Source organism: Asterias rubens, chromosome 5 (genome assembly GCF_902459465.1).
Source record: "Asterias rubens chromosome 5, eAstRub1.3, whole genome shotgun sequence".
Taxonomy (NCBI): Eukaryota; Metazoa; Echinodermata; class Asteroidea; order Forcipulatida; family Asteriidae; genus Asterias; species Asterias rubens.
In genome coordinates this window covers 10,635,639-10,696,586 of record NC_047066.1, presented here as the reverse complement: position 1 = coordinate 10,696,586, position 60,948 = coordinate 10,635,639, and the positions used below count along the sequence as shown (strand labels likewise).

Here is a 60,948-nt window from a genome sequence, read left to right as displayed (position 1 = left end):
GTAATTATCTCGCTAAATTGTTTCCTTTAATATCCCTAAGTTGAAAACTACATTTCAAAAAATAAATTTTCCACAAAATACTGGACATGGAATCGAACATACGGTCTCAATGTCACTGTTGAGTTCCTAAATCTTTGAGTTACAAGAGAATAAAAGACCTTGGCTCTACACTATGCAAAATCAAATAATTTGAGGGGTTGGTATAAATACAAATTATATGAGAGTTAAAAATGTCAAGACCACGAAAAAAAGAAGTTCTGTAACTCAATTCCTTTGGGTTTTTTTTAATTCTTTTCTTTTTCACTTGCACTTTTTCACTCAATTTTTTCTTTCTTGATTATGGACTGAACGAGCGCCCTCTTTTGATCATACAAAATTTGATACCCAAACAAAGATGGCGACCCCCACTAGTGGCACTTCGTGTCGGACTCCTTCAAAAATGTCCGAATTAGTGTCAAAACTGCGTAATAACTCTTCTAATAACATTCAAGTTTATCTTCGTGAAATTCAAAGTCTGTTACGGAAGAGTAAAGGGTTGGATGTTGCGTGTGACTTTCGTAAATCAGGTGGTTTAGACGAGGTTGTGAAGGTCGTTCAAAGCTGCAGTGAAGTTGAGGATAATGACGAAAGCAAGGTGGTGCAAGTTTTAGACCTAGCACTAAGTGTTCTTGCCACATGTTGCCGAGAACAAGAGACGAAGACTCGGGTGAGTACCTACGTACATGTATAAACATCATACATGGAAGAGTTTCCGTATCCTGCCACCACTTGTTCAATCGTTATGAAATAAATAGTATCTAATTTACTCATCAATCAAGTCAAGAATCAAATGATATATTTCTAAAAAAAAATTACTTTTGTAATAAAAATTAGTAAATGAAAAAGTGGTGGCGTGATCCAGGGAAAAGTTTCTGTATTGCGCCACCACTTTTTCATTTGATTAGTATCTAATTTAACTCAATGAGATATCCCTTTTTGTAAAAATGAGTGAAAAAGTGGTGGCAGGATAGGCAAAGTTATCCGATCTGGAAAGTTTTCCCCTTTTTTGAACATGTGCATTTATTTAAAAACGTAGTCTCCTATCTCAAGACAAGAATTGTCTTTGTTGACAGTACAAAAACTCCTCACTGAGGTAAAAAAAATGTCTGGACAGGACAGGGGTCGATATCCTACCTCCATGATTTCACAAAGAGTTATATATGCCTTATCTTTAATATCTTGAGTTGAACGAGTTACGGATGAGTAGCTCGTCCTACACTGGAACACTGGCATACATTTCCGTCGGAACATAATTTTTCAAATAAAATAGACGTAGAAAAATAAATTCTTTCAGGTCTTCATAATTTATTAAATTTACCAATTTTTTAATGTGTTTTTTTTTCAAACCAAAGTTAGGGATTCGGTTTTTTTATAGGAAAACACTCCCTTTTTACTAGAGTTTTTTTAAAACAGCAAACATAGTAATTTACGGAGGAAATGCTTACTGTGTAAATGTGTAAAATGTGCCCTCAATGCATGCCATTCTACGTCAGATCAGTACAAAACGGAACCCTTGAGAAAATCGCGTCAACGTTTCAGATCGAAATTGAGGTACGAAATGACTTGGGTACGACAATATTTGGGTACGAAGTGACTTCGGTACGAAGTGATTGACATCGGTTATAAGTGAGGGAATATAAGTGTAGCGATGAGTTCGTTCATGGCCGTTTAGAACTGGCAGGGTCGTTGCCGTGTGATAAAGGCCCAATCTGAGGGCGAGGGCCTTTATCACAGGGCAACGACAAAAGCTGAGATGTTTAACCGTTTTTTCCTTAAGGCAGCTTTTGATCAAATTTTCCTCTTTCATTTAACTACAGGTTCATGAGTTGGGTGGTATTTCTTCCATAGGTAAGCAAATATCTGTGGACTATAATGTAATACCAAAAAAACACAATTATTTCTGGTTGTTTGTGGAACTTATATTAATTTATTGTGTAGAATACACTTTAAAAATTCTGTAAGTTTATAGACAGACACCATGGGTGTCTCTACTGGACCAGTCCTGCTTTTTGGAAACCCCAACCAAATAATTACCCTCTATTCTGTATTTATCCCTGTGTGTATTATTGATTGATTGAGTGGAAATAAAGTATTGAATCGAAATAGAATTGGACATTTCTGGTAATGAAACAAAAGGATACCTCATGTGAACCTAATCCCCGTAACTAGCAAGCCTGAGGAAACCTGGGCCCAATTCCATAGAGCTGCTTAGCGGCCGCTTTTGTGTGTACTGCGTGATTTCCATTTCATAGCGCTGCTAACCATAAACAGACAAAAAAGGCGTGCTAACCTTCCAGTACTAACTGCTTGAAAAAAAATGATGCAGACCCATGGGGAAGGCGCAATATGGCTGCCTATTTTTTCTGCAAACCTTTGGAACACGATTGCACCTTGGCAAATTTGTCTGCTATGCTAAGCCCGAAAATTTGCTTACTGTTAAGCAGCGCCCTATATTAAAACAAGAGTGCTTGCCACGTGGTTGCTATGTGAACCAGAACCTCAAATTTATCTACCTCCTTCCCCACCCATCCTGACAGTCAAGACTCAAAATTCTTCTTCGTTCTCCAAAACTGATTCTATAAGTTTTTATGTTCCTTATGTCTGGTTTGTATATCTACTGTTATGAGTATTGAACATGTTTTTTTGTGTCATTTAGTCTTTCAAGTGGCCAAGTAAAACGCATAACACAGTCTTGTCTTGTTTTGGGGAAACGTTTTGGACAAGTTTTTATACCAATGGTGTCAAATGGAATGTAATGCTTACAATACTTGATCTTGCCTGGTTTATTTACTCAGTTGGAGTCTTGAAATTGGGGAGTCATATCAGCATTATCAACCGGGCATCTAGGGCTCTCGCTAACTTGGCATCAACTCCCAAACTATCAGCTGCAATTCACGACACAGACTCAGTTCGTCTCCTCGTTAAATCTCTCAAAGAGATCACGGACTCCAACTGTCGCCAAAGTATCCTGCGCACTTTGAGGATGCTTGCTGATACCAGCCAACACGCCCATGAGATACTGCAAGCGAAGGCCCTGCTGTTGACTCTAAGTTGCCTTGACTCAGATGATGTCAAGCTTGTTGGTAGTGCTGCACACACCGCTGCAGAGCTAACCAGTCATCTTGGATCTGGTCAGAGTAGTACAGAAACTCTTAAGGCCTACATAGAGGCAGGTAAACAGGCTGTCGAGGAAGATGGAGTGAGTTTGTTGGTCACTCTTCTCTCCCACACTAAACCCTCTATCCAAGAGCATTCTTTGATGGCATTGCTGAACTTAATGGTTTCGGAAGGAGTGAGGGTTGCTGCCGGAAAGGCTGGTGGGGTGAACATTTTCATAGATCGTGGGAAGGATACCACCGTTGCTGCCTGGCCTACATACATTCATTGCCTCTGCTACTGTTGCCGGGAAGCCATCAACAGAGTCAGAGTGAGGAATCTTGAAGGGCTGAATGTCCTTCTCTGCACCTTAAAGAACTCAAATGAAGATTGCAAGACACTTCATGAGACAGTTCTGGTTGCATTGATGGAATTTTACTATGATGAGCAAAGCCTGAACTACCTCGCTGTTTGTGGTTTCATCAACGTGTTGGTATCTCAACTGCAAGAAGACCAAAAGCAGTCAGTCCAAGAATCAGTTGCAGATAAAAATGCAACAGGTGAGTATCTGGTATGGTGATACCTTAACATGTACAGTAATAACAGACATTCTCTGTGACAAGCTGTTTATATAAGAAATATAATAATAAGCTAAAGCAAAACAAAGCCCTTTTTCATTGTATCAAAAGTATTTTTGTTCATACCTTTCTTTCAGCCTCCTTAATGGAAAGTATCTCTGATAAGAAACAAGCAACCCCTTCACCTATGTGTCGTAGTGAAGACTCATCCGGCAAGCTGCCTGAAGGTCTCCCAAGAAAGAGATTAGCGTCACAAAGTGTAGGCTCAGTCAAGAAATTCTGTGGAGCTAAAAAGTTAAGTAACCAGCAGGCAAGTGACAGAGTGAGCCCAGTGTCAGTAAAGACAAAAGTGAAATCCAATTCATCAAAGACTAAGATGGTGGCATCAAGTTCCAGGCCAGCAGGCGATGAACCCATACCAAGAACCTCTACCACCCTTCAAGCAGCAGGAGGCAATTCCTCAAAAGAGCAGCAGAGCTCCCCATCTCATTCCTTAAATGAATCAGGAATGTCTCCCCCTTCAAGCTCAACCAACTATCAGCTGTATGTTAACCCAGAGGTGACCGCATACTCTCCTCCAAGGATTAATTGGGAGAATTTCTTGAAACACCGTGAGCAGAGGGGGCAAGACTTATCACCAAGGAGCTTCTCAAGTTTCTCATCCCCGTTATCTCTCAGTCCAAGGTTTGTCATTCGTTAAACTATAAGAGGCTTGAAGGATTTTGTAATATAGAAGTGCATTTTTTTTAAAGTAGAGTTTAAGTCTGTCCACGTCATTTTTCCCAATATAATGATAATCAAATGCTTAATGGCTGAACATGCTGAAATCCCCAATAATTTCATAACAGTGCAAAAATGTGGTATCTCTTAAAAAAGCATTTACATGTACAACCCACGTGTGCTGCAAGCGAGTTTGAAAGTGTTAAATGTTGTATCTCATTCAAATTAACATGGCTTTATATACAAAACTAATGGCCTCGAGATGCAACATTTCTCTACAGAGTATTTTCATGCAAGATACAATGTTGTTGTTTCATTGAAATACAACTTTTGTGTGCAAATTTTTGCCTCCGAATATTATTTTCAAACGCTTTTGAATTTTCGTTGCCAAAGCAATCAGAGCAGTTTGTTTGTATAAACTAAACACACCTGTTGTCATTTAAAATGTATTTTTGTTTACTCTTCAGGGGTGATTTATCAGCACCACCTTCTCCAGGTTGGTCCCCTCAGTGGTCACCTCAGCATTCACCACAACACTTGCCTCAGCAGTGGTCATCCCCTCAGCAGTGGTCATCCCCTGTCTACAGCGGGGACTGGTCACCCAAGCAAGACCTCCAGTGGTCACCCCAACATTCACCACAGTGGGAACAGGAAGAACCATCCTCGCCTGAAAGGAACAAGTCACTAGTGAATGAGTACCCTAGAGAGAGACTTGACATATCAGCAGAACACCTGTCAAAAGAACCAGCACAGGAAGACTACCTTGATCCAGTCATGGTTGAGCTTCCAAGTGAACAGTTAACACCAAGTTTGTCAACAGAAACCAGACGTGCTGATAAAGCTTTGGAAGTCAGTCCATTTGGTACACACACAATATCTATCAAGTCTCAGAACATGCCCTTGGTTAGAGCGACAGATTTGCAAGCTGTGAGCAATCTCACAGGTCCCCATGGAGGCACCCAAGACCCACAAACTGTCGGCAAGTCACTGTGCAGCCTTTCTAAGAAGCTTGATAACCTAGAGTTTGCTAAAAATAGAGAACTCAATCCGAAGTTGGAGGCATTCAGAGAACCAAAGGTCAAGAATCCAAAGAGAAAGTCTGGAAAGAGCAAAACTAGCTCTATTAACAGTGAGTCTCCCAAATCACCTTTTCTCGACAACTTGGGTTCAGAGTTGTTACACTGTAAAGCATCGAGAGATTCCAAATTTGATGCAGATATGGAGATAGCTCGAGCCAAGGAGAAAGGGAAGCTTAGAAGGAGAGGGTATGCTGTGGTGACCTTACTCTCGCGTTACTCCCACATGGATGACCCAAGTTCAACAATGGCCAAAAGATCAGTCATATCTGCTTTAATGGACTATCAACCAAGTTCAGACTATTTACGATCCAAATGCCAGAGAACCCTCCAAAGAATCCTGAAGAACAGACTTTGCTTTGAGCAATTGATACTGGAGCATGGCCCAATGTTTATTGTATCAAAAATGCTCAACAGGAAGCAGACTGAAAAACATTCTCAAGAAGAAGGTATTGGTCAAGAAGTGATCAATATAAATCAAAGCGTTAGTACACGTAAGAATCGTAAAACCAGTTCGTCGTCAATTGGATCTGGGAACTCTTCTGTTGAGAAGCTTGCCCCTCAATTGATAGATCTGAAAAGACCTGGAGGGATACAAAGGCCATGTTCCACAATCAAACCCCCAGAGCTGATAACACCAAGGCAAATTTTCTCAAAGTCGGATGCCAAATCTATCACTGACTCGGTGGATGATTCAGCCTCGGACAATACCTCAATCTGTAGCATGGACACCCTGGAATCAGAGAGACTCCAATCCTTGGGAGATCCGGCCTCACCACTGTACCCACTGATGGTCTCAACATGCCAGTACAGACAAGGACTTATGGTCAAGGTTCTGTTATCTGATTCCCTGGAGGAGAAAATGGCCTGTATTTTAGCGGTTCCTTACATCTGCCAGTAAGTAGTCTTAGAAATTGGGAGTCTATTCTTTGTGTCAATTTAATAAGCTTTCATTGTATTGGTTGCCAATTCATTATTCTTGTTGTCCATCTTTTGTCATTTCTTCGGGCAGTGTGTCCAGCCAATCTTGTCACTAATTGAGATATGTACCATTTGTCTCTTCATTGCTCTTTGTGCTGTGCGAAATTCATGTTCAATCAGTTTTGTTGTTGTCCATGTTTCTGCTCCATAAGTTTCTGTCTTTGTGGTAATGTTGCCTTACTTTGATTACAAATTATGTCCACTATAGAGTTTAACAGAATCCTAGCATTGTTTTTCTGATTTCTATTTGTAGGTCCAACAGCCTAAAGAAGAAACTACTTATCAAGTATAAAGGTCTACAGATACTCGTCGATTATCTACAGAAAGGTAACATCAATCCAGACATGTTTAACAAAGCTGTTCAGTGTCTCCGTGACCTCGCTTCGACCCTCTACTTATCACCATACCTCTCTGTATCTATGAACAATGAAAGTCCTATTTTGAGAACAGAAAGATCGGTTTCTGTAGCAAATGCTGGGAAGAAAGAACCAGAAAGACTCTCCAAAGGAAGTGTTCTTCGGACTAAAACATTAATTGGAGAATCTTCAGTGTTCAGAGATGCTGAACTTGGTCTTACTAATGATGCCATAATGAAAAAAGGCAGGATTCAAAAGTCTGCAGATAAAACCCCAGTGACAAACGTGGAAGTTGTTGTAGGTGATTCACCAGCTGAGGTCTCTTCACCATCAGAAGGTTCAAGTAAGCCCAACCAACACAGCGTCTTTGAAAAAAGAAAGGCAATACGATGTCTGCCAGATCATCGCAGTATTCAAGAACCGGGAACTCGGCAAAGCAACCAGATGCAATTCTGTAGCTTTGATTTAATGCAATTAGACATTAAGTTCCTTCTGGATCAAAAGGATATTGTTGAAGCTCACAGGGACACCCTAATCAGAAGTTCAGAGTACTTCTCCTGTCTCTTTGAGGGTCCCTATTTGGAATCCAGACAGAAAATCGTACCCATTGGAAGTATCTCCAAAGAAGCTCTAACATTCATCCTTCACACCTTACATGGATGTCTTCACACTCAGTGTCCCTACTTGAGGAATGTTTTACCAAATGGCTGTAATGTGCTTCTTGAATCTATCGCTTGTTCTGGGCGCTTTCTGCTATTGCCTGTTCAGAATCTGCTCTGTGACATCCTGGTGGAAGAGTATCTGGATTCTACCAATGTGTCGAGTCATTATAGTTTTGGGTTGGCTCACAATTGCTCCAAGCTGACCGAGGCCTGCTTGTTGTACATGCTGACAAATGGCCAAGTCTCTTCGAAACATTTTCAAGACCTTGCGGAAAGCAGTTCCGCTGATATTGCGTTCCAAAGTATTAGGAAGATAGTAGCTGATGGACTTAACCAAAGAACATGATGTGAAGGCTGTAACCCATTCACTTAAAGACACTGGACACGTTTTGTAATTGTCAAAGACCAGTATTCTCACTTGGTGTATCTCAACATTATGCACAAAATAAAAAAACTGTGAAAAATTTGGACTCATTTGTCGTCAGAGTTACAAGAGAATTTCAAGTTTTTGTGCTTTCACATGCATAATCAAAGGCTTCAGGCCTGAAGTATTTTATTATTTGATTGAGAAATGACCTCTTTTTCAAAAACTATAAAAAAAAAAAGAAGACTGGTCTTTGACAATTACCAATGGCAATAGTGTCCAGTGTCTTTAATACAGTCACAACTCCTCGTTGGAATTATCAATTTCTTTCATTCTTTCTTTCTATAGGCAGGAGAGAGTGCTTGTTACTTATATACTTTACTGAACATTTGAGTGTCATTTGTTTGTTTTGAAAAACATCGGGTAATCAACACAGGTATTTCAGGTATGGTGCATTTATTTACTTATTTAAAGAAAACTTTACAAAACCAAAACAGTCTTTTTAATATAAAAAGCAACTGTTTGCAAAACAATAATAATTTGTTTACTCCGTACATTATTGCATCATTGTTGGCACAGTTTTGTGGTTAAAAAAGTGTAATGCTTGTTATTATTTACAAAAATGCAAAACTTTTCATAACAATACAAATTCAGAAAAAGATAACATTTTACCAGGCCAACATAATTATTTGTTTATTTGTTGACAACTAAAGTGTATATCATGTACATGCATGTACAATGTAGTATTTAAAAGCATGCAGGGTTTTAAAGCACGCAGTCAAAAAGGTTAATTTCACAAAAGCACTACGACTCAAATTAACATAATTGCCAAACTGAATTGACTTTGGAGCCCCTGTTTAGAAATATAAATTTGTCTGGACTGGCCCCATAAAAATGGCGAATCAACTTTGTATCTGTAGCCCTAGTACCAATGCAGTCCCATATATTTGCCCTGTAATATTTTTCGATCATTATGTAAAATGTAGATAGCCCCCGTTGTATTTGTTGTAAAACATCTTAACTTTGATGGATAAAACCAAATGCTTTTCAAGTGTGAATGTGTGTTCTTGAGAAGAAAGGATACATTATCATAATTAGAGTAACAAAACTGCTTCTTAACGGACCAAGAACCACTCCTTAAATTGGGGTTGAAAAACAATACCTTGTTGGGTTCCCTTATAACAACAAGGATACAAAGTGGATTGGGGGCCGGCGTTCTATGAGGCTATCCATTGGCTAATTCTTAACTAACTGTGCTATATTTCTAAGAGCAATGAGTACAGTGTACATGTATTTGGATTTGGTAGATCTTTTTGGCACATTAATGTTTTATCTTTATTTTATATTAAAAGTATAATAAATTTGGTTTATTTTGAAAACTTTTTGAATCCAGAAGCGGAAATAATCATGGATTGGTTGATTCAATTAAAAGTCAGTGTAAACAATGATTATTACTTTTGCTTTATATTAAAAGACAATTGCCAATGTCATACGTGTAACATTGAACTTTTGTTTACAAAATAGTGACCTTGAAATTGAACGTTCCAGGGCATTGCTTGATATTTAGGCCTATCATAGGCAATACATAACACTGGTCCTAGTTTTATATGTTGGATATTTTACATGTAAACAAGTTTTGAGATTTACCCCTTTCTTCATGACCGACGTGTTTGTGAGGCAGTAATGTTGTTATATGGTTTATTTGTGAACGTGATTTTGGCACATCCATTATTATTTAATGACAATGAAGACGAAACAACTTTAAGAGGTAGCTTGTTGTATACATCTGTTGCTTTGACAATTATATAAAGTTTCACGATTGGGAAATACCAAGTTTAATCCGCCTTGTTTCCTTTACGGCCTGGCTAGTTGACCTCTTCAAACGTTCTTTTTCAGAGGTCACGACTAGGTCATTCCCTTGACCTCTGTGTGTAACAAGCCGACTTCTCGCTAGTGCTTCCTTCCTTATTCGCCTCTCCCGAACCTCTTCCAAGTTCTGCTTTGCATTTTTAATGAACTGGACCATTGAAGCGTCAAAACCGGCAGTTGTCTTGACGAAGATTTGGGACTTGGGTTCCGGCCGTTTCTTTCCGCCAGTTTCCGTTTTTGGTTTTGGTTCCAGACGTCTTATATCGGTCTCCGATGCCACACCTACACCAGTCTGGTCTGGACTGCTGGATAGACTGTCTCCTTGGCAAGTTTTATGGTCTTGTGCAGCGGAATTTGGCAGTGGAAACCTAACACCCTCTGCCGCTTTGTAGATATCAGGAAGGGAACCAGACCTTTTCTCGTCGGCCACGTGGTTGCGCATGAATTTGTTCGTTCTCTGTATTTCGGCGCTGCAGCTCAAGAACGGACGAAATGTGATATCTTTCGGTCGTCGAAATGGTGGGCTGAACAGACCGGAGAAGTTGGTCGGGATCTGGTCGTATATTTCAAATCTTTTCTTTTGATTTTCTCTTTCTAGCGAGATCTCTCTTGTTGCTGGGTTTTCGTTTGATCTGTCGTATCTGGGGACGGGAAGAGACGGACGGGTTGTTAGAACATTCTAAATGTATCAATTGTGGAATTTCGTTTTTGTTTTGTTTTTGGTGGGGGGGGTCTTGGTTTTGTTTTTGATGCTTAACTGTATCCTGTTTGAAAGTATGGTGTTTTGGAGTTGGAAGTTCAGTAAAACAAATTTATGTCTAATTTTATGTTTAATTTCACTTGGCGCTTTGACTCCCAGACGGGCCGCGTAACGTTGTGCAAGGGGTCAATACAATGGGTGTCTGGTCACTAATTAGTACATTGACCACTTCGTACATTGGAAGCCACCCCACCCCATACGATTTCCAAAAACCAAACGGCTATTCTCAAAACCCAAACAAGATAATTGAAGGCATCTTGAAAACTAATCAATTTCACCCGTTTGGTTTTGATAATAAATTGAGGTTACAAACAAACCTAAACAGTACGCCCGTGGTACGAAGTGACTCGGCTGACGGTACGAAATGACCAACTGGGCCAAAGTACGAAGTGACGTAAGATAGGCACCCCTTCCTATCATTAGTCTATTTTGAAGTTTCTTATGAAACATTTTGGTTAATTTCATTACGTGGAACTAATAGATGTGTTTGTGACGGCAGCTTCTATATGGATTTCACTGACCCCCATACTTTGTACGCATCACTTTGTGGCAAACGAATTAATGGTGTACATGTATACATGTATTTGGTTTGCGGTAACACAATGTGTGTATCTACTTGCCAGGTAGAGTTGTTCTTAGGGAACTGTCTTGCTGTATTCTACTGCCGTGGTCATTATCGTGAGGCAGTGGCGCCACGGATGAAGCAACTGAAGATTCACTTCCCCCGTTTAATCACAGGGTGGACTATTAGAAGACAGAAATGATTGTACCTTTATTATACGTGATAACAACAACATTGACAGACTACAATGAATAGTCAATCGCACGAACGGTTGGAAATTGCAAAGACAATAGCTATAGAAACCAGAATGGACCATTTTTCGAGTTTAACATCCTATTATGGGAAGTTGGAAGATAACCCTTTAGTACCTACCCTTGCGGGGTAATTATGACTGAAGTACTTGTAGTGACTCTGGCCCTGGGCCGCTTCATCAAGAAGTCGTGAAGTCTGTTGTACATTCTCCTGAAATTGGGGGAGAAATTATTGAAATAAATTATTTTTAAGAGTGCCGGTTTAATGATTTCGTCTAATTGTGCCTTTCTTTAGTTTTGGTTTGTCAATATCTTTTTATAGGAGAACATTAAATAATTCTATTGGAGTTAGTTTTGAGCCGGGTTTTTTTTAATGGTCAGACTCAATGTGACCCGGAACCGGTTGAATTGTTACCCTAGATATTTCCCAGGGATACGGCAGGTTTATAAAGCATGACCAGCAACATTTTGTCCTGAATGAGAATTCCAAATGTGGCGCACAATAATCAACCATTAGTCGTCCGTGTGGTCTTCTATTCAAACAAGAGAGTATTTCACATACGTCTGTAGGCATGTATCATTTCCAACCCGTTATTGTATTCACTTATTTCAAGCACCTTGCAAAGTATTTATGTTCCATTTAGACTCTTCAGAAAATGCCCTGTGCATACTTTTAAATGACAAGATTAAAAACCATAGCCCTCATTACCCATTACTTCATACCCTGCATATTATGACAAACCAGGACTGTGCCGACAACAGATCCGTCTTCTAATAGAGGCTTTTACGATCGATGTTTGCTCCTCAAATGTAGGCTTCCGTGAGTCAATTTGTTTTAGCGGAGACCGCTCCTCTGTAAATCCAAATCACATTGCCTCGACGCCTTATAAAATAAGTATTGCTTTTTTGTGGGGGGGGGGTGAATAGCAGGTCAAGTGAAGCCAACTTGTCAAAATTTGTAAGATAATTGTTCCATTTTCTGATATAATATCGAAATTAATATTTCCGATATACACACAAACGGAATAGCAATAATATACTAGTAATATTTAACCATAATAGAAAGGACCTAACCCAGATGGATTTGTATATTTTGTTTATAATTCGCTTTTTATAAAACAGCCCTTTTTTCGAAGTTATACAGTTGACCTCTGGCTAATATTTTAGTATCAGTGATAATTTTATGGTTTTCTTTTTGTAATTTTATTAATTTATATATTTATATCATTGTTGTTGGGGTTTTCTTTTTTGGGGGGGGGGGGGGGTAGTGCTGATTTGTAATGCTCTCGTAAAGAATGATCTATCATGGAGAGGGAATACTTATATTACATAGTATTATACAATGCTCTTTAAAGAAATACTTCATCATTTTCATTACTAATGTTTTGAAATCCGTCCACCGGTGCTGTTATTTTATATTTCCAGTAGATATTCAAAAGTACAACACAAACAAATACAGCTTCGTGATTGCTCCATAGTCAGACTCCTTTCGTTTGTACGCTACAGAGAAATGAGTCTGTGATTGGGGCGGATTGTTGAGTGAATGTATAGGTAGATCATTATCATGTTACAAACCTGTAGTCGTCTGACTTATTGGCATATGGATCTGGCAGGTTTTTCCCGAACTCCGAGCTGTCGACAACCGGTCCTCCATCAACACCGACGAGCCTCAAAGCGAACTTCTCTCGATAGTCCTCCATGTGACTCTTTGCTTCTGTACGGTGTCGAAATTTCCACTTGCCACCAACTCTCAGATCGCCATTGAAGCAAGAGGAACCTGATTTGGCGGAGGGCCTCTGTGGAGATTTTCTTTGGTCCGTGGTTGACTGCTTCCTTGGACTGTTAACCACCCGTCCATTGACGCGAGTCGACGGGCTCCTACTTGCCGGCAGTGAGCCGAACCAACCGGCCAGGGGAATTCGTGGGCCCCGGTGGGATGGGGCACGGAATTCCGGAACAGCTACTTGTCCGGGTCGATGGACAAGTCCAGGACGCCAGTCACATGTACAGATGTCATCGTGAACCCCAAAGTCCCCTGTGTCCTTGCACGACCGGAACTTGTGACAGTCTTCAGACCGATGCAACATGCTGAAACATTGACACTGTCTGCGTTCAAAAAGGCATTCTGCGATTTTGATGGTAGGCCTACTGTAAAATAATGAGCTAATAAATACAAGGCATTTAGGGCGAGTTGTACATGAATTTGAAGTTGTTCCTCCAAAACGTCACTGCTGTACTCTGATCATCTTCAGTCATCTTACAATCTATCTGTCTTCTTTTTTGTCGAGTCTAAAAGCGAAGTGCGTGCACAGCTCCTTTAAATGTGAAGATAAAAAGGACGTACTTTGTTGTTGCCACTGAATAAAAGTTCGTATTATGATGAACTGCATCATGTCGGCGCCATTGATACCCTCGAAACAGAAAACGAAAACACCCTTTTGTTTTTCCTTGAGGTAATGCACGTCAGCATGCTCCCTGTTTCCATGCTGGTGCCATAAATCACACTGTACTCATTCACAAAATCCCCTAAACAGTCGTGTGGTTTCACGGAGACAGCGAATTTCAATAACAAAGCGATGCGCGGTCCGTTTCAGTCCATCACAACACTGATTCAAGAATCGTTAAGCCTTTTGTATTCTACCAGAAGAGTTTGTATACACCACTGAGAGCTTTTGCATGGTCGAAAGAAGAGTTTGTACTGGTGTTGTTTAGCTACACGACTCTTCAATCTCGAGATTTTTCTAAGAAAGTTTTCGTATGGCCTTGCGTACACTATACAAGTGGGGACTATAAAAAGACATTCATGACGTCACGACCGTACATTCTGTAAACATCGGCTAGATGAGTGTTCAAAATAATGGCATTCCGTCGTTACTCCTTTAGGCCCATTCGGGCTAGAATTTGCACAATGTTTCAGTTTTCTCCATAAAGAAATCCACATTCGCGATTTCACGAATGGCATGCAATAAAGTTGAGATCCCATATAGGGCAAAATATGTTTTGGATTATTAGAGTGGCTCCAAGGTAGAATTGAGTTTTGTGATGTACATGTATACCCTTTTTCCAAAAGGTAAACGTCGTGAAAATTTGGAAAGGATAGTAGTCCACTACCTCACCTGGAAATAGTGTAATGTCACTTTATTTGTTACCCTTTTAGAGCGAAATTTTAACCATGATGTCATCAGAATAATAGGCCTTTACATTTCAGCTAGCTGCGCCCTTCAAGACTATTAAATTACTCAAAATAAATATCATCATAAAACCTTTCAGCCTTTCTTGATTACAAGTATTGGGGAGAGGTTGATAGTATAAAACATTGTGAGAAACAGCTCCCTCTGAAGTGACGTAGTTTTCGAGAAAGAAGTAATTTTCCACGAATTTGATTTCGAGACCTCAAGTTTAGAATTTGAGGTCTCGAAATCAAGCATCAGAAAGCACACAACTTCGAGTGACAAGGGTGTTTTTTCTTTAATATTATCTCGCAACTTCGACGACCGCCTGAGCTCAAATTTTCACAGGTTTGTTATTACTGTACATGTATATGCATATGTTGAGAGACACCAACTGTGAAGACTGGTCTTGGACAATTACCAATAATGTCCACTGTCTTTATCTGAATGTAGTAAAGTTCGGGTTAACTGAAGCCGGTGTCGCATGCAATTATGTCCTCTGCAATACTATCCGGAGGACATTATTGCATATGCAATAATGTTCGCCTGACGGTTTTGCATAACTATGCAATCGTGTCCGCCCGGACGCTGCTGCATAATGCAACTGTGTCCGCCCGGACACATTTGCATATGCAGTTGTGTCCGCCCCCGTGCAACACCGTCCTTGCAGTAAATTAACGCCCTTGGTCGACGGAACACGTTCGCCATTTTTTACAAGCAAAGTGCATGTCATGAATGACATAGGAAATGTTCGGCCGTTACGTATTTGCTGCAATCATCATACGTGAATATTCATGCTGCGTAGGTTCAGTGCATGCACGTTCGCTTTACGCGCGCACAGTCATGTACATGTCCGCCGGACGGTTTTTGCATAACCCCGGACATGATTGCATATGCAAAAGTGTCCGGAGCGGACAATATTGCATGGCGGACACAATTGCATCTGACACCGGCCATGAAGGACCACAAGTAAAACGTGATGGTCGTCCATCCCATCGAGAGAATTTGACAAAAATGTGCAGAATCAAACAACACAGATGCATGTTGTTTTACAAGCTTGTAGAAGGGGCTTGTGTAGCCTACTGTTTCCCCCTTTCATGGTAAGAATTGTATCTTTATGAAAATGTGTGACACAAACTTAATTTCCCTTTTTGAGCCCCTCCTTGAGTAAAAAAAAAAAGAAAACGTTCGCTTGTGATCCCGGCGTTATAAGATTATTACAATGAAACCATCTGAAGATTAAGTTCAAAAGGTGGCCGCGTTTTTAGATAATATTGCCAACAATTTGGAGCGGTAGTCCATGCACAAGAAGAATAAAATTCGTAATTGGAATACACAATAAAGTCGTATTTGACTTGGAGGTTTCTTAATTTATTGGGTGAAATTATGTCACAATTTAATTTTTTTTATTCCCATTGGTGAAAAGTACATTAATCTCAAAAGTGCAATAAGCAAATATTGTGGAGGCCGGTGTCAGATGCAATTGTGTCCGCCATGCAATACTCTCCGCTCTCCGGACTCCTCTGCATATGCAATCGTGTCCGGGCTATGCAAAAACCGTCCGGCGGACATGTATATGACTGTTCATGTATGTGCGCGCGTAAGCGAGCGTGCATGCACTGAACCTACGGGGGCGGACACAACTGCATATGCAAATGTGTCCGGGCGTACACAACTGCATTATGCGGCAGCGTCCGGGCGGACACGATTGCAAATACAAAACCGCCTGGCGAATATTATCGCATATGCAATAATGTCCTCCGGATTGTATTGCATAGAGGACATAATTGCATGCGACACCGGTATCCGGGGACCCAGACATAGATGGGGTGCACCCCCCCCCCCCCCCTGTAAGTGCTCGGCCTAGACTGGGCCCTGTCTTTATTTGAAGACCTCGATGTGTGACGTCAGATGTTCAGGCTATGCTCGGCCCCACTTTCGCCGAGCGAAAAGGCCCCACCCATTTTCGAACCATTGGGGATTCCATGTTCTCAACTTACTAAATCGGACCCATAGAGGGCATCGCGGGAGTTTTTTACCGCGACTTTAGTTGCTCAGTTTTGATTCTCTGCATGCTCTGACGCTGAGGGCGTCGACAACAAAACTTTGTCCTCTTTCAGATTGTCCACGACTAGACTGCCCACCATTCGAACAAACAGTGCAGCCGTAGGTTACTTATTTGAATATTAAACTAGGAAACACCCTACGACGACCACCCTACCTCCATAATCTCCACTTGGCAATCCATGGACGGTATCATGTGACACCAAAACAGTGAGTTACTGGTTGAACCATGGACATGATCTGATGGAGGTAGAAATATTTCTACACTTCCATGGTTGAACATTTATATAGTGCATGGCCATGGATGATGGTTATAAAATATTATGTTATAATATAAATATAACACCCCTTAGCCAATAGTCTGCCTTTTCATTGGTTGAAAGGCAGTGGACATTTTATTGGTAATTATACTCAAAATAATTATTATCATAAAACCTTTCTTGATTTATACGACTACATGGAGGGAGGTTGATAAAAAATAATATAAAACATTGTGAGAAACAGCTCCCTCTGAAGTGATTTAGTTTTCGAGAAAGAAATAATTTTCCACGAATTTGATTTCGAGACCTCAGATTTAGAATTTGAGGTCTCGAAATCGGGCATCTGAAACAACACAACTTCGTGTGACAAGGGTGTTTTTTTCCCCATAGTTATCTCGCAACTCCGCCAACGACCAATCGAGTTCAAATTTTCACAGGTTTATTATTTTATGCATTTGGTGAGATACACCAAGTGAGAATCCTGTTCTTTGACACTTACCAATAGTGTCCAGTGTCTTTGAAATTAAAGCACGTCACAGGATATCAGACCTACCAAGTCTCACGCATTAGGCGTGAGACTCACGCATTTTGGGCTCTGTCTCACGCTCACACGCACAGCAACCATTTTCTCACGCATTTGGGCCAGACCGGAACAAAATAAAAATTAACGACAATGCATTGCCAAATTGCGCTCGTGTGTACAAAAAACGCAAATTTGCAGATTGCGCACGCTTTTGCTCTCCCAGCAGGTTCAGCTAAAATTTATTGCGCACAAGTTTTGCCCGATTCGTTTAGCAAATTCGTTAAATGCGCTCCACTAGCAAAGACACAACAGGCAGAAGAAGTGAGCGGAGGATTTTGAACATCATTTTTAGTGGATTTTTTTTTTTTTTTTTTTGGGGGGGAGGAAATAATCTGACACAATCGTACCTTCACATTAACCATCAACATCTCCTGTGTACCTCATGTGAGTTTAAGTTATTCTGAAGAGGTATTTGATGCGTTTTGAAACACTTTTTTGTCCAGAATAAAACTTCTGCATTTTTTTTTATAAAAAAAAGAAAAGAAAAAAAAAAAAGAAGTTGGGCGACGATTTCGAAAGGCCTTACAAAATTTTCCGGGGGGGGGGGGGGGTTGGTGAGCTTTTAAAAATCTCACGCATAGCTGGCCTCTGGACTTGGCATCTCTGTGATATGTCTTTAGTAAGTAGTTTTACTAGACGGCGACCGTGTGATAGTGCATCGGTTGCGGTGTGATAGTGCACCGTTTGCCGTGTGATAGTCCCACGACTATCACACGGCGTGCAGTACCCAGACGTCTTTTTACCCACCCTGAACCCAATCAGTTGTGCATCTGTGTATCCGAAACGCACGTACGAACGTTACGTGTACGAAGATGATAAATAGTCTGTTAGGGTGTTATAAAACAAGTATTGACTGCTTTAACTCGTACTAATGGTTAAAACTACGACTCCCTCGGTGATCCCCGCGCCTCCGGAAAATAGAACGTTCCGGGGATCACCTCGGGAGTCGTAGTTTTAACCATAGCACTCGAATCAGTCAATATTTGAATACTACTACTACTACTAGCCCTAGTTAGTAATATTAGTACAGTAGTGTAGTCAGGTCATATCCCAGGTTGGACTCCCTGACGTCCTACCAGGGCTAGACAGGTCAGTACATGGCGCTGTGAGTATCTATATTATGAGCACTATGATGTGAATTGGGTATGATTATAACTTACTATAAACTAGTCAAGATCCTTTCAATTGAATAGTCCCGCCTCACGTCCCACTATAATTAGTGCCAGTGCTGAGTGTAGACTAAGGCTGGACTCCCTCTGCGCCACTTCTTTTTTTTTTAAAGATTTTTTTTCTTTTTCTGAGATTTCCCCCAATGGTTACTTTACCATTGCTCAATCAATCATGCAGAGCACATTAAAACGAAATATGCAAGTTTGTTTTTGTGTACTTTTAATATGAAACTCTCCAAGCTTGCAAGCACTCGATAATTAAGTATATTGTTGGCGCCAAGATTTTTATGTTGAGGGGCATTTACTGCGTTCTTCTCCTCAATATGGTTGTACGTATGCAGGCACTGGTGGCATGCGTGTGATTCATATGTGATGACAAAAATGTGGTATTGTCTTTGTGGTGACTACTTCATGATTATAGTGAGTAGTCACGACTAAAATATGCAACTAGTAATAAATAATAATAATAGTATTCGGATTTTATATAGCACTTTATACACAATGTCTCAAAGCGCTTCCAACATTATTACCCTGATCACTGGGCCATTTCAAATATGTAGCGCACTGAGCTTAACCCACCACAAGAACCATCTCTTCCCTCACGGGTACACACTTTACCCCTGGGTGGAGAGAAGCAATTACACTCAGGACACAAGTGTCACAACCGAGATTTGAACCTACACTCTACTGAACAGAAACACCAGAGCTTGAGTTCGGTGCTATACAGAAAACTTCGCTCACGGAAGCCCTGCACGCGTGGTTTAACACGTGAAACACATAGCCAAAAACGGCCCTCCAGTCGAACTTCCCCTTGCTAGCAAAAAGTGTTGTTATGTATCAAACCAGATCGCTCAGTATTTGAAAGTATATAACATCTGTTTTCGGTACGATATATTTTCTTAATTCATGCAACTCGAGAACATAGGGCCTTTTTTGATTAAAAACTTGCTAAATATGCTCAAAAGCGTAAATCCCTATGGAGGTCAACTCAGTTTTCACGGAGTTCGCTCACTAAATTGAACGGCAAAGCTGTTCCATTCATCTTACACAACTGGATCGCATGTCTAAATAAACTAGAGAAAATTCTCTTTCCAGTGATATAAGAATAAGTTTGATTGGTCTAGAGGAATATAGGGCCTTTTTCGATCTAATTGTTGAGCTCCTTTCATATCTGAAGACGTGACACCGCAATGAATATGCAGTAGTTAGTATAGTCAGGCTCCATTGGTTTCCCGTATACACAGACAACGAACGCACTTATTGTACTGGGAACTAGCCCATTACACTCGTGCTTCCGTTCACGTGAAAGACAAAGCGAGTGGCTCTGTTTTTTCGTCGGTGAAATCGCGAAATGTACTGCTTGAATCTCAGATTTGTTTACAAGTAAAGAGATTTTATTAAAGTATTTATGTTCCGGTTCCTCTTTTGATCACTGCCATAAGTTAAATCTGTCTAAATATCCAGTAATAAGTGTAAGAATTGACGTCTTTGCGTTGGATCACCTCATTATTGTTTAGAGGGGTAACAGTTTGTGATGGTGTATGTGTGCATTATCGACTATTTATGAGCCCGATCCAGAGATGGATGGTTTACATAAGATGATCGAAGGAAGAACGGTGGTTTTCTTTGTTCCTTTATTGTGCCGTTTTAATAAATTTGAGTGACAAAGTAAATTAAGATTAATCAGAAGCAACACTTACACCAGATTGACATGCACTTTTCATGAAGAACTGTCATGTGATGTTACATGCACGTATTAAACTATATTATTCGGTATCACAACAAGCATGACAATTTCTAAAGTTACATTTAGTTATTTTTCAGTTTGGAAATAATTATCAGGCTACTTGCTCTACATGCATGGCTGTATGCGAGAACATTCTCCGCTCCAGTTGTATTTACCCCCTTTGTCTGGAATGGTTTGATCGTGTGCACTGCTGCTGCTGCGACCGCACTGCATATTCATGAATGTGTGTGGGTGCACACACGCGGTGTGTGAGAGAGCAGGGGCTTATTTTCTGTCCGAAATGGGGTCAAAGTTTTCCAGGCTCATCCGCTCAGCCACAACTACCTGTTGAACCAATTCTGTCGTTCATTACTACTCACGACAACATTAATTACGTTCAAAACACAATCAGACATCAGTGACACAATCCGTAAATCCTTTCAGCGTGAATTTTACCATTGCGTCTGTGGCAAACATTATGCCGCAAAGCATCTTGGGATTTAAAAATCTGTCGTAACTTATGTTGAATTCACGACTATTTGAGGTGCGACTAGTCTAGTGGGTAAATTTCACTAGTCACCCAGGCCTAATGATCAAACACAGCGCCGCTACTGTGAAACCTGAACCAGCAGCACGCAGTGCTGAGTTAAACAGCACGCTCATGTCAATAGCTGTGTACATGTTTTAATCCGATTCTAAAATTACATAATAACAACAATACAATGTTATTTTGATAATTACAGGTATGAATTTTCAAGAGAAAACACTTATCTGTGACCCTCGTGGAGCAACCTACTAAGAAAAAAGGTGAACTTGAAAATTATCAACAATTTCCAGATTTTGGATTTTACCAGGTGAATTTGTGACATTTTTGTATCAACCTCATGGACACAGGCTGAGGGAGCAACCAATGGGTGTCCACTGTCCACAACTGATAACTTTTGTGGACATTTCTTCTGCAGGAGAAGTGCCTTGGACCATCAATGTGTCCACACTGCAGAAAAACCATTGTGTATGACACCTGTTGGAGAACATTTTCTGGATATTGTTCCTAAAACCCGCAAGAGATTCTTCACTGGAGGTCTGCAAAAGAAACTATAATTTTGTGTGGAGTTTCATTTATAGCTGTACATTAAAAGACCATAGCGAACCAACACTGGACGGAAACTTTGTGTGAAACAGCCTTTTTACATCAGCACAACCTAACAGACTTTCACTGTGTTCACACGTGAGAAACCCCGGTGTCTTTGACATGTGGAAAGGCCTGTGACGTTAAAAAATATCTTCGTATCCATACTTATGAGAGGCCATTATTTTGTTTGTAACATTTGTGGAAAAGCATTTAGTCCAAAGGAAGTCTAAAATCTCATGAGAGAATGCCTGCTACAGTTAAACCATTTGTTTGTAACATTTGTGAAAAAACATTTAAACGAAACTACAATCTTAAATCTCATGCGAGAGTCCACAATACAGAGAGACCATTTGTTTGTGACATTTGTGGAAAAGACTTTCCGAGAAGATCTAGTCTGGTCAGGCATCGGGATGTCCACACTGGAGAGAAACCATTCTCTTGTGAAAATTGTGGAAAAGCATTTTTGCAAAAAAGTAATCTGATCAGCCACCAGGATGTCCACACTGGAAATAAACCATTCCCTTGTGAAATTTGTGGAAAAGCCTTTTCGCTCAAATCTAGCCTGAGTAGCCATCAGCATATCCACACTGGAGAGAAACCCTTCGTTTGTGACATCTGTAAAGTTAGTTTCAGTCAAAAGAGTTCTTTAAGAGCTCATCTGCGTATCCACACTAATGATAAACCATTTGTCTGTGACTTTTGTGGAAAGGCATTTAATCGAAAAAGCAGTCTAAATACTCACCATAGACTCCATACTGGACAGAAAAAATTTGTTTGTGACATTTGTGGAAAATTCTTTGATTGGAAATCGGGGCTGACCAGGCATCAGTTCATCCACTCAGTAGACAAGCCGTTTGTTTGTGACGTTTGTGGAGCTGGTTTCAGTCAACCGGGTACTTTTAGAGATCATCTGCGTATCCACACTAATGAGAGGCCATTTGTTTGTGACATTTGTGGAAAATTCTTTAATTGGAAATCGGGGCTGACCAGGCATCAGTTCATCCACTCAGTAGACAAACTGTTTGTTTGTGACGTTTGTGGAGCTGGTTTCAGTCGACAGGGTACTTTTAGAGATCATCTGCGTATCCACACTAATGAGAGACCATTTGTTTGTGACATCTGTGGAAAAGCATTTAAACAAAAGAAACATCTGACTAGACATCATTATCTCCACACAGATGATAGACAATTTAGTTGTGACATTTGTGGAAAGGCATTTATACAACAGAAACACCTGACCAACCATCAGAATGTCCACAAAGGAGAGAAACCATTTGGTTGTGACATTTGTGGAAAAGCATTTATACAAAAGAAACATTTGACTAGACATCATAATATCCACACAGATGATAAGCCATTTGTTTGTGACATTTGTGGAAAGGCATTTAATCAAAAGGGCAGTCTTAGTAATCACAAGCGACTCCACATTACAGAGAAAACATTTGTTTGTGACATTTGTGGAAAAGCCTTTCCGTGGAAATCGAAGCTGACCAGGCATCAGTCCGTCCACTCAGGAGTCGAACCATTGTGGAAAAAGTTTTTGCGAAGACCTAGTCTGATGAGCCATCAGTCTGCCACTCAGTTTGTGATATTCGTGGAAAGTCATTTCTTCAAAAAGTCAGCCTGAAAGGCAGTGGACACTATTGGTAGTTACTCAAAATAATTATTAGCATAAAATCTTACATGGTAATTAGTAATGGGGAGAGGCTGATGGTATAAAACATTGTGAGAAACGGCTCCCTCTGAAGTGACGTAGTTTTCAAGAAAGAAGTAATTTTCCACGAATTTGATTTAAAGACCTCAAGTTTAGAATTTGAGGTCTGGAAATCAAGCATCTGCTGAAAGCACACAATTCTTTCTGTGATAAGGGTGTTTTTTTCTTTCATTATTATCTCGCAACTTCGATGACCAATTGAGCTCAAACTTTGACAGGTTTGTTATTTAATGCATATGTTGAGATACACCAAGTGAGAAGACTTGTCTTTGACAATTACCAATAGTGTCCAGTGTCTTTAATTTTCACAAGAGAGCACACAGGATAAAATAAAAAACATTTTAGTAACATTAATTGTGGGGTACGCTTCAGTGTGAAGTGTGCTTTTAAAAAGCATGTGCGCACCCACACTATTCTCTCATGAGAGATTCAATGCTGCAGAATTTGTGGCTTTTGTGGAAAAACATAATTATTCACTAAAACCTACATCAGGGTCTGTGTTCTGGAGATAAACCATTTTGTGACATTTTTGTTGAAAAGCCTTTTTGCGAAGATCTAAACTGAGGCAAGTAGATGGTCAAGTGCATACAAGTTTGTTATTGTCCCCTAACAACAGTTAATCAGTTGATTGTTTTTTGTTAAGTGACTGTTGTTCTGTACGAGGTCGGCTGCTCACAGTAGCAGCTTTGCTGTTCTGTGTGTTGGTGACATGAGTCTATATTTAAGCTGTTATTGTAAAAGACTTGGGGACTACTGTTGTTCTATCTTAAGAGTTTCGAGATCTGTTTCACTTGAATGTTGCGAAGATGTTTTCCTCCAGTAACAAGAGAGTATTTGAAGACACAACCTTTTGTAATGTTGTGTTGCAAGCCAAACAGCGCTGACTAGAGCACCTGGAAACCCAGGCAGTACAATGCCCCAATTCCATGGAATTGCAAGCTTTGATTCTTATGTGTACAAGTATCTTCCCACTTCTGACACCATGCCAAACAACGCTGACAGTGTTCCTGAGAATTTAGGCACTACCATGCTTCAATAACATGAAAACACGAGCTTTGGTGAACTCCAAAACGGCACTGACCAGTGCAGTGAGAATCTAGGCACTACATGTACTATCAGTCATGTGTCAGGAACAGCATCATCATACATACATGGTGCAGTGGTAGCGGCAGTATTTTAAAAATAAAAGAGTGGAGATACCAACCTTTTTTTGTAGCAGACCAATGACAGCGTCAATGTCCCCGTCAATGCAAGCATTTACCAGACATTTTTCCAGGTTCAGAGGATCATGGCCGCGAATTTTATCAAATAATTCCAGGGGATCTCCTTTTAGCGACATATTACAATTATGCATGACATCGCCTTTAGAAATACCTCTCCCTGATCTGAATACTCAATACGGTACTATGTTGTGTACATGAACGATGGACACCGCCAGCGTGCGTTTGTTTATGTTTGTCGAAAACAAGAGAGGGCGCTCTGAAAGTTTTATTAACCTGCTGCTGAGTCGGCCCCGGTGTGTGGCGTGTTTTTTTTCTGTCATTTTGTTTGATTGAAACACAATCTTCTCAGAAGTTGTGTGGAGAGCGCTGTCAAAACCCAACATTTCGTGGCTCGCCGCAATCTCAAAACACGCTAACTCCAATAATCCGCAGTGCAAAGTCTTCGTTCAATAAGGCAAACAGACGGGGTAAAACACCAGCTAAAATGGCTATGTAAAGCTTTATGCTATTGGTCCATGTACCCCCTGTCTATTTGCCGATAGAACTTGAAACAGTGCTTATGATCCGTCAGTAGAAAAAAAAGTTGAGGGCAACCCATAGAGCTATAATAAGACCTAGAGGGCGCACTCGGCTGTATGCTGTGCCGACAAGGACGTGGCGTCGATATTTGGAAACCGGGCATAAAATTCAATCACGTGTGTTTTGCCCGTATCTGTTGTGCATGTAAACCATTGATTGAACGTAGGAAAGCCACTAATTTTTCCCGCACAGTCTAACAAATCGTTAGTAAAATGCCTGAATGTTGTGCAGCTTATGACTGCACCAACCGTCGAGTCATGGGAGGTGTTGTCTCATTTAATAAGTGAGTATTTCAAGGTACTTTTCACACTAATTAATAAGAATAAAATATGAACGTTTTTTTCCCCGTGTCCGAAAACTGGACAGAATTTGCCGTAATGAAAATGTACTAGGCCTATCATGACTATATAAAAGTATATGTAACTTTCTTGTTGAGAAAGTTCGCGGATGATGGGTCCTTCCTCCATTGTTAAACATGACATATTTTCACTAGAGTTATAAACTATGTGGTACATTTTTAACGTTTTGGGCTAAGTTTAATTGTTGATGGCAAGCAGTGGCAAGTTCTATTCAAATCAATTCTAAAGTGCTGAACAATGTTGTACAGAAACAGATAAACATGTAGATCCTTAGCACGGAAATCATGGCCATGCATGCATATGGGGAGGACTATAGACAAATTATGTTGAAAAATCCTGCCTTGGTTGGTCGTTTTTATTTATCCGAGTCCATATACTCATCATACAAATAAAATAAAACAAGAAAGCTCTCCCGAGTGTACTGTTACTGTTGAAAAAGGATTTTGTCAAATTTACTTGAATAGCGTTTTCTAGACCAAAAACCTAAATCTCAGGATCTGACTGGGTGCTACTTTTCGTGAATGTTGTCTCCAACTTCCAAGTCTAGTAATATTGGGTCTTGCCAGGTGGATATACACGTGACGTCAACATTACACGTGACGTCAACAATGGGTAAAATTATTCCATTTCATCAATGACAACTAGTATTTTAGCACAAAATTTGTATGTCCAATCACAAAAGGGGTTTATCGAATTCATGCCTGCAGTAAGATGCAATCTATCCCAGGATTATAAGATGCCTTCATTAAAACATGGTTAATTTATTGTGGGATTTTCTTTTTAATTCAGATTTCCTCTTGGAAAGCAGGCTATACCCACTAAAGTGGGTGACGGCAATCAGGTTGTGCAGCGAGCACTTCAAGAAGGATGACTACATGAGAGGTTTGTATTTACTTGTACTTATTTAATTTACAGGGTCATTCCATGTCAACTTAACATGCTTTGGAATCTGACTATCCCGAGACTAAAATATTACAACGAAAAAGAACACATGTTACAATTGTGGTTTTGTTTTAACAAATGAAGGCTATTTCAAGAGCTTTAAAATTATGTTTAAAGGCAGTGTACACTATAGGTAATATTACTCAAATTATATATTAGCATAAAACCTTTCATGATTACGAGTAATGGGGAGAGGTTGATAGTATAAAACATTGTGAGAAACAGCTCCCTCTGAAGGGACGTAGTTTTCGAGACAGAAGCAATTTTCCACCAATTCCACGAATTTGATTTTGAGACCTCAGATTTTGAATTTGAGGTCTAGAAATCAAGCATATGAAAGCACACAACTTCGTGTGACCAGGGTGCGACAAGGGTGCTTTTTTCTTTTCATTAATATCTCGCAACTTCGACGACCGATTGAGCTCAAATTTTCACAGGTTTGTTATTTTATGCCTACGTTGAGATACACCAAGTGTGAAGACTAGTCTTTATAGTGTCCAGTGTCTTTAAGTGTATTTCTGATTCGGAGATATGGATGTTCGAATGCGGCAGGTCATGCTGGTTAGTCAAAAGTTCTTGGAGTTTCTTTAAGGGAGTCCAAGAACCACATCAGAATGTTGATCAGGTTACAAAGCGTGATTTGATGGTCATGTTACAAAGGTTGAATTGACACGGAATGACCCTACAGAAGTGTTGTTGGCCATTCCTACTGTGATTTACAAAAATAAATCAATTGAAAGCAAGAATTTGCTATATTATTTCAAAACCTATAAAATATGTTATAAACAACCAAGTTTACATTTACAGGTAATCATCCCAGAGATGACCGAGAAAATATTCAACATGGAATCAGGAGTCTGCTGTACCCTCCATCTTTCCAGCTTACCCACCACATAAACAACAGAAGCAAGCGAGTAAGAGGCCTCCACCTAGAAGAAAAATGATGACAGCGGATCCTGGCTCACAATCTCCTCCATTAAAAACTGTTAATGTTGCAGAAGAGCACATGTACATGTATGCAAAGATCAAAACATGATAAACCAGGGACAGTTGGAGCTGTTGAAGCTGAACTTCGTACTGAATACTTTCACGCTGATTGAAAATGAGCTGAAGTAAATGGAGAAAGACAAACATGGTCACATGTTCTCTGAGGAAATCAAGCAGTTCGCGTCACACTACATGTCTATAGTGCCCAGGGTATGATTTTGTTAGACAGTATTTACATCTCCCACAAGACTGTCATTATGACATCATCACCTGTCGTGTGACATCATCTTAAAGGTGTTTTATTTTAAATATTTGAAAATCTGTAACAAATCAGCCACAAGAGACTGTAGGTTTTTGTTTGCAGGATTGGGTAGGGATAAATTAGGTCTTCATTTTATTTCGTGTGCGTGACCTCTCATCTAAAAATGGCAAAAGTTATGAAGTGGCTTTCAACGATGTTAGTGCCTGGCAAGGGTGAGCAGTTAAAAACAAATATCAATGACGTCACAAAGTGCAACTCTAGCGACAGGTTGAAAACTCAGTGGCGAAGTTTTGTGTAATCGCCTCAAAATGTACACACGTTGATTGCTGGCAGCCGTCATTATGTGTGAAGTTTCAGATCGATGATGTCACCAGAGGTCACGTGATGTCGTTACCAGAGGTCACGAGACGTGGCATTAAAGGTGCATTTTTTGAAATCGTATATCTCCCGAAGAAATTATGCGATTAATTTGAAACTTGGTGGAATGTTAGATACATGGCAAGTTCTTGTAAATTCTCTATTTGTGCACAAATAGTTTGTCATTATTATCATAATTATAATTTTTTTTTTTTTTTTTGGGGGGGAGCAGGAATACTCTTTTTTTTCCTTTTTTTTCTTTGGGTCCAGGCTTTCAATGGTTGACTTAATGTAATCATGTAACCAGTAAGTAGATTATACACATGGTGTTACCGTAAACCAAATATGAATTGCGAACAAAACTAGACAATTTGTTAATTGATTTTTTTTCTCCTCACTCTTTGTGGCAGTAAACAACCAAGGCAAACCATTCTCCTGGAAAGTAACACAGACTCAGACGGTGACGAGACCAAAAAAGTCTTAGAGATGAGTAAAAAAGAGTCGGAGAGAAAAAAGCGAGAAGCAGATGAGAGGTTGCGGCTTGAGGAAGAAGAATTGAAAAAGGTTTGATGTCCCCCCACCCCCCTCCAAGTTTATTTTTTGTGTTAGCAAGGCAGGTTTAATACCTTGAATAGGAAGAAAGTATCTGTTTTAGAAAGTCAGAATGTTTTTATATGTGGACATTAATTTTTTGCCAGCAACCCGCTTGGGCTTGGGATAAGGCTCTGTTACTTGAAAAACATTTTACTAATATTTGAGATTGCCAAAAATTTCAAATAATTTTAGTAATGAAAATTTGACCCACTGCATCATTGTCATTTAAGGCTGCTGATTGCAGCATTTGCCATTATGGGAGTAAAATTGCATATGAATTTTATGGTAGGCATTTAAAAATCTGTTTAATGGATTGAGTGTCACCTAATATGTTCACTAACTGCACAATCGTGGAGAAATTCATTGTACAACACTCTCAAAATGGCGCAACAAAGATTTTCCTGATCATCCAATTTAAGTTCTGGTGGTTAGGTCATCGGAGTGTGTATTCAAATTCCGGTCGGGACACTATAAGTGGGTACCAGCTAGGGTAGAAGTTGATACTGTGTATGAAAAGCCCTTAGAGCATAGGGTTGCCCAGGTTGTATACCCCCAAGGGAGCTGAGACAGATTAAAAGAATGTTATGGCCAGTTGACCAATGCAATAATGTAAAGCGCCTTCAGACGGTTATCGTGAAATGTGCTCTATATAAGAACTAGTTATTACTACAAATATTATTATGACATCATGTCGTTTGGGTCAATAAGTTGTTTTATCATGTGTTGTATTCTTTATTTATTTTACTTATCAAATAATAAACCTCAAGGTAAACAGACTGGGCATTTTTTTCTTTGCTCAATCCCAATATTTTTTTTGTTTTACTTGTAGGAATCCTTGAGAAGATGACACTCTGAGATGTGCAGGAAGATGTGTGGGGAGGCAGCCCACCTGCAAGGCCTCCCCTGAAATGGCTGCTGAAGAGACACGAGTACATAAAGTGCCATAGAAGCTTTGCTGTAGTGAAATATTTGCCATCATCCTGCAATACACACATGGTAAGTTGCAGTCAAGTTTGCAGGCCTCAAATTTCCCGATTTTTAGGGCAAGGCCACTTTGGCCTTGAATTTGTCAAATTTTGAAAGGGCACCAAGGCCATGGGGTAGGGCACCAAGGCCAACTTAAAATTTCAAAAAGGGCATCAAGGCCATAAAAAAATAAAGATCATGAAACAATTTCTGTTCAGGTCCATGAAGGCTATTTTAATGAACCATTTCATTACTTTTGCTTTCCTTTAACAAAAAAACATCAAGTATTTTTAAATGTATTTAATTTTATTGATTAATGGGAAGTAAAAGTATGCATCCATTTTTTGTTGCGATGGCCAGACGTAAACAATGAACTGTCACTTAACTGTGTGCAGCGGAGATTTTGTTGCGACGGCCGGACGTTAACAGTAAGCTGTCACTTGACTGTGTGCAGAGCGGAGATTTAATCAACGGACATACATGTACATGTACCATACATGTACATGTACCTTTCATGTACATGTACATGATGCGTGATTTACGTAACATGGCCCACGTGCACAAACATGTACGACTACCAGTGAACAAGCACAATACCAGTGGAATAGGCGGACGCCCAACCTCGAATGGAACCGAAATTGTGATTAGCTGGTACCCATCATGGACAACCTTGCGTGGGTACGCGTGTTGCAAGATGAGTACCAGTGCGATTGTTCTCAAATGGTCGTTGCAAGTACATCCGGCCCGTGTATAAACTTCGAGTACACAATGTCTATCGTTCGTTCTGCATCGTGCACACACACACATGCACTGCATGGATATGCTGCCGTCCGTTTAAATTCCGTGTGATGAGCATTCAACCGACCGCGCTCTGTGTGCGTGTATTAATATAGAATATACATGTAAGTGTTTGATTTTATGTGCACACAGACGGATGGTGGTGTATCAAAACATAAATTTTGATCTCAAAAAGGGCACGGCGGCCATCGGAGAAAAAGGGCACGGCCTTTTTGGCCGCGAAAATGTCCGATTTTCTCGGGGCACCACGGCCAGTAAGCAGGGCACCGGCGGCCATGGCCGTCGTGGCCGCCGGGAAATTTGAGGCCTGAGTTTGGTGTTATTCTATCTTTAAATAAATTAGCTTACGACAGGGCCCAATTTTATGGCTCTGCTTAAGGACAGAATCAAGGTTACGGAGGTTACGACACGCGTATTTCACGGGTTAGCGGTGAATTTTGGCTTCTGTGCGTGCGTACTCCCTGTTACTAGGCATTCTACACTTACAAGGCTAGGGCAGAAACTCGGCGCTTGCTCGTAAGCAGAGAATCGTGACCGCTAGCACAGAATTCTGCAGTAAGTAGAGCCATGAAATTGGGCCCAGTACCGCTAACAAAAAAGTTTTACTGAACTCCTGTATTTGAGATTTGCGTCCAGAATTAAAACAGTTTTCATTTTAATGATTTTGTTGTGGCATGTTATGGCCACGTTTCTGCGACTGCCTAGTGCCCAACTTTATGGTGTGTGCCAACCAATAATGTCTGTAGGTATGCATGAATATATTCAGGGTGTTTCATTGTCACCAATTGAATGATTTCACTGTTTTTCTTTATCAGAATGCCTTGTGCGATCATAACCCCAGCGGTGCGTTTTGGCGGTTGTAACCAATAATTTTTTGGGTTGCTTGAATTAGCCAACGGTTAATCACAGGCCAATAATCAAAATTTGTGTTGGTTACTGTCGCCAAAACACACCCCTTGAAGTGTAACTTTGAAATATCCTATATTGCATATTTAAGTTAATCCTGTGATTGATCCATCTTATGGTGAAGACTATACAGAGCGTACTGTAAAAAGATGCATCAAGATAGAGCTACTGGTCCCCTCTCAATGTTTTTCGATCTTGCGGAATGCTAATTGCATACAGTTTTAGGTCATCATATAAAAGCATGATTCATTTGAAATGTTTTGCATCGAAACACAGGCAATTTGACACCCATGTACTTTAAACATAAATGTTTTTAATAAATGGACTAAAATGAGCACATTGCCTTGGATCAGTCGAGCTGGTTTTTGAAAAGTGTTGTAACCGTTTGTTATAAAATGCATTGATCAGAAAGATGTTTTAAAAGTAGAATATAATGATCCACACAAAGTTGCCTCGAAATTTCGTAGTTTTTTTCATACCTCGTCGACAAACACCATCGGCCATTCATTCGAGTCAAATTTTGGACTCCCATAAATGGCCGACCGTGTAAGTTCACAAAGTAAAAGGAAAACCATGCAACTTCGACGCAAATATGTGTGGATCATTGTATTCTACTTTTAAAACATCGTTCCAACAATATGCATTTTATAACAAATGGTTACAAACACTTTTTATAGACCCACTTGCCGATCCAAGGCAACGTGTTCCTTTAATGTGACAGCACTCTATACCAACTGAGCTATCTAGACCTATGTCGGTGTCCCTATTTTGTACATACATCGTTTTAAACTGTCGTGTAGCCAGGGATCATATATGACACAGTTGGTAGAAATGTCTACACGTTAATCTGGAGGTGGTTAGTTCGAGTCCCACTCTAGTCAATTTTGTTTTTCAACCCAAAATTGTTTTCTTTACAGGTCTAAAAGAGAAATGACAAGACAAGCACATAAGAAAATGAGATGATGGAAAACCTCTTTAGTTGTTTGTGTTCTGCTCAGATGTTGCCTAGCGACAAGGGATGCTCAGGTAATACTGCTCAGAATTATTATCACAACAAATCCTTATGTAAAAGATAAATCGAACATTGAAAGGGGCAGCAGTGTAGACCGACTCATGAGCAGGCCTGGAATTTCATGTTGGAAGGGCAAGGTCATTTGCATTTTGCAAAGGGCACTTCAGTGGGAAACTTTTGAAGGCACCAAGGCCAATACATGGGGCAATGGAGACCGATGGTCTCCGTAGCAAGCATGTTATTCCAGGCCTGAGTGCAGATGCTATAAGGAAGGTATTCTGATGGTGTTTATATAAAACCTTTGATCAAAGTTAATTGCATCAGAACAACCATGTCAAATCTGCATGTAGATCCTGCAAATATTACAAAAGTGCCCCATGCGAAAACTGTGCAATTTGGTCCATACATTCTCGTTATTTTAACCATGTCTGATGGTGTATACAAAAAAAAGTAAAATCTTATTCAAACTAGCTTATGTTGGCCAACTTACAAACGCTCGGAACAACTCCATTTTTTTTATGGTCAGTTGGCCATATTATTTGAACCGGGAAATCTATTGTGCTGCATGCACAGGCTAGGCAGGCACCTATACCGTGCGATGCTTTGAATCCCTCATGAAAAAATATGGAGGGTACTTTAATCTCCCTTTCTGGGGGATATTGTGTAATTCCGGATTCCAGACCTTTTGTCCTTAATTTACAAATAATGGAGCAGGTTGCCATCACTGTATTTGGCTCAATGAGAGGTTGTCCGAATGGTAAATTATTAGTATTAGATTATCACCCTTAGCCTTGGCCAAGGTTTTGCGATTAAGAGTGAACTCATACCTTTTTTTTAAAACACAAAACAGAAGTAAGTTCATTATGTTTCCATAATAAAGCTGAGGGGGTGGAAAGTCTCGATTACCTACAGAGGTGAGGTAACCAATAATTATTTCTACTAGTTAATATTTGTTTTTCTTTGATTTTTTTATTATCTTGCAGTACTTTGATAACATCTTCTCCACATTGGGAGAGATTGAAAGAGAACAGGTGATGAGGAGGGTGACTCCAGGAATGCGGCCCCATTACAATGTGAGCATGAGGCGACCACGGACACATGTTTATGCCAGACTGCAACACTGTACTAATGAAACTCAATGCACGCATCAAGGACATTCACCAAAGAGCCACTGCAAACAAGATGATGCTTAATGCGGCAAAGCATTGGTTCTTCATTTTACATTAAGATTTTCACAACAGCCACTTCCAGTCATTTCCATCACGGTTGGTGATGTGAAACCACTCAACGAAAGCCAGAAATCTCTGTGCAGTCATGGATGAACATCTACATGTATCACCGAAGGCCCATGTCTCTACCCTATATGCTGCTCTTAAATTACTGTCATCCAAAGATGTTTTAAATTTAGAAAATAATGATCCACACAAATACACCTGGAAATTGTTTAGTTTTCCTTGGCCGTCTTGAACTAACATGATCTGCCATTTTGTTGAAGCAGTAGTTTGACTCCCCAAAATGGCAGACCATCATAGTTCACAAAGTATTTGGAAAACCTCACAGTTTTTAGGATCACTTCTTCCCTGACATGTACAAAATTCCGAGATTAAATTTTGAATAGTCTACCAACTAGTAGTTTCAAAACTAGCTAAACTTAAAACGTGGTTTTCTCGAAAAAGACATATTTTGCTGCTTTTTTGGCCCTTCGTGAAATTGCTGACAATATGATTGAAATTAGAAAATAATTTTCCACAAAAATATACCTGGAAATCGTTTGTATTTTCTTGTAACCCTCTTGAACTATAACACAACCTGCCATTTTTGTTGAAGCAAATTCATGACTCCTCAAAATGGCAGACTATTTTAGTGCACAGTATAAGTATTATGGAATTTTTGACTCCACAAAACACAAAGTAAAAGGAAAACCACACAGTTTTGAGGCACCTTGGTGTTGATAATTACACACAAATCTAAAAGCAATGTGTCTCTTGAAGAAGGTTTTGATGACTATGTGATTGAAATTGTTGAAATTTGAGATGTGATGAATTTTCAACAAGGTTTGATAAAAAGTACCGAGTTCGACTTTTTATTGTTAAATTATCCCCCATGCCTAAAGGGGACACGTCGCTTTCGAGTTGGGTGTTACTGTTTTGGGCTTTAGAAAGTGCTTGCTGTGAAATGGATATGGTTGAAAATTTGTTTTAAAATAAATAAATAAATGATCCACACAGATAAACATGTACCTGGAAATTGTTTGGTTTTCTTTTTATACTCTCTTTAAGTAACATAGTCTGTCATTCTGTTGAAGCAAATTATGGACTCCTAAAAATGGCGGACTATTTTAGTTCACAAAGTAAAAAGAATTTTTGACTCCACAAAACACAAAGTATAAGGAAAACCACACAGATTTGACGCACCTTTTAGTGTTGATAATTATACACTACTTCCAAAACATGTTTCCAACCAAGGCCCTATTTCATAAAGCTGTTAGGCATGCAGAAAACACCTCTTGACAAATTTATTTGCTATGTTATTTTGTGTGGAAACCTGTTTCTGTTAAGCAATACTTTTCTGTGCTGAGCAAGTTGTTTTGCTTTTATGCTTTATTTAACTGGGCCCATATTCATATCATACATGTGGGCAATTCCACACTAATGGACCAAAGGGATAACTTTGTAAGACAGGCATCTTTTTTTGTTAACCACAATCCTTATCTGCTTCTGAATGTACACAGACCAAAATACATGACAACAAACTTAATTTTGTGACTATCCAACATTCCCTTTCCATGTCGCACGTTTTTGCCCATTAGTGTGGATATAATTGCCCATGTACATGTAACAAATAATGTCATAGTCCAAAGCGTTAAATCTAACAGCAATGTTTCTCTTGGAGGAGGTTTTGATGACAATGTGATCGAAATTTGAGATGTGATGAATTTTCAACAAGGTTTGATAATAAGTACTGAGCCTGACTTTTTAATGTTGAATTACCTCACATGCTTAAAGGGACATGTTGCATTTGGGTTTGGTGTGTTGTGCTATAGGAAGTTCTTGCTATGGAAAGAATAGGCCTACATGGTTGGAAAGATTTTTCGATTTTTGAAAAAAAATGACCCACACATAAATATACCTTAAAATTGTTTGGTTTTCTTGTTATACCTTTCTTGAGCTAACAGTACAGTCTGCCATTTTGTTGAAGATTATTCTGGACTCCTCAAATTAGCAGACATTTTAGTTCACAAAGTAAATGGAAAACTTTGCAGTTTTGAGGCAAATAGTGTGAATGATAATTTTAAAACATGTTTCCCAATTAGATTTATGTCCACAAACACTTCACAGTCCAAAGAGCCAAATATAAAAGCAATGTGTTTCTTAAAGGTTTTAACAAATAATATTATTGTTGAAAATTGAGATGTGATGAATTTTTACAAAGACAAATTTTGATTTGTGTACTGAGCCTGACCTTCTAATTGAATTGGGTACATTATACAGTTGCTGCAAGCTGTGACGGGTCCTGGCGTTTTGTACACCCGAGGGGGGAAATGGAATCCGAGGCGAAGCCAATCAAGTAAAGCAATACTTATAATGAGAAATATTTCATAAAAATTAAGAACCATAAAAATATGTTTGGGCTATCATTATATTTAAAAAGAGGTATGATAAGATACAAGTAAAATTCCCCTATAATAAATAGTAGAAATTTTTTACACAAACTGCAAAGGAAAGTTCATTTTCTAACATTTTGTTTCAGTTCACCTGAATTATGCTTTAGAAAGATGTCTTTTTTAAACGGTGATTATTATTAACTTCTGAGATAATGTCAAAAAATCATTCTCATTGTTATTTTAGTTTTGCACTTAGAAACTCATTATTAAGCTTTCCACCAAGTATCCACTATAGAAACAGTTAGTCTACGATTTGTTGTAAAATGTTACATCTGTAATTCAGTAATTGCTATTTAGCCTATTAATAATATTTGTTAAAAAAACCAAAACAGATTAAGTATTTGTTTGGTGTTAAAATTTAAATTGAGCGACGTTAATAAAATCATTTACCAAAAATTTGAACTTTGTGCATGGAGTTTATTATTATTGATGACTTTTTTCCTCAAGCAGACTTTAACTTATATTCTTTCCAATACAATAATTAAGCCATTACCGAAAGAATATTTAATTTACACAAAGTATCCACCATAGAAACAGTTAATTATTTTCTGGGGGCGACTTCGTAAGGGGGCGACATTGGCCGGGGGCGACATTGTCAGTAGGCTCTACTTTATATTCTTTCCAATACAATATTAATTGAATACACATTGTACTACCGCAAGAATCCTTACTTATTTTCTGAGGAGACTTTGCCAGGGGGCGACATTGTTTGGGGCGACATTGTCAGGGGGCAACTTTGTAACGACCCGTGCGATGAGCCGGTTAGGGGGAGACTTTGCAGGGGGCGGTGGCGAGCTTGCTGGGTGGCGAGATGATGACCAGCATTCCTTAAGGTATACCTGCAGTCTACACAGTATCAAATCCATGACAAACCATAATACACCATTTTTTATTTGCTTTTGAATTAATTGTGGCCATGGATTTGATGAAGTTTTAATCAATAATGATGAATAAATACAATGTCAAAGATTTTATTTATGATGTGCTTATTCATAGAGCTGAGTCAGCAGAAAATAATATTGCTTCAAAATTTACTGCTTAGCAAAACTGAACAGGGTCAGTACTTGTCACAAATTGTACACGTCTTTGGCATACAATTTTAGCTGGTAACCTTGTCTAGTAAGCTTATTTGTTTGTGCTTGGCTACTTTTTGTGCTTATCAGCTGCTTCAAGAAATTGGGCCGGGGTCAAACCAACAGAAGCAAAGAGGCACCGCAGTCTACCCACAGTACATTAATAAGTCTCCTTTGTGATTTTTCTGCGCGAGTTGGCGTAATTTTTCATGCGTGACCTCGGTTTGAATACTAATTAGTCCAAAGGGCTTCTGAAATTCAGTCTTTTTCGGCCTTATCTGAAAAGTATTGACATAAATAAAGTAGAAGTACACTGAAATGGAAAGCATATCTGTCGTGTCGTATGAACAAATATCTTGTTGCGTTTGAGTTGAACCGCTTGTTTTTATACATGACGACAGATATGCTCTTCGTTTCAATTTACTGGTACATTTAAATATTTTGGTTGAGACTTTTCAGAAAAGGCTGAAAATGACCGAATTCCACAAGCCCTTTTGACTAATTAGTATACACATGATAGAGGTCACGCATGAAAAAAACGATGCATATCCCTGCAGATAAATAACAAAGGAGATTAGTGTACTCCTGCGGGTAGACTGTACTGACCGACAAGACTTAATTCTTCGACGACCGACTTACTTGTTTGTCTCCCTCAACGTTCATTTACAAATAGCAATTTCGCGCCATTTCAACAAGGCTGACCAAGCACTGAAGTAAAGGATTTATCGCTAGCGGTGGAGACGGAACTTTAACTCGTTGTAATTGATGAAAACAAGGTTTATACGGAAACGTTTCCATATCATATGTGGTAACCCTTCTTCTCAGGTAAGAAAACAATTCAGTGGTTTTGGAGTTAGTTAACGCTAGATAAATTGGTGGCGACATGCGGAAAATTATCATGAGGGTAAAATTTAATAAGTGCTGGCACAAGTTGTGGCAGTTGCACTGGCACTATACACAAAAGTTTCCGTATGGTGCCACCACTTGTTCATTCGATATTAAATATGCCGCAATGGAATGTGAATCTGTTGAAATAAATGGCTTGTTGCAGGTAAGATTTTTAGTTATGAAGCTTTGAAAATTTTCCGCCCCAGAAACGGGCCTTAATAATTAGGACTCTGTATCTGTGTACAGAGGAATAGTCTTAATTAGGGCTATGGTGCCCTGTGCTTTTGTTGTGGTGCCCTCACTCTTCAAGGTTCCAATACAAAAGTACATTTTCCCCATAGAAGTGACCCTTACCAGACCAGGGCCCAATTTCATAGAGAGAGCTGCTTAAGCAGAAAATATTGCTGAACAATTTTTCTGCTAAGGGGCTAAGCAGAAATGAGCAGGAAACCAGTCACAATTAGTTCGTGTGACATGGTATTTTAGCTGGTAACCAGAGTCCAGTTAGCATAATAATTTGTGCTTAAAGACCATACAAAATACCCCCCCTCAGCCATCTACATTTAAAAGATCTGTATTTTAGTACCTTACCTTATTCCTAGATTTTTACACTCATCTTGTATTTGAGAAAAAAACAAAATTCGCAACATAAGGCGCGCGGTCCATTTAGGGCCGGTTCGGCAATCATCCACGATTGTCAAACGATTACAGTAGCAAACGATTCAGCAGCGGTTGTGAGACGATTGGGGGATAGGTTCTTCAAACGCTTCAGTGCGCTGAGCTTGTCTAGTCGTCCGGAGTCCGAACAAAGGGGCTATAATAGGATTACTGTCCATTGTGTTGGGATTATAGCTTTGACTGTTCGGTTGTGGACTATGAATATGAATTTAAAAACTAAAATGTTCTAACGCGTTATTTTTGCGCTGTGTTTTTTCCATTTCTAAAATGCTCGTCAAAAGATACCACACATACTTTTTTTAATCGTGAAAAACGATGAAGTATAACCTCACATTCTACTTTACCTCTTTTTGTCATGTATTTGCTTAGCCTAGCGCTGGCAACGTCAATGTACCTCACATGGGTACATCATGTACATGTATACTCGATTTGAGCGTTCGAGACGAACTCAATTTTTGGTTGGTTCTGACCAACTAAGAATGTTTCCCAACTAATGTGTATCTTTTTAATAAACGTATGACCAGGTTGTTGAATTTGGGTGTGATCTGCAAATAGGATTGTAATCAGTACGTCCTCGTCAGAAGGTTTAATTTTGAATTATTTTAATTTTAAACATACTGTTGGCATTGAAGAAGAAAAACAATTGCATTAATAAAAAGACTGCAATAAAAAAATACCTAATGTATGTGTGTGTACTTATTTGTTTTACGCTTAATTGGAATAAATTAACAGATCTTATTATCAGAACATTTTGTTTATACCCTTCCCGTTTGTAAGTTTAAGATAAAACTCTCTATGTTTAAGGTTGATCAGACAAGGTTGATCAGACAATCTCGTGCTTTAATATAAATTTGTTTCCTGGAAAAGTATAAATAAATTTGGAGTCCGATTTTGGTGAAAATCTGAAACATAAATATTACAAATCTGTGAAATTATAAATGAACAGTTGAATCACTTTTTATTACAAAGACGCATCATGTTAAATCTTTTTTTTGAATGTGTTAAAAGCCGTGTTTTGCCCCCAAAAATATGTTCACTCATGATGCTAAGAAAAAGCTACTACCTGGACGTACACACACCTAGCCAAAACCAAACCATTGTTACCAGTACTCCTGGCCGTGGAGGATTAGTTGGGATTAGCGAGGGATTAGCGGTGGAAGTGTCATGATAGCCTGGTGTAGGCGAACTCTTTTGTTAGTTGTAAACCACAGTCAAGTGCCAACTCTTTTGTGTTTCACCTCAGTAAGTCTTTCTATAATCTCTGGAAACGATTGCGTCCCGAAACTCAGCCGATTGACCCTCTGTAAAATAATCGTTTGCGGCAATCGTGGATGATTGCCGAACCGGCCCTAAATGGACCGCGCGCCTAAGGGCTTCCCCAAACACGAGCACCTTTCACCGATGGTGGCAGCAAACATATTGCCAAAAATAGTGACGTGTCTGGACGTGTGGTTTCTTCGGGTTTATTCGCTGACGCCTGCACACGACCCGCTAGTGCACAGCAATGGTCTGGTTGCCAAGCAATGCCCCTTCATGTACTTAGTTCATCTCTCCATCTTTTGTTTTGTCTTGCTCTTTTTCGTAAAGGATTCCAAAGTACAGTGAACGGCAAAAGAGCGCCTTCCAGATGCGCAAGGAGGAAGGGGGGTCGGTCTTCATGGCCTCATTCCAAGAGAAACAACTGCTACTTGAGGAGAGGAAAGAAAACAGTAAGTAGAGACCTGCATCATACTGCCATGATATCGGTCATGTTCAATGTATCCAATAACAGTATTGAATGCTAATACTCATTGTACAAAAAGGAACCAGACCATACATCTTCCAGCCTTGGTTTGGTTACATTGATTTCCATGGAAGAAAATCAAGATGGCCACACCATAATAACAGTTTGTTGTATCTTACAATTTCATTATTGGCCTGTGGACATCCATTTCAATTTAAAACTGTGTGGAAATATTTGAGGTTTCTTATAAGTCTGTTCAATGAGAGGCGTCCTTGGGTCTCATATTTCAAACATAGCGCTCCAGGCATGCAACTCTTCCGCCGGTCCGCGGTTTACGCATTTTAGCGCTTTGCATCCTTTGGAAAAGGCTCTTTATGAATTCGGTTATTATTATTAATTATTATTATTATTATTAATTATTATTAATTATTATTATTTATTTCAGCTGTTGCTGTTGCTGTTGCTGTTGCTGTTGCTGTTGTAGTATCAGTTGTGGCATCAGTTGTGGCATCAGTTGTGGCATCAGTTGTGGCATCAGTTGTGGCATCAGTTGTGGCATCAGTTGTGGCATCAGTTGTGGCATCAGTTGTGGCATCAGTTGTGGCATCAGTTGCGGCATCAGTTGCGGCATCAGTTGCGGCATCAGTTGCGGCATCAGTTGCGGCATCAGTTGCGGCATCAGTTGCGGCATCAGTTGCGGCATCAGTTGCGGCATCAGTTGCGGCATCAGTTGCGGCATCAGTTGCGGCATCAGTTGTAGCATCAGTTGTAGCATCAGTTGTAGCATCAGTTGTGGCATCAGTTGTGGCATCAGTTGTGGCATCAGTTGTGGCATCAGTTGTGGCATCAGTTGTGGCATCAGTTGTGGCATCAGTTGTGGCATCAGTTGTGGCATCAGTTGTGGCATCAGTTGTGGCATCAGTTGTGGCATCAGTTGTGGCATCAGTTGTAGCATCAGTTGTAGCATCAGTTGTAGCATCAGTTGTAGCATCAGTTGTACCACCAGTTGTAGCACCAGTTGTAGTACCAGTTGTAGCATCAGTTGTAGCATCAGTCGTAGCATCAGTTGTAGCATCAGTTGTAGCATCAGTTGTAGCATCAGTTGTAGCATCAGTTGTAGTATCAGTTGTAGCATCAGTTGTAGCATCAGTTGTAGCAACAGTTGTAGCATCAGTTGTAGCATCAGTTGAAGCATCAGTTGTAGCATCAGTTGTAGCATCAGTTGTAGCATCAGTTGTAGTATCAGTTGTAGCATCAGTTGTAGCATCAGTTGTAGCATCAGTTGTAGCATCAGTTGTAGTACCAGTTGTAGTACCAGTTGTAGTATCAGTTGTAGTATCAGTTGTAGTATCAGTTGTAGTATCAGTTGTAGTATCAGTTGTAGTATCAGTTGTAGCATCAGTTGTAGTATCAGTTGTTAGCATCAGTTGTAGCATCAGTTGTAGCATCAGTTGTAGTATCAGTTGTAGTATCAGTTGTAGTATCAGTTGTAGTATCAGTTGTAGTATCAGTTGTAGTATCAGTTGTAGTATCAGTTGTAGCATCAGTTGTAGCATCAGTTGTAGCATCAGTTGTGGCATCAGTTGTGGCATCAGTTGTGGCATCAGTTGTAGCATCAGTTGTAGCATCAGTTGTAGCATCAGTTGTAGCATCAGTTGTAGCATCAGTTGTAGCACCAGTTGTAGCACCAGTTGTAGTATCAGTTGTAGTATCAGTTGTAGCATCAGTTGTAGCATCAGTTGTAGCATCAGTTGTAGCATCAGCTGTAGCATCAGGTGTAGCATCAGTTGTAGCATCAGTTGTAGCATCAGTTGTAGTATCAGTTGTAGTATCAGTTGTAGTATCAGTTGTAGTATCAGTTGTAGTATCAGTTGTAGTATCAGTTGTAGTATCAGTTGTAGCATCAGTTGTAGTATCAGTTGTAGCATCAGTTGTTAGCATCAGTTGTAGCATCAGTTGTAGTATCAGTTGTAGTATCAGTTGTAGTATCAGTTGTAGTATCAGTTGTAGTATCAGTTGTAGTATCAGTTGTAGTATCAGTTGTAGTACCAGTTGTAGTACCAGTTGTAGTACCAGTTGTAGCATCAGTTGTAGCATCAGTTGTAGCATCAGTTGTAGCATCAGTTGTAGCATCAGTTGTAGCATCAGTTGTAGTATCAGTTGTAGTATCAGTTGTAGTATCAGTTGTAGTACCAGTTGTAGTACCAGTTGTAGTATCAGTTGTAGCATCAGTTGTAGCATCAGTTTGTAGTATCAGTTGTAGTATCAGTTGTAGTATCAGTTGTAGCATCAGTTGTAGCATCAGTTGTAGCATCAGTTGTAGTATCAGTTGTAGCATCAGTTGTTAGCATCAGTTGTAGCATCAGTTGTAGCATCAGTTGTAGTATCAGTTGTAGTATCAGTTGTAGTATCAGTTGTAGTATCAGTTGTAGCATCAGTTGTAGCATCAGTTGTAGTATCAGTTGTAGCATCAGTTGTAGCATCAGTTGTAGCATCAGTTGTAGCATCAGTTGTAGCATCAGTTGTAGCATCAGTTGTAGCATCAGTTGTAGCATCAGTTGTAGCATCAGTTGTAGCATCAGTTGTAGCACCAGTTGTAGCATCAGTTGTAGCACCAGTTGTAGTATCAGTTGTAGTATCAGTTGTAGCATCAGTTGTAGCATCAGTTGTAGCATCAGTTGTAGCATCAGTTGTAGCATCAGTTGTAGCATCAGTTGTAGCATCAGTTGTAGCATCAGTTGTAGCATCAGTTGTAGCACCAGTTGTAGCACCAGTTGTAGCACCAGTTGTAGCACCAGTTGTAGCACCAGTTGTAGCACCAGTTGTAGCACCAGTTGTAGCACCAGTTGTAGCACCAGTTGTAGCATCAGTTGTAGCATCAGTTGTAGCATCAGTTGTAGCATCAGTTGTAGCATCAGTTGTAGCATCAGTTGTAGCATCAGTTGTAGCATCAGTTGTAGCATCAGTTGTAGCATCAGTTGTAGCATCAGTTGTAGCATCAGTTGTAGCATCAGTTGTAGCATCAGTTGTAGCATCAGTTGTAGCATCAGTTGTAGCACCAGTTGTAGCACCAGTTGTAGCACCAGTTGTAGTACCAGTTGTAGCATCAGTTGTAGCATCAGTTGTAGCATCAGTTGTAGCATCAGTTGTAGCATCAGTTGTAGCATCAGTTGTAGCATCAGTTGTAGCATCAGTTGTAGCATCAGATGTAGCATCAGTTGTAGCATCAGTTGTAGCATCAGTTGTAGCACCAGTTGTAGTACCAGTTGTAGCAACAGTTGTAGCAACAGTTGTAGCATCAGTTGTAGCATCAGTTGTAGCATCAGTTGTAGCATCAGTTGTAGCATCAGTTGTAGCATCAGTTGTAGCATCAGTTGTAGCATCAGTTGTAGCATCAGTTGTAGCATCAGTTGTAGCATCAGTTGTAGCATCAGTTGTAGCATCAGTTGTAGCACCAGTTGTAGCACCAGTTGTAGCACCAGTTGTAGCACCAGTTGTAGTACCAGTTGTAGCATCAGTTGTAGCATCAGTTGTAGCATCAGTTGTAGCATCAGTTGTAGCATCAGTTGTAGCATCAGTTGTAGCATCAGTTGTAGCATCAGTTGTAGCATCAGTTGTAGCATCAGTTGTAGCATCAGTTGTAGCATCAGTTGTAGCATCAGTTGTAGCATCAGTTGTAGCATCAGTTGTAGCATCAGTTGTAGCACCAGTTGTAGTACCAGTTGTAGTACCAGTTGTAGCATCAGTTGTAGCATCAGTTGTAGCATCAGTTGTAGCATCAGTTGTAGCACCAGTTGTAGCACCAGTTGTAGTATCAGTTGTAGTATCAGTTGTAGCATCAGTTGTAGCATCAGTTGTAGCATCAGTTGTAGCATCAGTTGTAGCATCAGTTGTAGCGTCAGTTGTAGTGTCAGTTGTAGCGTCAGTTGTAGCGTCAGTTGTAGCGTCAGTTGTAGCGTCAGTTGTAGCGTCAGTTGTAGCATCAGTTGTAGCACCAGTTGTAGTATCAGTTGTAGTATCAGTTGTAGCATCAGTTGTAGCATCAGTTGTAGTATCAGTTGTAGCATCAGTTGTAGCATCAGTTGTAGCATCAGTTGTAGCATCAGTTGTAGCATCAGTTGTAGCATCAGTTGTAGCATCAGTTGCAGTATCAGTTGTAGCATCAGTTGTAGCATCAGTTGTAGCATCAGTTGTAGCATCAGTTGTAGCATCAGTTGTAGCATCAGTTGTAGTATCAGTTGTAGTATCAGTTGTAGTATCAGTTGTAGTATCAGTTGTAGTATCAGTTGTAGTACCAGTTGTAGCACCAGTTGTAGCATCAGTTGTAGCACCAGTTGTAGCACCAGTTGTAGCACCAGTTGTAGCATCAGTTGTAGCATCAGTTGTAGTATCAGTTGTAGTATCAGTTGTAGTATCAGTTGTAGTATCAGTTGTAGCATCAGATGTAGCATCAGTTGTAGCACCAGTTGTAGCACCAGTTGTAGCATCAGTTGTAGCATCAGTTGTAGTATCAGTTGTAGCATCAGTTGTAGCATCAGTTGTAGCATCAGTTGTAGCATCAGTTGTAGCATCAGTTGTAGCATCAGTTGTAGTATCAGTTGTAGCATCAGTTGTAGCATCAGTTGTAGCATCAGTTGTAGCATCAGTTGTAGCATCAGTTGTAGCATCAGTTGTAGCATCAGTTGTAGCATCAGTTGTAGCATCAGTTGTAGCATCAGTTGTAGCATCAGTTGTAGCATCAGTTGTAGCATCAGTTGTAGCATCAGTTGTAGTATCAGTTGTAGCATCAGTTGTAGCATCAGTTGTAGCATCAGTTGTAGCATCAGTTGTATCATCAGTTGTAGTATCAGTTGTAGTATCAGTTGTAGCATCAGTTGTAGCATCAGTTTTAGTACCAGTTGTAGCATCAGTTGTAGCATCAGTTGAAGTATCAGTTGTAGTATCAGTTGTAGCATCAGTTGTAGCACCAGTTGTAGTATCAGTTGTAGTATCAGTTGTAGTATCAGTTGTAGCACCAGTTGTAGCATCAGTTGTAGCACCAGTTGTAGCACCAGTTGTAGCACCAGTTGTAGTACCAGTTGTAGTACCAGTTGTAGTATCAGTTGTAGTATCAGTTGTAGTATCAGTTGTAGTATCAGTTGTAGCATCAGTTGTAGCATCAGTTGTAGCATCAGTTGTAGCATCAGTTGTAGCATCAGTTGTAGCATCAGTTGTAGCATCAGTTGTAGCATCAGTTGTAGCATCAGTTGTAGTATCAGTTGTAGTATCAGTTGTAGCATCAGTTGTAGTATCAGTTGTAGTATCAGTTGTAGCATCAGTTGTAGCATCAGTTGTAGTATCAGTTGTAGCATCAGTTGTAGCATCAGTTGTAGCATCAGTTGTAGCATCAGTTGTAGCATCAGTTGTAGCATCAGTTGTAGCATCAGTTGTAGCATCAGTTGTAGCATCAGTTGTAGCATCAGTTGTAGCATCAGTTGTAGTATCAGAGGGTGCCTGAATACAAGCCACATCCCAGAGGGTGCCTGACTACAAGCCACATCCCAGAGGGTGCCTGCCTACAGGCCATCATCCCATGTGATTGAAGCGCACCAAACATAGGTAAATTTCCAAATTCTGATCATAATTAATCAAAAGGGCTCATGTACAGACCCACTTAGAGACATGCAGTGTTACACTTGTTGATTTGACTCGATTTGTATATATTTCAGGAGTCTGCAGTTCTGCTGGAGATGTGGTGCTACCTGCTGCTGACAACATCCCAGAGGGTGCCTGGCTACGAGCTACATCCCAGAGGGTGCCTGACTACAAGCCACATCCCAGAGGGTGCCTGACTACAAACCACATCCCAGAGGGTGCCTGACTACAAGCCACATCCCAGAGGGTGCCTGACTACATGCCACATCCCAGAGGGTGCCTGACTACAAGCCACATCCCAGAGGGTGCCTGACTACAAGCCACATCCCAGAGGGTGCCTGCCTAGAGGACATCATCCCATGTGATTGAAGCGCACAAAACATATGTAAATTTCCAAATTCTGATCATAATTAATCAAAAGGGCTTACGTACAGACCCACATAGAGACATGCAGTGTTACACTTGTTGATTTGACTCGATTGGTATATATTTTAGGAGTCTGCAGTTCTGCTGGGGATGTGGTGCTACCTGCTGCTGACAACATCCCAGAGGGTGCCTGGCTACGAGCTACATACCAGAGTGTGCCTGGCTACGAGCTACATACCAGAGGGTGCCTGACTACGAGCCACATCCCAGAGGGTGCCTGACTACAAGCCACATCCCAGAGGGTGCCAGACTACAAGCCACATCCCAGTAGGTGCCTGACTACAAGCCACATCCCAGAGGGTGCCTGCCTAGAGGACTTCATCCCATGTGATTGTAGCGCACCAAACATAGATAAATTTCCAAATTCTGATCATAATTAATCAAAAGGGCTTATGTACAGACCCACATATAGACATGCAGTGTTACACTTGTTGATTTGACTCGATTGGTATATATTTCAGGAGTCTGCAGTTCTGCTAGGGATGGGTGCTACCTGCTGCTGACAACATCCCAGAGCGTGCCTGGCTACGAGCTACATCCCAGAGGGTGCCTGACTACAAGCCACATCCCATAGGGTGCCTGACTACAAGCCACATCCCAGAGGGTGCCTGCCTAGAGGACATCATCCCATGTAATTGAAGCGCACCAAACATAGGTAAATTTTCAAATTCTGATCATAATTAATCAAAAGGGCTTATGTACAGACCCACATAGAGACATGCAGTGTTACACTTGTTGATTTGACTCGATTGGTAAATATTTCAGGAGTCTGCAGTTCTGCTGGGGATGTGGTGCTACCTGCTGCTGACAACATCCTAGAGGGTGCCTGGCTACGAGCTACATCCCAGAGGGTGCCTGACAACGAGCCACATCCCAGAGGGTGCCTGACTACAAGCTACATCCCAGAGGGTGCTTGACTACAAGCCACATCCCAGAGGGTGCCTGACTACAAGCCACATCCCAGAGGGTGCCTGACTACAAGCCACATCCCAGAGGGTGCCTGACTACAAGCCACATCCCAGAGGGTGCCTGACTACAGCCACATCCCAGAGGGTGCCTGACTACAAGCCACATCCCAGAGGGTGCCTGACTACAAGCCACATCCCAGAGGGTGCCTGACTACAAGCCACATCCCAGAGGGTGCCTGACTACAAGCCACATCCCAGAGGGTGCCTGCCTAGAGGACATCATCCCATGTGATTGAAGCACACAAAACATATGTAAATTTCCAAATTCTGATCATAATTAATCAAAAGGGCTTACGTACAGACCCACATAGAGACATGCAGTGTTACACTTGTTGATTTGACTCGATTGGTATATATTTTAGGAGTCTGCAGTTCTGCTGGGGATGTGGTGCTACCTGCTGCTGACAACATCCCAGAGGGTGCCTGGCTACGAGCTACATACCAGAGGGTGCCTGACTACGAGCCACATCCCAGAGGGTGCCTGACTACAAGCCACATCCCAGAGGGTGCCTGACTACAAGCCACATCCCAGAGGGTGCCTGACTACAAGCCACATCCCAGAGGGTGCCTGACTACAAGCTACATCCCAGAGAGTGCCTGACTAGAGGATATCATCCCATGTGATTGAAGCGCACCAAACATAGATAAATTTCAAAATTCTGATCATAATTAATCAAAAGGGCTTATGTACAGACCCACATAGAGACATGCAGTGTTACACTTGTTGATTTGACTCGATTGGTATATATTTCAGGAGTCTGCAGTTCTGCTGGGGATGGGTGCTACCTGCTGCTGACAACATCCCAGAGGGTGCCTGACTACGAGCTACATCCCAGAGGGTGCCTGACTACAAGCCACATCCCATAGGGTGCCTGACTACAAGCCACATCCCAGAGGGTGCCTGCCTAGAGGACATCATCCCATGTGATTGAAGCGCACCAAACATAGGTAAATTTCCAAATTCTGATCATAATTAATCAAAAGGGCTTATGTACAGACCCACATAGAGACATGCAGTGTTACACTTGTTGATTTGACTCGATTGGTAAATATTTCAGGAGTCTGCAGTTCTGCTGGGGATGTGGTGCTACCTGCTACGAGGGTGCCTGGCTACGAGCTACATCCCAGAGGGTGCCTGACAACGAGCCACATCCCAGAGGGTGCCTGACTACAAGCTACATCCCAGAGGGTGCTTGACTACAAGCCACATCCCAGAGGGTGCCTGACTACAAGCCACATCCCAGAGGGTGCCTGACTACAAGCTACATCCCAGAGGGTGCCTGACTACAAGCCACATCCAAGAGGGTGCCTGACTACAAGCCACATCCCAGAGGGTGCCTGACTACAAGCTACATCCCAGAGAGTGCCTGACTAGAGGATATCATCCCATGTGATTGAAGCGCACCGAACATAGATAAATTTCCAAATTCTGATCATAATTAATCAAAAGGGCTTATGTACAGACCCACATAGAGACATGCAGTGTTACACTTGTTGATTTGACTCGATTGGTATATATTTCAGGAGTCTGCAGTTCTGCTGGGGATGGGTGCTACCTGCTGCTGACAACATCCCAGAGGGTGCCTGGCTACGAGCTACATCCCAGAGGGTGCCTGACTACAAGCCACATCCCATAGGGTGCCTGACTACAAGCCACATCCCAGAGGGTGCCTGCCTAGAGGACATCATCCCATGTGATTGAAGCGCACCAAACATAGGTAAATTTCCAAATTCTGATCATAATTAATCAAAAGGGCTTATGTACAGACCCACATAGAGACATGCAGTGTTACACTTGTTGATTTGACTCGATTGGTAAATATTTCAGGAGTCTGCAGTTCTGCTGGGGATGTGGTGCTACCTGCTACGAGGGTGCCTGGCTACGAGCTACATCCCAGAGGGTGCCTGACAACGAACCACATCCCAGAGGGTGCCTGACTACAAGCTACATCCCAGAGGGTGATTGACTACAAGCCACATCCCAGAGGGTGCCTGACTACAAGCCACATCCCAGAGGGTGCCTGACTACAAGCTACATCCCAGAGGGTGCCTGACTACAAGCCACATCCAAGAGGGTGCCTGACTACAAGCCACATCCCAGAGGGTGCCTGACTACAAGCTACATCCCAGAGAGTGCCTGACTAGAGGATATCATCCCATGTGATTGAAGCGCACCAAACATAGATAAATTTCCAAATTCTGATCATAATTAATCAAAAGGGCTTATGTACAGACCCACATAGAGACATGCAGTGTTACACTTGTTGATTTGACTCGATTGGTAAATATGTCAGGAGTCTGCAGTTCTGCTGGGGATGTGGTGCTACCTGCTACGAGGGTGCCTGGCTACGAGCTACATCCCAGAGGGTGCCTGACAACGAGCCACATCCCAGAGGGTGCTTGACTACAAGCCACATCCCAGAGGGTGCCTGACTACAAGCCACATCCCAGAGGGTGCCTGACTACAAGCCACATCCAAGAGGGTGCCTGACTACAAGCTACATCCCAGAGGGTGCCTGACTACAAGCCACAACAAGATTTGTGAAGATTTCACATTTCGTTGGCCTGTTTAATTCATTCTTGGAAGTATATGTGCTTTTCGAATTGTTGTCAACGTACTTGAAATGAGGTACTTCATTACAAGTATGTAGACAGAATACATGTTAAACTTGTATCGAGGTACTATACAAGTTCATGTATTCACATACAAAAACTGCATGTTTGTAATGAGGTACTTCATTACAATCATGTAATTATAACCTGCTTGCAATGAAGTACCTTATTGCAAGTATGTAAACGTTTCATGTGCGTAATGAAGTACCGCATTACAACCGTGAAACAAGTTAAGTTAATTTGTAATGCAGTTTGCTCATTACAAAATAAGAAACAACATAAGTTTATTTGTAGTAAATTCATAACAAATAAAAAGAGAACAATATGTTTAAGGAGTGTGTTTAAGTGTTTATTAGACATTAAGTTTTGTACTGTTACTACTTAATTTGTCTTTCAATTATTTATTAGTCTAATTGTTTACATGGTATTTGTTCTGGGGTAGCTTACATGGTGGCCACCATGTTGTTTTGTTGGTAACTCTTAAAGCTTTTAATGTGAAAGGTCATGACATTGTGTTGTGTGAATATGGAGGTTGTTTAAGAGTACTCATTACCGAGGTTATTTAATTACAAAGGTCATGACAATGTTATAGAGTCCTCATTAACGAGGTGATTTAATTACAAAGGTCATGACAATGTCATAGAGTACTCATTAACGAGGTGATGTAATTACAAAGGTCATGACAATGTCATAGAGTACTCATTAACGAGGTTATTTCAATTATAAAGGTCATGACAATGTCATAGAGTACTCATTAACGAGGTGATTTAATTACAAAGGTCTTGACATTGTCTTAGCTGTATAGAGTACTCATTAATAGGTTAATATAATTATAATTATGAAGGTCATGACATTGTCTGAGCTGTATAGAGTACTCATTAACAAGGTTTTATAATTACAAAGGTCATGACATTGTCTTAGCTGTATAGAGTACTCATTAACAAGGTTTTATTATTACAAAGGTCATGACATTGTCTTAGCTGTATAGAGTACTCATTAACAAGGTTTTATAATAACAAAGGTCATGACATTGTCTTAGCTGTATAGAGTACTCATTAACAAGGTTTTATAAATACAAGGCCATGACATTGTCTTAGCTGTAAAGAGTACTCATTAACAAGGTTTTATCATTACAAAGGTCATGACATTGTCTTAGCTGTAAAGAGTACTCATTAACAAGGTTTTATAATTACAAAGGTCATGACATTATCTTATCTGTATAGAGTACTCATTAACAAGGTTTTATAATTACAAAGGTCATGACATTGTCTTAGCTGTATAGAGTACTCATTAACAAGGTTTTATAATTACAAAGGTCATGACATTGTCTTAGCTGTATAGAGTACTCATTAAAAGGTTTTATAATTACAAAGGTCATCACATTGTCTTAGCTGTATAGAGTACTCATTAACAAGGTTTTATAATTACAAAGGTCATGACATTATCTTAGCTGTATAGAGTACTCATTAACAAGGTTTTATAAATACAAGGTCATGACATTGTCTTAGCTGTATAGAGTACTCATTAACAAGGTTTTATAATAACAAAGGTCATGACATTGTCTTAGCTGTATAGAGTACTCATTAACAAGGTTTTATTATTACAAAGGTCATGACATTGTCTTAGCTGTAAAGAGTACTCATTAACAAGGTTTTATTATTACAAAGGTCATGACATTGTCTTAGCTGTATAGAGTACTCATTAACAAGGTTTTATAATTACAAAGGTCATGACATTGTCTTAGCTGTATAGAGTACTCATTAACAAGGTTTTATAATTACAAAGGTCATGACATTGTCTTAGCTGTATAGAGTACTCGTTAACAAGGTTTTATAATTACAAAGGTCATGACATTGTCTTAGCTGTATAGAGTACTCATTAAAAGGTTTTATAATTACAAAGGTCATGACATTGTCTTAGCTGTATAGAGTACTCATTAACAAGGTTTTATAATTACAAAGGTCATGACATTGTCTTAGCTGTATAGAGTACTCATTAACAAGGTTTTATAAATACAAGGCCATGACATTGTCTTAGCTGTAAAGAGTACTCATTAACAAGGTTTTATCATTACAAAGGTCATGACATTGTCTTAGCTGTAAAGAATACTCATTAACAAGGTTTTATAATTACAAAGGTCATGACATTATCTTATCTGTATAGAGTACTCATTAACAAGGTTGATAATTACAAAGGTCATGACATTGTCTTAGCTGTATAGAGTACTCATTAACAAGGTTGTATGTATACAAAGGTCATGCCATTGTCTTAGCTGTATAGAGTACTCATGAACAAGGTTTTATAATATAATAATAACATAAAATAATAATAATAATAAATAATAATTAGAGGGGGTAACATTACAAAGAAGCAATTGTTGTAATGGTTACACACTCAGATGTATTACGATCCCTTTTGTGGGGTGGGAGATGACAACCTTCACGTGGTCCACCCTGTTGTTAACTAATTGTCATCAGCTGTATATACGTATGTATATATAGCTCTATGCATCTAACCAATCTACCCCATCAGGTAAGATGGAATTTGACTCGATGAACTTTCAAGAATGTTCATATCAGTCCATGAACATGCCTTAAACAGTTCACAACATGTTCATTAGAGCAGTTCATGAACCAAGTTCAAGAACTGTTTATCTGTTCAATTGATGGACATTTGATAGGGGAACAAAAGGGAAGCGACGAGTTCTTTATTGGCCGTTTAAAACCAGCAGGGTCGTTGCCAGGTGATAAAGGCCCGAGCAGAAGGCGAGGGCCTATATCGCACGGCAACATACGTTTAAGAACAAGTCACTACTCTTTTATTCCCATTCATAAATGCCCTTTTGTTAAAAAGCGCGCTTAGAAATAGATTTTCGCGCACGCTTAGAAATAGATTACGCCCTGTTACTAAAAGCTATGAATTGCGCGTTCGGCATGAGTATATTGGCGTACGTAGGCCTGACACGCGGAAGCCGGCCGGTTATAAACAGCTCCAGCTGGGCCCAATTTCATGGCTCTGCTTACCGTAAGCAAAAAATCAGCGCTTACGGAAGCAGGGAATTCTGTGTATACGACAAGCGTATTTCATGGGTTAGCGGCGAATTTTGGCTTTTGCGCGTGCCTACTCCACGTTTCTAGGCATTCTACGCTTAAAAGGCTAGCTCAGAAAGCCGGTTATAAACAGCTCCAGCAGGGCCCAATTTCATGGCACTGCTTACCGTGAGCAAAGAATCAGCGCTTGCGGAAGCAGGGAATTCTGTGTATACGGCAAGCGTATTTCATGGGTTAGCGGCGAATTTTGGCTTTTGTGCGTGCCTACTGCACGTTTCTAGGCATTCTACGCTTGATAGGCTAGCACAGAAAGCCGGTTATAAACAGCTCCAGCTGGGCCCAATTTCATGGCACTGCTTACCGTGAGCAAAGAATCAGCGCTTACGGAAGCAGTGAATTCTGTGTATAGGGCAAGCGTATTGGGAATAGTGTCATCAGTGGTCATTTCAACTTGGTTTTAGGTGGTTCCCAGATGTTTAACCCAGGAGGGGGGGGGGGGGTGTCTGGCGGGCCCAATTCAGCAAATCTCAAGTCTGGCGGCTGATACTGGTATTAATTATAGTATTATTGGTCCTTTCTCTATCTGGTCATTTCAACTGCAGTTCCTCTGTTGTTTAACCCAGGGGGAGGGGGGGGGGGGGGGTTGCAGGCCAATGCAGCGAAATTATTGTACTACTACTAGTATACTTGTTGTTATTAAATTATGGGCTCTCACGTTTTTAAAGAATACCAGGTCGACGCGTGGGGCCAGGGCTGGAGCTCCAGAAAGCGGGAGTTTTTAGAATTATGTATTTCAAGAGGCGGTATCACTGAGTATGGATTGAATTTTTGGTGCGTCTTCATAAACTCTTGGAGTATCAAGAAGACGATATGCCTACCCATGCCGGATTAACATGAGTTGAGATTTGTGAGTTTGGTGTTATTTACCGAGCTTTATTTGTTTTGATTGACTGTCTGCAGGGAAGAGGTTGAATCAAGGAAGAGGCTGAGTGAGAAGAATGCAGAGGACTTGAAGCATATGGATAAAAGACGAAGAGACAACCAGGTTATTACAGTTTGGAGAAATCTTTCCATAAAGCTTTGTCCTTTTTCTTGAAACTGTACTTAATTTTGGTCCAATTCCAATCCATCAAGTAATTTATTTATTTGTTTATTTATTTATTCACTTAGGCTTTAAAAACTTCAAAACACACAGCAACAATAAGTAGAAATGTGTAATTTTTACATTATTAGTAAAATAATTAGAGACATATCAACAAAAAGCAAGCAGAAGCCTATAGGGATTGCCCAATAGGGAACCAAATCACTATCCAGTTCTTGAATTGGTCTCAACGTTTTGACTAGCTTGCTATAGTCATCGTCAAGAGATTGACTCCGCGGTAGTGCAGTTAATTATGATCCTATAAAGCTAAAGTAGTTGTCCCAGCCAATTTTCTATACCTTCCGCCCGGGTATAGTTACAAAGCAGGACAGTTCTTTTCAGAACAAGTCTCTCAAAAATCTGATAATCTACTCTTTGTGGTAGTAGAATAAAGAAAGACAGTTCTCTAAGAACAAACTCTACCTGGCAAGTAGAAAGACACATGGTGTTACCGCAAACCAAATAATATATTGATACCTCACCATGCAATGCCTAAATTGTTTTGTACCCTTTTCACTGATGAAAGAGGTTTCTAAAAAAATAATTGCCTTGTTAGTGATTTCCAATCCATGTTTAGTTTCACCTCACATGTAGGTACTTGTGAAATTTGTGTGTAATTTCTTTTCCCAAAAGACTTTGATGCTTTATTTGTCGTTAAAAAGACAAATAGTTAATTATTTTCTGCAAATTATTTATTATGACTCATCAAAATGAACTAGGCATATCTGAGCTTTTAAGGAACTGGCGGTTCTCAAATGTAATACTGTAAAAAATTAACTATGCCTAGTGATCAAATGCACACAAAACGTGCAACTACACAGCTGATGTAAATTTGTCCGATATTTGTCGTTTATTTTAGGTTGCGTAGAGAACCCTACTGAAGTACATTCGACGAGCAGTAGCGTCTAGACAAACAGTAAGTACAGTCTTTCTTATGATTTTTCTCCTGTAGATGATCAGCGTATATTAATAGAAACATGAGTCTTTAACCAATAGTTCTTTTCCGAACCAACACTACTCATAAAGAGATTCACATAGTGTTATCGCAAAATGTTCTTATAGTTATAATTCCACCATACAAAGTTTCAACTCCTACTAATGGTGGTGGGCATCAAATAGGTGGGGGTGGGGGGTGACAAGGGGAGGGAGGGGGCACAATATCAAATGTCCCCCCATCTTTTTGACCACCTGAATCATGAAGCCTAAGTATTGCACTGTGTAAGACCAACCCTGTGTCTCGCCATGGGCATTAATCCTGGGGGCTAAGGATGACACAACTTTTTAGAAGGGTGGGGGACACTATATCAAATGTCCCCCCTCAAAATTTACCAAAGATTGCACCACAGAGCATCTAAAATGCAGAATTTTCCCGTGCCTATATCCGCTTAGGGCTTAGATGAAGTGTCATTTTTAGTAACAATACAAAGTATGAGAATACTAGTGAATTCTTTTTTTAAACCCTGACTTGCAGCTGCCCCCAAGCCGGTTTCCAATGCATCAGCTTTCTACAGTAGAGGGCGCCAGATTGCTGGTTACTCTGCCACGGATGCATTGCTACAATCAAGGTGAGTTTATTGGGTTTTTTAAAGTGGGGCCTTAAAAAAACATGTTATTTTTTATATGGCATTAGTTCTATTTGTCCTCACAACCTGATGTTGATTTCTTTAGAGCACAACAACTTTTTTTTAATTCGGGAGACTTCTCTACTACCTCAGATTAGATTCTCTGAATGGACCCTACCCATGAAATATGCTAATTACATTCATGCATGCGTACAGACCCTGTTGGTTGCAGACGCGCAATCGCGTCTGCGTCACGCACCCATTAGCCGTTTAAAAAAACAGCGCGATGCTCCCTCATTTTGCCAACCAAAACGTTAGTGCGCACGCGCTATGTGCAATTTACATATTTCATGGAAAGGGTCTATTGGGGAGACTTCTCAGTTCTGAAAAGAACTGTCCTGCTTCTTAAATACTACCTAGGCAGAAGGTAGGAAATCTACCTAGTAAGTAGATACGCATGTTGTTATCGCTAACATTGATACCTAGGTTATTGATACCCCACCGTGCAATGCCTCAAGTCCCATATTCTTAATGTTGTTTGTCCCCTCAGGCAAACCAACTCTAACGTCACGGTAAAGCGTACCCCTGGATTCCTGAGCGTCTCTAACTCAAAGAGGTTGTACCCGATCACAAGCTACCCGGCTGGAGGCAGAAGAGCATCCCCGCAGCAGTCAAGACGTCTCAGATCAGTCTACAAGGGTAGGTCATTCACACACTTAAAAAAAAAGTATTATTATTACTTTTTTACCCTTTCACCGATGTGTGTTAGCACTGTATACTCAGTACTTTCCCGATTGCTGTGGAAAAATATCACCAGCATGTTACTCGGGTGGGATTCGAACCCACAACCCTTGCAATTCTAGAGCAGTGTCTTACCAATAAGACTACCGTGACTGCCAGTAGCTAGAGGCAGTTTGAATCCTATTGGCAGCGGGTACCACAACGATATAATAGATGTTAACATAGGATTCGAACTGCCAATACGGGTACTGCATTAATATTCTTTAGCACCAATGTAACATTACCATCTATAACAATAATAACATTAATTAGTTTTTATCTCAAATGTCTCAATGTGCAATGTGCTTTTTATTTTTGCTTATTTGTTGTATTATCTGGTGTCAGTTTGTGAAAACGGAAAATGCCATTTTGCAATCTTCGACGCATGTATAAAGTTCAAAGCATCAAGAAACCATTGTTAGAAAGCTAGTTGAAAATACCCATAACTTTTTTACAGAGCTTGATTTTAAAAATGTTCATTGCTGTTTTCCCGGATTGCTACTTTTTACTTGTATTTGTGTGTCCGTTTGTAATGTTGGTGACGATTTGTCTGATTTGTGCACTTTTTCCGCCAGATTCTCAAATCTTGGTAATACGTGTTACATGAACGCCATTCTCCAGTCGCTATTCTGTCTGGAATGCTTCACTGCAGACATGCAGAATCAAGACATCATTCCACTCATGCAGAAATCAAGTCTCTACTGGTAAGACATTTTGGGCCCCTCACGATTGAGACTTGTCAGAGAAGATGTGGCGTAAACACTGGCATAACTGGGGTGGGTGGGTTGGGGCATCATATTCTTCAACACTTTCAAATAACACTGTGTGAATGTGTGCAAGTTCACACAGTGTTTCAATCCCCTACATTATGTGGACTTTTGTTATCAGGTCCACTCTTGTTATGTAGTGTACATGAGTTTTAACCCAATTCACCTAACGTCATCATCAGAATAATCTTGGATGCACCATTTTGGTGGTCAATGTAAACGTGTGTTATTCAGTGAAGTGCGCATTTTAGGCGACGCGGCATTTACACGTAAACCTATTGACCACCAACATGGTGAGCGTGGCATCAGTTGCTGCATGTGACGCGCTTGCAAGGGTTCAATATGGCTTATCGTCACATCCGAGGCTCTAACCCACTCTCTCACAATGAACACCAGAGCTTGAGTTCGGTGCACTATACTGCTCAGCCATGATACTTCTAAATCAATGTTAAAAGTGGTCGCAATTTCATAAAGCTGTTAAGCAGAAAATACTGCTTAGCAAGTTTATTTGATGAGCAAAAATTGAGTGGGGCGTCAGTTGCAACAATCCTAAACTTGATTGAATTTTGGCTGGTACCCAATTTCTGCTGAGCAAGATTGGTCTGTGCTAAGCATATTTTTGTGCTAACAGTAACAGGCTTTATGAAATGTTGCCCAGGTCTTATTGGTTCCATTTGGACACCCTGATGTTTATTAGTTAGCACATTTCCGCCGTGTCCCCCTCCCCCTCCCACTAGATGGTATTGTTCTGCTTAATATGGGACATAATTACAAGACAACAAATCAAATAATAATGCTGCATGCATTTGCCAGCGTTCGACCTTAACGCAGGTCCGTTGGCCAAATGCCAGTAGAAATCGCGGCGGACCAGCTGAAAAACCTTGCCAACTGGTCCGGCTGACCAGTCAAAAATGTCGGCAGCGGTACTACAGAACTATGACTATTTTTTTTACTATTTTCAGGCTCGAATAAAACGTAAAAACATTCACTCAAGGAGTCAAGGTTTGGGTAAAACGTAATAAAAATTACTCGAAGTGCCGCTGAACGCTGGCAGACTTCCGACGATCACACGCATATACACAGCGCAAAATCCCATCATGCAACGCAAAGGCTTGTAGTCTTCGCATTAGTTCACGTGTGGCAGAAAGCGTAAGAAATACTAAACGCTAAAGGGCGTTTCAGAATATTCGATAGCGTGGGAATAGACGCCCTCTATTGGTGAAAGTACGCGATAGCTTACAAAACTAGCTTCAATCGCCTTGACAGAAGACCACAAAGCAAAACATATTCTGTCAGCAGCATGGTCGTCAATGGAGCAGATTTGCGTGTGGGAATAAAAAGAGTCTAGCGTGTTTACGAAAAACGAGCGAGACGGTGAGGCTTCTTTCAACAAAAATTACCAAGTTAGGATACTCTGGATGAGCAAAAAGGAGTATTTAATTGTGTTTAGTAAAGTTCTTCCGTCCTGATTTTGGGTAATTTTGTTGGGCGATCTTGTTTATTGTTCCAATCCATTGGTTTTTTTTGGTCACATATAATGTGCGGTTGTTTGGGGTTTTTTGCGGGTTGATTTCAAGAAAGACCTGGGTTCTAGAATGCAATCATGTGTTAAACAAAGGCGCAGCTGTTTTTGCTGCTTTTAAAAATGTTTTTTAAATGAACATTTTGTTCACAAAACAGACGCCGGCACCGACCATTCCATACCCATAATTGAAAAAAAATACTGTCTAACTAGTATGCTTCATCATGGATGTTGCAACTTTTTTGATGTTTACTTTTTGTTGGGGGTTTTTCTGGACGAAAGTGGGAAGATTTTGGGAACTTCGGTACGATGTATTATGTTTATGAATACTTATACTACAATAATAGGCAATGTTTATACATGATAAAATAACTCGAGCGATCGCACGTAACCCTCAACCACAGTAGATTTGAAGGCAGTACATAAAAAGTTAATGATATTTTAACAGTCGGTTTTAAAGTGTTTTTGGGTGTTTTCTTTATAGTAAAAACACTATTTTTTTTTCTTCATAAAAAAGTTCTTCTTACTTAGGAATACTTTTATGTAGAGTGCTTACAATAAACTGTGGACTAAAAAAAACTACTTAAATAAAGACATTTTAAATTTTGCTCTGACAAATAATTTGACCTGTTTTTAAATTAATTTTAATAACATTGTTATTACATTTTTAAGGATAAAATACTCTAACATTAATGAGCCCTCTTACGAACACAATAACTTGGTACACATAAATAAAGTATGGCTTCCAGTGCAGTTAAGTTTACGTTGCAATTCATGTTGAATTTTGAAATAGCGACGATCGGAAATCGAGCAGTTGGTATACAACAGTATACTATTAGTTAAAAAAAAAATAGCATAAAAAATTGATGGACCAGTCAAAAACCTGGCGGACCAGTGAAAAATCAAGCCAACTGGTCCTGCTGGCCAGTTGAAAAAAAAGTTGAGGGCAACCCCTGTTTGCTCTGCAAAGCAGTTAACACGGACAGTTTTGTGAAAAGTTTTGTGACTGTTATGAATCTCCCTGTCAAAATTCTTTTGTTTTAGGTGTTGTGATCTTGCTCATAAGTATTGATATATCGATTACTGTTACAGGGCCTTGGCTCAATTGCTATGCGCCAAGCAGAGCAATCACTCAGCGGAGAGCATTGGGGTGTATCTACGTAAAGTGAAGCAAGCTATCTCCACAACGGCAGCTCGATTCTCATGATTTATGCAACACGTAAGTTATCAAATCTGCATTATGTTAATGGTGCTGCTTCAGAGAAAATCTGCCCTGGGTTATTGTACAATCAATCAATCAATCAATCAATCAACCAATCATTCAATCAATCAATCAATCAATCAATCATTCTACTGGTGGTACGCTCGTACATCGTGGCTGGCAAAATTTTGGTTTTTGAGCGTCTTCGGACCTACTGTATGTATCGTAATTATTACCATATATTGTAATTATGTTGTAGAACCCTCAGGACTATCCTGGGGATTTTTCTTATATATTTTGGTGTAGTTTTCTTGCATTTTTGGTTGTGGCATCGGGTGATCTCGCCCTCACTACCCCAACGGCACCATGAACCGGGGTGGGAGAGCGAGGGCATACCAGCCCCGGACCAACAATGGACATTCCATGTATACCAATAGTCAACATTCTAAAATGAGCCGCAACAATGGCATAGTCTTTGATGTGAGAGAGAATGTTCCGATTTCAACTTATGTCAATGAAATGGCTAAAACCCTACCACCCGAGACGATCCTCTATGCATCCCGAATAGCAGGAAATCGTGTAGCCATGTATTTTAACGATAGAAAACACGCCGAAGAAGCTGTTACACAAGGTATGGTTGTCAACAATTCTTTGATTTATATTTCACCGCTTGTACGTCAAACGACACGATTAGTTTTTTCCAATGTGTATCCTGAAATTCCAGACCATATTCTAGAAGAAAACATTAGCGATTTCTGTAACATTGTTTCACCCATCAGATCCATACCCATTGGAATGAAGGAAAACTTGGCTCATGTTCTATCATTCCGCCGCCAAGTGCATGTTTTTATAGAGCCAAATATAAATATCCCTGGTCATATTAACATCGCTTACGGAGGGGAAACTACAGGGTTTTCCTTTCCACAGATTTTGTTAAATGTTTTGCCTGTGGGGAACATGGACACACACGGAGAAACTGCAAGAAACAGAAAACCGCAGCATCAGACGACACCGAAGATGACGGATCACAGGACGAAAACCCCATCAACCCCAAACCCATCTTCATGCACCGAAACAAATCTGACCCAAACATGCCAAAACACCCACCGAAATCAGCTAGAAACCGTCAAAACCAAGCTAC

The 60,948-nt window shown here is 40.2% G+C and overlaps 4 protein-coding genes and 1 long non-coding RNA gene across 5 annotated transcripts in view; 4 read left to right on the top strand and 1 right to left on the bottom strand.

Moving 5' to 3' along the window:
- The first annotated feature begins 402 nt into the window (after positions 1-402).
- On the top strand, positions 403-8,082 carry LOC117290395. The gene is made up of 6 exons (XM_033771778.1): positions 403-706; positions 1,857-1,887; positions 2,835-3,695; positions 3,851-4,397; positions 4,901-6,406; positions 6,744-8,082. Exons 1-6 carry the CDS (start codon positions 440-442, stop codon positions 7,852-7,854), a joined length of 4,323 nt encoding a protein of 1,440 aa, XP_033627669.1. The 5' UTR covers positions 403-439; the 3' UTR covers positions 7,855-8,082.
- Positions 8,083-8,113: 31 nt separating this feature from the next.
- LOC117290147 lies at positions 8,114-13,401 on the bottom strand. Its single transcript, XM_033771401.1, has 3 exons — positions 12,890-13,401; positions 11,436-11,525; positions 8,114-10,382 (listed from the first exon to the last, which is right to left on the bottom strand). Exons 1-3 carry the CDS (start codon positions 13,399-13,401, stop codon positions 9,686-9,688), a joined length of 1,299 nt encoding a protein of 432 aa, XP_033627292.1. The 3' UTR covers positions 8,114-9,685.
- An 8,261-nt stretch (positions 13,402-21,662) lies between these two features.
- LOC117290146 (gastrula zinc finger protein XlCGF26.1-like) lies at positions 21,663-23,045 on the top strand. The gene has a single exon (XM_033771400.1). The coding sequence runs from the start codon at positions 21,663-21,665 to the stop codon at positions 23,043-23,045; it is 1,383 nt and encodes a 460-aa protein (XP_033627291.1).
- A 2,030-nt stretch (positions 23,046-25,075) lies between these two features.
- Positions 25,076-33,581, top strand: LOC117290828. The gene is made up of 7 exons (XR_004519085.1): positions 25,076-25,217; positions 26,083-26,175; positions 27,043-27,432; positions 28,252-28,405; positions 29,265-29,431; positions 32,023-32,131; positions 33,101-33,581. It is a non-coding gene; the product is annotated as an uncharacterized LOC117290828 (long non-coding RNA).
- Positions 33,582-54,862: 21,281 nt separating this feature from the next.
- The window catches only part of LOC117290536 (ubiquitin carboxyl-terminal hydrolase 37-like), a 14,722-nt gene continuing 8,636 nt past the window's right edge, over positions 54,863-60,948 (top strand). The window contains exons 1-4 of the mRNA XM_033771969.1: positions 54,863-54,891; positions 55,447-55,540; positions 56,088-56,236; positions 56,893-57,021. Coding sequence (XP_033627860.1) covers positions 56,921-57,021 — 101 coding nt within the window. The 5' untranslated portion in view covers positions 54,863-54,891; positions 55,447-55,540; positions 56,088-56,236; positions 56,893-56,920. The remainder of the gene's footprint in view (positions 54,892-55,446; positions 55,541-56,087; positions 56,237-56,892; positions 57,022-60,948) is intronic.

Excerpts from the sequence above, each read along its gene's own strand:
- LOC117290146 (XM_033771400.1), top strand. The coding sequence starts at position 21,663 with ATGCCTGCTACAGTTAAACCATTTGTTTGTAACATTTGTGAAAAAACA.
- LOC117290147 (XM_033771401.1), bottom strand. The coding sequence starts at position 13,401 with ATGTTGCATCGGTCTGAAGACTGTCACAAGTTCCGGTCGTGCAAGGAC. Across the intron at positions 11,526-12,889 it reads AATAAGTCAGACGACTACAG|GAGAATGTACAACAGACTTC; the intron begins GTTTGTAACATG and ends CCCCAATTTCAG. Across the intron at positions 10,383-11,435 it reads GTCATAATTACCCCGCAAGG|ATACGACAGATCAAACGAAA; the intron begins GTAGGTACTAAA and ends TCCCGTCCCCAG.
- LOC117290395 (XM_033771778.1), top strand. The coding sequence starts at position 440 with ATGTCCGAATTAGTGTCAAAACTGCGTAATAACTCTTCTAATAACATT. Across the intron at positions 4,398-4,900 it reads CCGTTATCTCTCAGTCCAAG|GGGTGATTTATCAGCACCAC; the intron begins GTTTGTCATTCG and ends TTTACTCTTCAG. Across the intron at positions 6,407-6,743 it reads GCGGTTCCTTACATCTGCCA|GTCCAACAGCCTAAAGAAGA; the intron begins GTAAGTAGTCTT and ends TTCTATTTGTAG.